This window comes from Scleropages formosus, chromosome 8, assembly GCF_900964775.1.
Source record: "Scleropages formosus chromosome 8, fSclFor1.1, whole genome shotgun sequence".
NCBI lineage: Eukaryota > Metazoa > Chordata > Actinopteri > Osteoglossiformes > Osteoglossidae > Scleropages > Scleropages formosus.
In genome coordinates this window covers 25,449,401-25,521,489 of record NC_041813.1, presented here as the reverse complement: position 1 = coordinate 25,521,489, position 72,089 = coordinate 25,449,401, and the positions used below count along the sequence as shown (strand labels likewise).

At 41.3% G+C, this 72,089-nt stretch overlaps 1 protein-coding gene across 3 annotated transcripts; it reads left to right on the top strand.

Annotated features, from left to right (window-relative positions):
- Positions 1-21,820: 21,820 nt before the first annotated feature.
- On the top strand, positions 21,821-65,036 carry tprg1 (tumor protein p63 regulated 1). 3 transcript variants are annotated; one of them, XR_003797870.1, is made up of 8 exons: positions 21,821-22,009; positions 24,558-24,715; positions 37,006-37,236; positions 37,921-38,012; positions 42,254-42,430; positions 62,132-62,285; positions 62,534-62,667; positions 64,305-64,369. XR_003797870.1 is itself a non-coding variant. In XM_029254164.1 (7 exons), the coding sequence occupies exons 2-7, from the start codon at positions 24,587-24,589 to the stop codon at positions 64,497-64,499; spliced, it is 978 nt and encodes a 325-aa protein (XP_029109997.1). In that variant the 5' UTR covers positions 21,823-22,009; positions 24,558-24,586; the 3' UTR covers positions 64,500-65,036. The 3 variants fall into 3 exon arrangements, 2 of the variants coding, with proteins under 2 accessions (XP_029109997.1, XP_018612808.1); XM_029254164.1 differs by lacking the exon at positions 62,534-62,667 and having other exon boundaries at positions 21,823-22,009; positions 64,305-65,036; XM_018757292.2 differs by lacking the exons at positions 21,821-22,009; positions 24,558-24,715; positions 62,534-62,667 and adding an exon at positions 35,253-35,509 and having other exon boundaries at positions 64,305-65,036.
- Positions 65,037-72,089: the final 7,053 nt, after the last annotated feature.

The window sequence follows — 72,089 nt, the reverse complement described above, 5'->3', positions numbered from 1 at the left end:
AGAACCGGATGAAGCATGAGGGAGTGGAAGGGGCTGCTTTCAGGCGCAATCTTTAGCAATTCATTTTAAATGAAGCTGTCATACCATTATATTTACATAATATTACGTTAAAGGCTGTTTTTATTGTGGTATATGAATAGCATTAGCTTAAAGCAATATTCTCTGCCTTTTGCATCAACCGGATTGAAGGCCTGGTGTCCAGTGAAGCAGATGATGTAATTGGTGAGTCAGATGTAGCCCAAAGAGCTGTTAAAAATGAAAGGCCCAAATCTTGTAAACCATAGACACTTTATAAACCGGACCACGATGTTGTTTGTGCAGTAGATTGCAAATGACTTCTGTAATAGATTGTCTGAGGATTTGGAGGATTTTATGGGTACACCAAAAGTATTGCTCACACCACTGAAGAAAATCACGAGTGAACCAAAATGACAAGTCAATGCTGCTTTTTAAAGAGATGCTGGATTACCGTGACTGAAAGAAAGGCGCTGGCTTCTGGTGGGAACCGATAAGAGACAACAGCGCAGCCAGGATTCTACTCCAGATCCATTGTCATTCCTGATCTTCGGTAGAATCTAAAAAACAACAAAAAAACAACAACAAAAAAAAAAGTCTTTGGGAAATCAATGGGTTTAGAACAAGGTATGGATATGGATAGCGGTTTGCAGCGCTGATCTGGGACGGCTCAGCTTTCTGGTGATAACGTGTGAGATATTTAAGGATGTGTCACAACACAGAGTGCACAGCGCTGAAAGGTTATGGCCTAGGATAGGGGGCTTCTGTCAGAGCTGCTCACAGTCATCTATTGCCAAAGGTGGTGACTCATCCTCGCTGCAAGTCAGGATGCTGAGCAACATTAATATCTCCTCGGGAAAGGCTGCTCACACACCACACAAATTTATGCATGCTAATGCTTATTGGTGACCCTGAGTGAAGTAAATGGAAAAAGGATCGTTTCTACTGTTACGTACTGCCTATTCAAAACATCTTTGTAAAATATGAATCAAAGTGATTCAAGAGCAGTTCCATTGTGCAATTTTAAGGAGAGCAACCGAATGCTTTGTTCTGTCTCCGTTTCCATCGATGGTGCATATTAGTAGGGCTGGCATTTCAGGAAGTAAATGCTTTTAAGTCATTCTTTGCTTGTGCACTACATTAATTTGTCCATGCCAAAGAAATAAATCGTCATTAACACGGAAATAAAAACAGAAAGTGAAACCAATACACCTGCTTTACGCTGAATTCACACCTTACACATGATGTTTATGCTTTGTCCTCTTAATCTGGTGCTTATTTTTGCTTAGTTGGTAGCATACATAGAGTGTATGAGTATCCATGTGTTATGTATGACTAGGTGATGTCCTTTTTTACAGAAATTAAATAGCGTTTTTATGTATGAGTGCTATGCCAACATGTCAATGTAGTCTTTATGATGACTTCTTAAACTGACTCAAAGTTTTGCCAAGTCACTATGATGTGAAACTACATTTTCTTGTATTACATAACAGTTCAATTGATCCAGAGATTTAATGCTCATATTGGAAAACTTACTGTGGTGACACTGTACGTGGAATTGTGTTCCCAAGGTGCACATGGCATCTTTGGCAACGATTGCTGTTCGAAATTTCTCTATGTAAGATACCTTTCAGTTCTGAGGGAAAAGAAATTCCTTCCTTAGTCTCTCTTTTTTATATTTGTATGGTTGATAGCACTTTGCAACAGATGGTGCTTTCAAAAAGACATTAAAAGTATATTGTAATACGCAGATGTGCGTTTCTCAAGGTCAACTGAACTTGGGTAGAGCTTTATTCACTAGTTCACAGCTGTCTGGCAATGACTGCTCAGTGACTGTCCTCGGTTAATTTTATATAATCAGGTCCATATGACTCCAGCGTGACACATCCCATGATCCTGATTTTTTCCACTATTGCGGGACTTTGTTCCTAGTTTGTTCCAACTTCTCAAGAACTTTGGTTTTTTTTTTTTTTTTTTTTTTTTTTTGCTTTTGTTTTTTTCCTCCGATTTTTTGAACATGCATCATTTTGACCGTAAGAAAAAGTGACACGAGGAGACACGCTGAAAACCCAGACAATGTGGCTTTGTGAACAAACAAGGGATGTCTTTGGAGAATATTTACTAGGTTAACTTTTTCTTTGAGGTTATATAACTGTTATTACTTTCGAGGCAGCTACGTTCAAAGTATTTGCATCGTTTTAATCACAGCTTCATGCTTTAAATGTATTTCACTGTCAGTTACGTAAAAATGACTTTACAATTCATGCCCACACTGTCTGTTATTGTAGACTGATGCGATTTTACTGTGTCCTTTCCCTGTCTGCTCCCTAAGGAGTTTTTTTCTATCTGTGTTCGTTAGTCTTACGCACCGTTAAAAATGTTATAAAGGCATTGGTTTCTGTAGGTGTGTAAAGGGTAACAGGAGTGGGTTAATAGTTGAATTTGCTTTGTAGGGCTCTAGCTGGATTTTGTAATTAAACTGTAGTTTGCTATTTATAATTCATTGATGAAAAGGCATGAATCGTCTTGTCAAAACACTAGAGACAGAGACAGAGAGAGTCCAAATAGTGGGAATGCTGTTAAGGCCTGCCATTTGTACGAGGAGAAGGTTCTGTTCATTACTTTGCACATGGGAACCCCACATCAAAAAACAAGCCAAGCTCTTCATTTTGTATGCTTGTGAGACAAGAGTTGTTACTTTACTCTTTTTATTTGCTTTAAATTAAAATTTCTTAGCTGTGGGCGCTATCGTGGTGGAATCGGTAAGGCTGTGGGTTTGAATCTAGTCTATTCCGAGAGGAGTTTCCATGTTCTGTCTTCATGTAGGTTTCCTCCCACAGTCCAAAGGTGTCCAGTTCAAGTGGACTGGCAACGCTGAATTGCCCATAGCGTTTGATCGTGTGTATATGGCTACCCTGTGTTGGACTGGCACCCGTTCCTGGGTGTACCCCCCCACACACTTTGCATCCATGCATCCACTGATTCCGGCATAGGCTCTGGACCCCCATGACCCTTACTTGGGTGAGCTGTTAATGAAAATGAACGAATATAGTTAAACATATTTTTTTCCCTCATGTTCTTCCACAGAAAGTATACATTTTTCTAGTTTTTAAAACAAACATATATTTATGTGACCTGTTCTTAAAAAAAAAATGTGGTTTGTCACCTAATCTGAACATCTGTTGCTCCCTTTCTCCACGGACTCACCTCATACAGGATATAAGAGGTTACTGTTTTCTATACCCACGTGCCGTATGTTTAATAAGCAGGAAGATACGTCATGTTCGATTATCCGCTCTCAACTGAACAGTGAACTTAACAATTAATATTTTTATTCTTACGTTTAATTTACAAATATCATGGAATTAAGTATTTGATTTTATGCGTTGACATAATCAGATGTGCTCGGCTTGATTCAAAAATTTTACTAACCTTTCCCATTTGATTCCTATCTTTGATTATATATACTGAAATTATGGTGAACACTATGAATGAAAAGTAATTTGATATTTTACCATAGCATGTCTATTGATTTGTAATGAACGATTTACCTGTGCAGTGTACTAAAACTGACATTTATCATTTGCTATAAACACAGACCAATGCAACCTGGGTTTCACTGAGCCACTGATATTGTTCCAGTAACTTTTCGTCCCCCCCCCCACAGTTCTTCATGCCTTTTATGTGCAGGACTGCTAAATTCAGTCTCTGTGGTTTGCAGCTATTTTTTAGCCAATTTCCCATAGTTAGTCCTTTTTAGCTGAGCTGTCAGTGTTCCTTTGATTATAACGGATTTTACCTTGCTCTTTGATGCTTGACCACCATAGGTCATATTTATTACTTAGACAGGGAGCTTCAAAATTGCCTGAGCGAAAGTGGTTGTGAAAGGAGAAAGACATGATTAAAGAAAAAAGATGGGAAAAACAGAAAAGCTATGACTGATAGAGAAATTTGCCATTATTAGGAAATATTTGGCACATCATACTTGAAGTGTGAATAGTAATGTGGTTTTAAAAATCTAAATAAAACTATTTTACAGTTTTGTGGTTCCACCAGTATCCCCTGCAATAAAAGCATAAGAAAAAATTATACAAAGCTGTTAAACTTGTTTTTTTCCATATTTTTAAACAATTGAAAAAAGTCATTTTTTTCCTAATAAACTGTAATGCTAATAAATACTTGTAACATCCACATATAAACTTGCGTTTACTCTAAATGTGCTTCTTCAGCAATTTTTTGCAAGAATTATAGACATTTACTTAAATATCTAAAGCTTTTGATGTGTTTTTGCTGCTATGGAACAAGAAACAGTAATTTTCTGTATGTTGCTTTAGAAAGAAAAACTCTTTAGCTCTTATGTAAAATGAGCTATATAACTGTTATGTCTAAAAATAAATATGGTCCATATTTACATACTTGTCAGAACTGAAACCCCGTATAACCAGTGACATCCATATCTTTATATTATTTCCATTTTATATCGCTTTATTATTTTTTATTCCTTTGAAAATACTCGTGCCATAATAGACTGGGGTGTACTTTGGGGCCCAATGAAAATTCCTAAAAGTTTTACATTTGTACTTATATTTTGGCCGAAAAGGTTTCAGGGAATGATTTGTGGTGCTGTGGTTTTTGTTTTTTTTCTTTTTTCTTTTTTCTTTTTTAATTTGAAATTTTACGGCAGTGGTGGTATACTGCATTTTGTAAGGCCGTTAGACAGTTCAAAAGCGATGAACTTCTGTTACGAGTTCTTCCATGTACCCAGGCTGCTCAGTGCACGCTGTAAGGTAAGGACTCGAGTTGGGGTAATGAGAATTATAAAAAGAACAAGATGTTTCATGTTGCAGCTGTAATTGCTGGAACCAATTGCCTTTTTCATTCTCTGCCCTTTGACATGACAGTAAAGATAACTGGGAAATTAATTGCTTTATCTGTCAGACTGTTCTAATTGCCAGCTGTCTAACTCAAAGTCTGTATGCTCCTTAGCTACTTTGCTTAGCCTTCTCTTGACCCTCAAACATAGAAGCACACAAGTTAACTTCTGAGCCGTGGTGATTGACGATGGTTTATATTCAGCGGAGAACATGCTCTTAGGTACAGCTAAATCTGCTGACTTTACTGACTGAATCACAAGAGGCCTATGTGATTTTTTTTTTTTTTTCTTTTTTAATGACACCACTGAAATTCAAAGGTAATGGGGTTCTGATGATCCTAAAGGCTTTCTGACTTGTACCCTTTTGACCTTTCATGGAATTTGAACTGTATTAAATATGTGAATTATTTTATCATCTTTTCCAAAAAATGTTCGGAGGGATATAAAGCACTGTTCCACAAAGCAGTCACTGGATCACAACCTGGGCCACAGCCAGTTCTCAGCTGGGTTCCTGGACTTGCTTTGCAAAAACAAAAATTTAGCTGCAATAGAAATGATTAAACACTTTTGAGAGCATTTTAAAAATTTTGCCCTATTGAGTATTTACTTTGGGTGCTTACTGTCATTTTCTAACCAATAACACACATAAGCAAAAGGCTGAAAAAGACTGCTGTGTGAATGTGTAAAGATGTGATTATGGAACTGTCTAAATTTTTAATTGGCTAAAAAACTATGCCAATGGAAACACTGTGATTGGAATAAAACTGCGTGGCAAACACTGTGTCTGTTCACTGGAAAAGGGGGGGAGGCTACAGCTCCTTAATGAAAAGAAGAAAAGTCTGGCCTTTTAAGAAGGTCTGTCCAGGTTTCTGCAATATTTTCTTCTGGGTGGACATGCCTCATTCTCCCATTTTTTGGCCCCGGTGAGCTTGACGCAGCATTAGACTAATGAGTTCCACAGGAACATTCTCCCAACCTAGCTGAAATGACCAAAACCTAGCCTTGTGGTCAGACCACAGTAGATGAGTCTTCAGTATGGTTAGAAATAACATTGTTTCCTTGCATCTTCACAAATACTGAATGTAAAGGAAAACAAAGACTGTATTTAAGCGCACTGCAATCAGAACCAAGACGTGTTATGAATACAGGTTGAAAAATGGGCTGAAATTAACCTAAACCCCACCCTCATTTCCTTGACTGCTGGTCCCATCTGGATACGAGCTTCTTAACGGCGACGAGCTCTACTGCCAGCGCTGAAGCCAACTGACGGTTTTCTAGAACTTGGGGCCAGAGGCAAGATGGCTGTACGGGTTGTTGACTGGAGGAGTGAGCAATGGGGGTGGGGCAGAATTTCATGGAGAGCCCCCTCCTCAGCCCACCCCTATGCCAAGTCTGCTTAATGAAGACCAGCTGCCAGTGGCTAGAAGGACAAAGACACACAGGCAGCTGGTTGGAAGAGACTGAAGACGTGGAATGAGTTAGGAAGCGGCGCAGTGCAAGAACTCAAGGGTGCTTGGCTTTGGGTTTTTTTGTTGATATTCTTTACAGTCGTCTTGCAATACTTCTGTTTTCCTTTTCCTTTTGTTTGAGCCAGTATGGCTCTTTTGTGTTCCATTGCAACATTTATTTATCTGAATGAGAGTAAAATAGGTTGTAAAATCTCTAAGTGCACCAATTACTGCCCTACGTATGGTCATTCCCTGTGCCCGGTACACTTGTCTTGCGAAAAAACATAGTAATGACGCAAGATAAGTAAGGTAAGCGGTTTGGCACGCAACTTTCCTCTTTTCCCTAATTGAACTGACTCATGATGTGTATCCCCTAATGGTCTAGCTGTCAATGTCCTGTGTCCCTCAGCCCTAAATAATTTGGTTTAGATTCATCGACAAAATTGCACCATTCAAGAATAAAACATTTTTTTGGATCAACTGAAAGTCAGCCCTTTTTATTTACCATTGAACTAGACTTAGTTTGTTTTAATAATGTGACTTAACAAAATAAATGTTTAAAATAATAAATACTTAAAGGCCCTTGGAGGAATGTTACACTCTTAAATACCCGGGACACACATCTATATATTTGTAATTTTTAAAAGAGAAAGGAAAGAGGAGGCAAGAATACCCATGTGGCCTCAATAACTTTCATGGCTGAGAGAAATAAAATAAAAATCCCGCTTTGAAAATCCCTGGACTGAGAATTATTTGATCACACATAATAAGTCTAGCCACAAATACTATTAAAGCTTAAAACGCATATCCTTTGGATCTAGAACAAAGGGAGTTAAAACACCAGCGTGATAAATTATTCAGATCAAACTTGTCGAACTTTTTCTCAGCTGAAATCACGAGTGTTTCTAAAAGACTATCCAAGTCCTTCCGTAATTCTGGCCCAGTGCGTGTGCGCTCGCGCACGGAGGAGAATGATGAGAAGGGGCTCTGTAGAGATCACCCTGCTGTGTCACCAGGCCCTAAAGCTGTCAGCATGTGGGACTGTTTAAATTCCAGGGTCATGCTCGCAAATCCTGGAAATGCATAACAATTTTATGTGAGTGTGTGTCTATATCCATTTTCATTAACATCATGTCCTGATCAGGGTTACGGTTGTCCAGAGCCTATCCTGGAAACACTGGGCATAAGGCTGAAAAGGGGTACACCTTGAATGGAATACGTGTGTGTATATATAAAAAATATATATATATATATGCTATATATTTCTTTTCTTCGCATGCCTCTGAACATTATGGGAGAAGATTCTAAAACGCTTTGTAACATTATCCAGGAGCTGCTGAGCAAATAGTTTAATATGGCTGTGTATTTATTACTTCTTGGGACTGGGGAGAAGATTCACCTTTCAGCAGGGCATTGGCACCAAGACCCAAGAAAAAGCAACAACGGAGTCGCTCAGGAAGAAAGCATTGAACGTCCTAGAGTGGCTCGGCCAAAACCCAAATCTGAAGCCAACGGAAAATCTGTGGTAAGACCCGAAGACTGCAGTCCGCAGACAATCCCCAGCCAACTTAAAAGAACTTGAGCAGCTCTGCCAAGATGACCAAAAAAAAAAAAATCATTGACTTCAGGGTTGTGAAAACTTACGCAAACTAGATTTTTTTCTTTCAGAATTAAAAACATAAAGTAAACTTAGAATGTAAAGAATGATATGTAGTTCAGTGGAAAAAAATTCTTCATCAATTGCATTTTACATATTCTTTTGAATATGGGAATGTGGAAATGTTTCTGTAAAAAGACGTAAGTGATTACCTATTTCAAGTGATAATTTAGCAGTTGTGAAGTAGAATGCCACTTTTAATGATTTTTCTCTTATAGTACTGGTAATAGGCAAAGGAAAAGTTAATTGTTTTGATTCTAGGCTCTGTATCATTTCTCAGTGATGCGATTTAATAGTCATTCTGATAAAGGCTGTCACAGAAAAACCCATGTTAGTATATTAACATTAATTATGTTACCTCCAGACTGAAGCCTGCCTTACTGAGAGATTATACTGTCATACATGGTTTGGCAGAGGCCACAGGGAGAACTTTGGTCCTTGGCAGCTTTTGTCTTTGCGTCATAATTAAAGTTAAGTGGGGGCAGAAACCTGAACACAACCTCGGCATTTGATGCGTGGCCCACAGTTTTTTTTTTTTAATTTAATTTTTTTTTTAATTTTAAATTCCACATTAGATGTCTAATTAAAGGCAGAGAATAAAGGGGAAACTTGACTGAGTGACTGTCCGCTTGCTGGTGACATGAAACAAGAGCTGAAGGCTTCGCACACAATTTTTTGAAGTGGATTAACTAATCCTTCTTAAAGGGATTGGTAAGGATTTCATGGATTACAGTTCTAGCACTTGTAAATAAATATGGGAATTTTGATAGTGCTGATCATGACTTCAGCTCTGTGGGTTATCTAAATGTGCAAATTAAGTAATTAAAAATGCTGACTGCCATATTTAGAGGCTCAAAATTAGGACAGCCAAATATCAATATTTCCCACACAATATCTACATTGAGAGGATACAGTTAATCACATGCATGTTTCATTCGTCTGATTTTAAAATGAGACAAAAATTTGAGATTAGTGACCATTTTATGAGTTTGTAGAAGAATTTAAATTTCATTTTATTTTAAATGCCTGTGTAAAGTAGGCAATGTTTGCAGTAGAATTAAATAGAGCCCCGCTCCGTGCCTGAATATTAGTGAAGTAAACCACATATGTTCGATGTGAAGCTGTTTCATAAAAGTCTTTCTGCCAATATCAGGCTTATTAGGAAAGTAAACTACATCTGTTCTTTGGTTAGTGCCATCAGGCACTTCAATGTTTTAATAACCCTTCCCTTCTCATTGTTTACATGTACGCGTATTTTTTATATCAAGTGCCCACATAGTTCCCCCATATGTTTGACTTTAGAGATAAAGCTTTGTCTTTTGTCAACAATGCAAAATATACTGGAGCAGCAGGTAGCACTGGTGCCACACAGTGCCTGGGATGCAGGAGCACCTATGGGTTTGAATGCAGCTATATATGTATGGGATTTCTGTATGTTCTTCCTGTGTTTGTGTGGGTTCCCACCCCCACTCTAAATTGCCCATAGCGTGCAACAGTGACGGAGTATGTTGCATTGCTTTTTTGTGCGGCTCAGCAGATTGTTGTAAGTAATTTAGTGTAGAGCACTTGAACAAAGCTGACAAGAAATGTGTTCCTATGAAAATAGTGGCCATTGCAGAAAGGCAGTCGTATAATATAGTCTAGATGTACAGTATGTACTATAGTATAATATTCATATACAGAGGTAGCTGAAATGATTTAAAAACATGTTTTTGGAACAATTAATTTTTGCATGCAAATCTTAATATCATTACCAAAGGCATTTTTAATAACCATTAATCTTTCATGTTTACATGAAACTGTCAAACCTTTCACTTGCCTGTCTTGTGTAAGGCACTCACCCAAAATGATGTGTCACAACTACCGTTTCACTCAAAAGTGCCATTCTGAAATGCCCGGCAGCGCTAAGCAGCGAATGTGTGCAGCTCTGTAAAGGTGAGATTCTACAGAGAAACTGTCGACAAATTAAATGTCGCAATTTTTTCCAGCAATTGTGCAGCCTATGGTGCAATATTTAATAAACATCAGCAGTTTCTGGACCTCTGGTGGTCACTTGGGGGGGGGGGGGTAATGCTCCTCGGGGTTCCGACAGTGGGCCCGCAGACCTGCCTATTACAGTTTGCCCTCACTTGTGCCACGAATCAAACTTCTGACAGCTCACAATTACATTGTATACTTTACACATATATTTTTTTGCTGAGCAGCATCTCAGATGGGACATAAATCAGAGCAAACACCTAATCTTGCCATCTATTGTTTTTACTTTTAATGTTATCTTTATGTACGGGGTGTTGCACGGTGGCACAGGAAGTAGTGCTGCTGTCTCATAGTGCCTGGGTGGTGTGAGAGGACGTGGGTTCGATCACCGCTCAGTCTGTGTGGAGTTTGCATGTTCTCCTTGTGTCTGTGTGGGTTTCCTCTAGGTGCTCTGGTTTCCTCCCACACTCCAAAGACATGTTGTTCAGGTCCCCCCATAGTGTGTGAGTGACAGAGAGACAGAGTGTGTTCCATTGATGTATGGATGAGTGATCCAGTGTAAGTAGTGTATCTAGCAGTGTAAGTCACCGCGGTGAATAAGGTGTGTGGGCTCATAACACTACATAGAGTTCATTGAAAGTCGGTTTGGATAAAAGCGTCCGCTAAAGTAGTAAGTGTATGTTGTTGACATTCATAATCTTTAATAAAAATCCATTCTATATTTACACTCTCATTTGGATTTGAAAAAAAAAAAGTAGGAAGCAATAAAACAACTAAGAAAGGAGTCAAACCTGCCACCTTTAAACAGAAAATAATCAATTTGTTTCAGAGGTGAGAATATTTACCATTTTTCAGCTGCATTAAAAGTTTTGTCCTCAGTTTGGGTGTCTACCTACTAGCAAGAACACGACACTTTGCACCCGAATGGCTAGAATTTTTTGATTCCAGCCCAGGGGCAACACACTGGTGCGAGGGGGCCGGAGATCCGGCGCAGCGCTGCTGCCTTGAATAAGATTGGGAGGATTTTTATTCCTCCCGTATCGTGCCGTCCAAATTCACTGACAGCATGCAAATCAAAATGCCAGGTCTTAAGTGGTAAAAGAAAAAATTTATCAAGAGATTATATCAGGAGCACAGTACATTAATTTCTGCCAAAAGAACCCCTAGCATAGTCTGTCAAGTCATTCAAGCGCTTCTGATTACTGCCATTTTATTAATTGGGAAATCACTCAGCTTAATCACATATTATCCTATTATACTTGCTGAGATACCTGATAATGCCTTTATATCTTTAGTTTGCAAACATTTTTTACGGTTCTCTTACCAGAGGACACGGAACCTCCTTTCCCTCATTTGTGCCGTTGTCTCATTGTGTTCTCCACCTGAGTAAAAAGGGGGTGAAAGAAGTGGTGATTTCTTTGAAACACAGGCTAAGCAAACGGCTACATATTTGGACTCAAGCCTTACACACACACACACACACACACACACACACACACACACACACACACACACGCACATATCTATTTATACACACAGTATATATCGAAACCAGCACAAAGGTGATGCATGCAGGACATCAGAATAACAAGAGCTTCCAGATTCTGCTTGATGGCAGTAAATTTCAGCTTTTCATTATCCACTGTCTTCTACTGAATGATATATTCTAGACAAGAGTGAATTGAATTCATTCTTTGATTTCATTATTTTATACTGGACAATTAAATTTAACAAGCACAGTTCAGACAAATGCAATACTTTGCGTTCATTGCAAATTAGAAAAACCTCATACCATCATTTTCATGTCTGTATTGTTGCAAATGTCGCCGACAAGAAAACAGATCTGACAGTAGTAATTGTACCTAATATTAGCAACAGGGACAGCACGGGTTTCATAAAACTGTTAATGTCAGAGCTTCTCATTCTAGAGAGATTTTAGAATATTTCTACACGATTTAGCCACAGCAGTAAAGTCAGCAAACATGAAGCAGAAAGACTGATAGAGTTCCTGATACAGTACCTACAACCTGTCCTCTAGATTTCTTTAGTTGCTGGGAAGTTCATCTTTGTCATTTGTTACCATATTTCGCTCGAGTCTGCTTTAGTGAAATACCTGCTCGAGAAGCCAAACTCATATTCTACTGCAGTTTAAAACATTTTTAAAACTTTTTTGTCAATGAGCGCCAAAAATTGTAAAAGCACGCGCCCAAAAACCCACGTGTGCACCAGCGCGCGCACACGACGTTGCATGCAAGTTATAATGCGTTGCGCTAGCCTCTAAAAAATTGTATTTCTGATGCCATCTTCTGGACTCCATAGAGTGTTAAGTGTTGGAACTGAAAATTTAGTCAAAATTCTTTGCCTCCGCTGCATGACAAAAAACACAGCCCTCTCCTTCCTTTACCTTCTTCAGAAAGCGGCCTTTTTAATTCGCTGCTTTTTCTCACAGGGAGAAAGAAGACACCCCATTCTTTGCCATGATGCAGAATTATTCAACATACTAGGCAGCCTGAAAGTACAGCCAGACAAAAATGTACTGAAATATGGCACTTTTGTTATTTGAAAACAGATGCTTCTTTATCAGGCCAAATACAGTAATAAAATCAAGTCAACCCAAACTTCAACACCTTCAGAAACATTACTCTGCACCAAACTTTTACTGGAACACAGTTCCCAGAAATTCCTTTCAGTGTCGAATGTATAGAAAAAGAAGACTTTAAACTTACTTCGTGTTGCACTGATTTGCATTTTCTCGTTTAGCACTTCTGCAAAGCGATGTATGACTCAGATAAAACAAAAGTGCGTTTCACAAGTGGGCAGAGAAACGCACATACAGACATTCTCAAAGTGCAGTGAAATAGTCAAGCACCACATTTGGCATACATTATTGCTTGGGACTACTGTTTTCTTTCTTCAAAGGAGCACATAATAGAGCAGGAGAGAAATGGGTCTGAAACAGATTTGTGACCCTTCCTGCCCTCTTGAATTGAGCTCAATTGAATTGAGATGCATCCGGCAGACCTCCTGTGCACAGGACCACTGAGCGGTCAGAGGTGGAGTAGCAAAGCAGGTGGGATGACAGGTAGTGATCGGGTCTGCAGGCCTCAGACAGCGGATACGTTGATGAGGAGGTCTTGACAGTCTCGAAGGCCATGACCAGAGTCTTGAACTTTATTAGGGCAGCAATAGAAAGCTAATGGAAAGAAATGAAGGAGGGAGATAGATGGGAACACTTTGGCAGGTCAAACACAACTTGTGCCACAGCATTTTGTATCGGTTGAGAGGCCAGAGAACAAGACAGGAGGGTGTTGCTGCTGTCCAGGTGGATGTCACCATAACCTGCACCAAAAGCTCTGTAGAGTGTGTTGTGAAATATAGGCCAGTCCTACGAATGTTATACAGGACGCATGTGCAGGACTGAGTTGTGGCTTCAGTTTGCTGGGAGTTGCAAGCATGTGAGCTGATCATTATTCCATGGGTCTTAACCTATGGAGCAGATGATGTCACAGAAGTGCACAACTTGACCAAGAGTTCGTAATAGGTCTTGGAGAGGTTCAGTTGTAGCGATCTGTTCTTCAAACAGAAACATCCGAGGAGGAGGTTGCAATAGCTGTGGGGGGGAACAGAAGAAGAGCTGGGTATCCTCAGCATAGCAGCGGTGGGACGACATGTGTGAAGAAATGATGCAGTGATAGAGCCAAGATAAGAAGTATAAATGGAGAAGGGTTGGGGCCCCAGCACTGAGCTCTCCAGAATATAAGCTGTGAGAGACTGAGGGCAAAGAAAGGAAGCCATACAAGAAAAAGAAGTGGTTTGAAAAGAAGAAAGCAAGCAACAGCTCAAGCTTTTTGTTTAAGATTTGTTTTTCTTTTTTAAATGGTTGACTAAACATGATTTCAGTAAACATTTATCCTGTCGCACTTCTAGCATACATAGATCAAAGTGCCCTAAGTGGCCTTGCATATTTATTTGAAATATCTGATAGTGCAGACCGAGAGAGACAAATTTCACTTTAAACAGAAGGGCTTTTAAGTAGTTAAATGAACGTGGCTCCAGCGAAACTTGTAACCTGTCACATTCCCGGAATAAATGTATCAAAGTGCCTGGAGCGACTTCTCACTTAAAACACAGCTAAGATGTCCCTGAAAATACCCTATAAAGATGTACTGAAGTAAGGTAGACTCTGTAAACAACACTACAGCTACTGTACTGTTAAAAGCTGAAATGAGTACCATCTAAGTTTTGAATGCATCATTGAGTGGGCTATTTTTCATTTTATTGCCAATATTTAAACGTATTGAAATTCTCCTTCTCTTCATTATACTTACATAACAAGGAATACGTTTAAATGGAAACTCAAATAATTTTGCAATAGAACGATGATGTAACTCCAGTAATACAGTCTGTCATTTTATCAGAAACAACATAAACAGGAACACGTGACCCAGTAAAGTACAAGATAGGAAGTGTGTGTGTGTGAGAGAGAGAGAGAGAGAGAGAGAGAGAGCGAGAGAGAGAGAGAGAGAGAGAGAAATCAAAACCCAAAAATCCAAACAATGGTAACCAAGCTATAAACAGAAACTCTGACAACAACCCCCACCCTTCTCCCCTCCAGAGAACCTGTCAGTCACCACATTATTTACGGGTGCTCAGCAGAGATCACACCTAACTTCAACCCCCATCATCCCCAGTTACACTGTTTCTCAGGAACCCACTGTAAATAGAATAAAAAGAGTAAACCAGCTCCCTTGAACAACTTAAAAACACAGTAAAGAAATTCAGCTCTCTGAAATACCCATACGAAGCAATTTCACTCTTTCAAAGCTGCCACAGTTGTTGGCTGAAGCCTTCGCGCTTTCCCCAATCGTTTCCACTCATGAAGACGCTACCGGCTCATAGGAAGGCTTTCGGTGGGAGCAGGTCTGTGAAAGATGCTCCTCTCCATCACACTGAGCGCAGTGGCAAGGGCCTACATGATCTGGTCCTCAAACAGATGGCAAGAAGGAGGTTGTCCATGGCACAACAGGAGGCCCAGGCTGCCACTCATGGATAAATGTGCAGGGGCTGGTTAAACCTGTCAATCCCCGTAGGGTTAAAGCACAGGTGAAGATCAAAATGATTATGACTATTCCAAATACCTAGCTCATCCCAGACAGTCCTGAAACTTTATTGGACCTCAACATACTTCATCAGGATAGCACTTACAGTGCCTGCTGTCACAAAGGGGTTCACGTGTATCACCACAGCTCTGTACTTCCCCATCCAAAGTCAGACACTCTCTAGTAAATTAAAACAGAGTGTTTGCCCTGCTGCTGTCTCTTCTTCAGAGTGTTCCGGTAATCCTGGAATTCAGCAGTGTGACGTTGAAAACAGATGATGGCTCATTCCACAGGATGCAGATGTTTCTCCGCAGTGAGGTCTAGGAATCCGAGGACAGCCTCCCAAACAAAAGGAATCCACTGACAAAAGTTGCCTTCATCTTCCTGGTTTCTCCACTGGAAATGAATGGTGTTCATCTTGGTCTCCATCCTCACCATCCCGGGAGCCAATTTTCATGTTTGAGAGAGCAGTGCTAGCTAACAAAAACACTATAAATAAAATATTCAATTTTATCCTGCTGAGATGACAGCCGAGTCGCTGAAATACTGCATGTTAGGCTCCGGAGACTACCCAAAATAAAATACAAGCCTACAATGAGGCAGGGCCTCACCCTGTGATAGCAGTGGTCAAGCCACCCATGAACATAACTTCCTCACTTCCTCTCTAACGACTAACGTACTACTCACCAGTACAACATCAACTTGAGCCAAAAGTCCTAAGAAGCAAAATTCTGGCAAAACCTCAATGTCTGAAACCATCCATCTGTGCATAAATTTTATAAAATCTGTTATTCCTGTGAGGGCTTTGTTTATATCATAATTTGCAAAAATTTAAGTGACATTATGGGGATGCAATGTAATCTCCCTATGAGAAATAAGAACATTTTTCTTCACGATGCAGCTACAAACCGGAGTAGCTAAGAGTGCCACAAAGGACAGTCGCACAAAGGCAAAGTCACAGATCCCCCGCAGCAATTAAAAGTCTTTATTCCAGACCGACACTTTGAAACATGATCATGGTCACTCAGTATTTGGACATTTTCTGCAATAACATTGAATTATTACTAAATACTAAATTCCTTAAATTCCTGAAATTACTACATTTCACTTACACTCACACTTACCCAGAATGTATTTTTAATTTGTTATACCTGAAAACGAATTACTCAGAACTGAGCGCCATTACCACCATGTTGTGAAACAAGGATATTTGGTGTTGACATGCTTATTTATCTATCTATTTATTTTGTGCTTCTAACAAGCAAGGTTTACCATTAATCGTGCTAGCCCTGGCATGTCACGTCCACACCCACAACTCAACCGACAACACCTGACTCTGCTCCAGCACCTGATCAACCGCTCACCCTTTTAAAGACCCTCCTCAGCTCCCATACCTTTGCGGAATCTCGTCAGAGACAACCGCCCTTCCTTGTGACTCCTTGCTCATACCCATCTCCAGTTCTCAGTTGACGGTCTCCGGTTTTGACCCCAGCTTTGTTTCTCGACCACGTCCACGGATCTTCGTTTCAACTCCGATCGCCGTTCGACCGACTCTTCGCTTTGTCTCCTGACCTCACCCATGGATTCCCGCTCTGACCCCGACCGTCGATCGACCGACCCTCCGCCTGTCCCTGATACCGAGAACTTACCTGATCCTCTGACTCCAGACGAATGACTCCGCACTTGGGTCTTTCCGTCCCAGTTCTCTCGGCCTGCCGTGACATGGCGACGTCACTGTAACATTTGTATTTATTCTCCCTTCATCTGTGCGATCATCTTATGACCACATTTGAGTAAAGATATTTGTGTTTCAAAATTTTGACTGTAAAGATTGTTACAAAATACTGTCTTTCCTGGTGTTTATTTCTGTCTTTTTCCGAAAGAAAAAAGTGCACATGACTGACGTGCGGGTGCATTTTGAGTGATACTGCTTCTAATGTTCACATTTTCATCTTTGAAGCAGTGTCATGGTTGTGAAATTCTTCTTAACTCATAATTCAGACCTGTCACTTCCTTTCACTGCCATAGAGTTTGGATAGTAGCCTGGTTTTAAAATCCAGAGGAACGTGTGTGAATCATGGGTTGCCAATGTTGACTGAAGCATAAAACGAAGCTTTCGCTGTCAGTACTCTGCTGTGAAGATGACCTTTGACTATATCATCCTACAGGGTCTCAACATTGAATACATAGTTAAAAACTGAAATAATAGTGTAAATCGACAGCAAACTGCTAGAAATTGTCCAGGCAGGTATTTGTAAAATTCACGTTACTTAAGATTGAGTTGTATGTTATTTAAAATGATGATTCGGCAAAGCAAGTAAGGTAAAATAAAAAGTTGGTACAAACGTTTTTTAGGGTTAAGAGGAAAAAAAACTGCTTGAACCAGATTGCTTTCTCTCTCAGCAGTGCGGTGACTGTCTGTGTATCTCTGCGATCAAGCTGTACATTCACATGGACTTGGTTGATGCTGTTGTTCGACGGTATAGAAATACGGTGACCGCTAGTCGAACGCAGGCAACCAGACTGGCAGAAAATGTTAACTCCAAGGTTGTTTATTAACAATTTGAATGTTAGGTAACAAAGGATTGTGAATTCTGAGCACAAGCTGTCATTCCTTCTCTCCTGCTCCGCTATGCCATCTGTACTGAGCTCAGTTGTGTCCTGGCTGGAGGAGAATGAAAACCAGACAGGCATTCTTGGCCATGAATGGCTGGGTAATGTACCTCGTTCATGTAATAAAATCCTGCAGTGGGCTTTCAGGGCTTCTCTCACTAACTCACAATATTTAATAAAACTGCTTTATAGGAAACATCCAGCCTTACAACTCCTTCAAGGGGAATAAAACCCGGCTTGTGTCTTTATAAAACGAGTTGGGAAAGTGCGTAAACATAAAAATCTGAAGGTTATACATGGTGAAAAGTCCTTGCGCTCTGGCAGTTCAGAATAAGAACAATGCTGTGTATCAGTGAACACGGGCTTAGTTCAGACGCTGAGACCTATCCGAGTGTAAAATTGTAAAGTATGCGACTTGTTTAAATCTTTTGCAGTTTCTGTCACATTTGTTTCCCTCCAAGCACATTCCTAAATATTCTACTCCCCTCCGCCTTTCCGGATCATTGCCAGTTATTTCCCATGACTAAACAGCTCTGAAACACATGGCTAATATCACAGCCAAAGCCATATCTCAAACCAGAGCAATGATGAGGACGAAAGATTTTTGATGCTTTTTTTCTTTCTTTAAATAAGAATTTGTATTTCAATTAAAATTCATTTAAAATATTACCAAGCTATAGTACGAAATGTCAAACACATATCTGAAATGAATTTCATATTCACATAGCTGATAAATATTTGGTACATCCTATTAATATACTGGATAGTACTGGAATGTATAATAAACAATGTTGGAAAAAGTCTGGAATCACACGTCTGCATCGAAGTCTCTCTTTCTGTTGATGTAATGCACTCGTTGTATTTTTGACATGTTCTTAAACAAAGTTACATTAAAATTTATTCATTTAGCAGATGCTTGGGAGAAGAGCATCTGCTAAATGAATGAATGTAAACGTAAGTTTAAGGACATGTCAAAAATCACATGATTTCTTAAAAATTGCAGAGCTTCTGCATCTTTTCGTGGAAATTCATATTTTTATTTCATTAATTAATTTTTTAACACTTGGCCTAATTTTATTGCATTGTTTCAGTAATAAATGGCAGACTTTGTTGTAAGTTATTCCCTTGGATAATTTTCTCCTTTATGTTTTATACTTTGGCTACTGCATAGCATTTACGCTGGCAAAGCATGAAGGTTTCCATGCATAATTAAGTATTCTTATGTGTTTTGTTGTAATAAGTGGACATAGGAAATTCTTCTCTAGTGACCAAAATACTTTAATCAGTTGGAAATTAATTTGTTCAACTGTACAGATCTACAAAGGAATGCTCAAAAATGTAAACTGCAGCTGACAAAATTCAAGGTGGATCTGCTTGAATTAACATTCACATAAACAAAGATGTACCTGATACAGCCTTTGAACATGGCACTGCTTGCGGAGGGGATTAATCCTGTTAGATAAATTGTCAGTCTTCTACCTCAAGTGGATGTGGTTTAATTAAATTTATAGATGCTTGAGTGTGCAGCTGGGAATATTTCAGCCTTGTTTTATACCTGCATTCTGAAAAGCCGAAGCGTCTTTTTTTTACTTCTTAGTGTTGAAAAACTTATTTGGCTGACATGTAAACTATATCTGACTATATAAGCGTATAAACTTCAAAAAACCAGCAACAGAATGCACGCAAGAAGCAGAAAATGCCATTTTTAAGTGGACAGGCAGCTTCCCCACACCTCTTACTTTATCCCGGCCCTTATTATAACAACAGCTGGTGGATTTTTCATGTTCGCTCAAAAACATCTGCACTAATGAGGGCAAAAATGACTATAAAAAGATTGTGTCTTGCAGAATGACAGCGTCATCTGGGGCAAAATTTAAACCTTTTTATTCCCAGGTGATTTTTATCGAAAGAACAAATGAAGATTTAAGTATTTTTGCATGTTGGATATCTTTTAACCCCAGCTTCATTTGAGCGCTCAGTTTTAACCAGCACCGCGTGCCCACTTTCAGTATCAACAGCACGAATAAGAGGTGGAAGTGTATTATTACCAAGGGGTTCGAACTTTAGTATCAAAGAGAATTGCCCTACTTTTAACAATTTCCTCATGAGGATAAGGATTACATTTTTTTTCCCCCTCAGTGTTCTTGTGTGTCTGACTTTGATTGCAAACAATAAGGCCAGAGCTTCTACAAACTTCACCTTCCTCTTTGCGATCCTTATAAAAACACTTTCACGATGCCTGCTTTCACGCCTGCTTCGCTGACCTTAATCTCGGGCAGAATTAAGTTTTCTAAACACCAGCCAGTCAAGAAATACGCCGTTGTTTTGATACTTCATTTGCTGCTGAGTTTGACGCTTGCAAACGTCTTCGTCTTTCCCCTTTCTCTGTTTCATCTCGCATGATGTAACTCTGAGGTCAACGTGTTTTTCACTTTGTGCTCTACATAAACACACCTCATTCGGTGGTTTCCTAGCAACCAGTGTGCATTCATTTGTTCATATTATAGTGCATTAGAACCTTTTAAAAGCACCATGTGTCATCTGGAATGACAGGGAGTAGTCATTGGCAAATTGCTGTGTTCGTTCATCCTTTGATCACGGAGCTGCTTGTATGAGTTGACAACATTTAGGGAGCTCAGAGGAAAGCATTTTTCTTAAGCACGGGGCTTGTTATAGATGATTATAGAAACGCACACATGATTTCTGAAAGCGGAGCCCGGCATTGTTTTATCAGGATTTTTCTGCGACGCTTTTCGACCGTGCTTCCGTAGACCTGGTCCTCACGTAGCCCGCGTGTGAGTCGCTCTCGGTACACAGTTTGCTCGCCGTTAACAAGCTCTTACCGCGCTGTTCACTGAATTATTTGTGAAATTAAAATCCCATTCAGTGGCTTTAAATCATTAAATTAATTCTGAGGGTTACGGTGGAGGCATTATTAGTAAAGTTCGCCCCTTAATGAAATATGTTCTTTTTATTGTACCATTTGTGAACATTATACAACGTAATGAATTCGCTAGATACTGAACAAAGCGATCAACAAATTAACATTTGTTTATTGTATTATATTATACTGGCTTGCATCCTGTGCTTCCGGGATGAGCTCAAAAGTATCGCAAATCTGAACCGGACAAGAACAGTATTTCCACTTCTTTTTTTCTAGATGATACCATTTTCATGCTAAGCATTTGTCTTGTTTTGGCCTTCTTCAATAATAAAGGTGCATTGTCACGCCCCCGGGAACGAGCGAACCGCCTGCGGTTAATCGAACCACTGGGATATAAGGAGCTCTGAGTCCACACCATGACGCGGGTTCTCGCAAACACCTTCGTGGTTTTGCAGCATCAGCGGCTTTGCCTTGCTTGTTCCCGTGTTCCCGGTTTCTGACTCTCGCCCATTCTCCCTGACTACCGACCTTCGGATTGCCCCTATTGTGACGTTCGCGCCTTGCAAGACCTTCGCCTGTCCCCGACTTCGTTGACGTCCAGTCCTACGAATCTCGCCGAAAGATTAAAACCAACCCGCAGCTGGGTCCACTACCTTCCCGTCTCTAGCCTGCTTGTGTCAAACATGACATGCGTCATACCTCTGACGGTGAATTATCCATCATCACACTATTCCCTTTCGGTAATTCAGGAAGCCGTTCCACATCTGACTCCAGGACACGCTGACCTCCAAGAACACAATCTCTTAACATCACACAATCATTTGGTCAAACACTATCAGAGCTACGCTGTACAGTATGCATTTGCACAGTATCACGGTTAATTATAAATGAAGGTACATTTAAATTATAATCATCGGAATTATTTTTTTAGGACGTATAATGGCTTTTGAAATGCTGCTCGAGTTCTGGCCCCGCTGAAAATGTAATAGCCTGCCTATAAATCTTAAATTGCATCTCCTTACTGGAGTTTCCGTGACTGTCATATATATTGCATTCTGATCATGCATCATGCATGCCTCTTTGCTCTGTGGCGTGGCATTATAGGTTGCAAGCTGTATACAGTAGAGTTATCAGATAATGTACAATGTGAGTTCGGATGGCACCGAGAGAGGGCCGGCCCACCCTCGAGCGCCGCGTACGCTCGGGATTTCGTGCAGGCCACGCTGGAAATTTGAGCTCTGAAGTCATCCCGGCTGCTCAACTCGGAATGTGTTGTTTTCTCGCAGCACGCTGCGCGCAGCCCGTACAAAGCATGAGAAAGAACGCGCAATAATTTAAGACCTGTGCGTGGAGCCGCAGGAAACCGGTTAAGATAATGGCATTACTCATTCATACAGCTGCATGCTTTGCTCACAATACGGCAGCAAACCCTGATCCTCACAGGTACGTATTCCGCCGTTCCAGTGGAATTTAAATAGGTCACCATTTAAATTACATAAACTTTGGAGTTTCAAGTTATATAAGCCGTGGTCCTTTTCACTGCAATCTGTACCCCGCAAAAACAAACTGCGGACGCTCTTTTTGCGATGGGTCTGCGAATGCTGTTTGCAGACCTTCGACGCACACCGAGCTCAGCGCGGTGTACGTCGTGCGCGGCGTACTCTGTTTCTTACTCTGCGTGTTCGGGGCTGCGCGCTCCAAGATGCCGGCGCTGAAGCCAGGGGAGACGGGCCAATATTTGGACTGTGGGACGCACGGAGGATCGGAGGAGGAAACTAAGAGAGAGAAGCCAATGCAAACAGTGGAAGAAAAGACGAGGGATAGTAACCTGGCAGTCCTCAATTTACCATGTCCCACACAGCTACATTCCCAGCGGCTGTATGGCTGGTGCTCATTGTACAGTTATTTATCAGTGAAAGTAAAAGCCAAATAAAGAAACAATGGTCAAAACTATATATCCGCCCACATATTGTGACGGATTCACTTGCGCTCATCTGTCTCCTACACTTCCCGTCCGGTATTGTGTGATTTCTCAGGGTAATTTCCACATGTTTAACATCTGTTTGCTTTGGACCCCTTTAGAATGGTGCTGAGTGTTTGGTACTTTCACAGAATCTTTGCTCCAGGGGAAATTTTACAAAGGCTTTCATTGCATCAGTATATGGCTGAGCATTCCCACAAAGACAGCCTAGTTCCAAAAATTTACCAGGGTGAAACAGATGTTTTAGCTCGCAAAGCTGGCAAAATGCAACACATTCACACAGGGCAGATTACAAACTGCCCAGTACAATTTGCAATGTGTTTGCTAGAAATTTAAAGTAAGGACAGATACTGTACTACACCAGTGACCAGTACCAGGGTTTAATCAACTATGTATGTATATAAGTCATCTGTTCTCTCAATTATTTGGAAGGGCAGCTATTATTTTATCTCATGACATGACATTTTCTCTTATTCTGGAATTGAGAAACCGCGGTGGCCAATATTAGCTCTGTTGTGCTCTTCACTGCTATTTTAACCCGTTGAATTAGGAGTCAAAGCGCAGTTACTGCAAATAATCTCTCGTCAAATATAAGACGGAGGCGGGACATCCGCAGCTCCTTGTCCGCGTTGGTTCCTCTTTCTACTGCTTTACGGTGAATATAAGGTCTAAGACCAGGGCTCATTCTGATGGATTTTTTTTCGCCACATCTATTTGTGGACGTTCCTATAACTTCTTTGATTCTGTTTAAATGCATCATAGGTGTTCTGCTTTGTCTGTATTGCAGGTAGGACAGCTTCTTCACCTTAATAATATCTTCTTCAAATTCTAGTTACTTAATAATTCCTCTATAATAGACTGTATTTTACCCATGAGCTCATACAGCTGTATCCAGGACAACAAATACAGAAAAACGGAGAACTAGGCACCAATGGCATTTCAACATATCTTGCCTTTTTGACAATAAATCATTTCGCAAAATAGAGAGTTTCATCAGACTCGGTTTCTCTCCTCACTGGATAAACACAGTGAGTACACTGGTTATTTTACCACTAGATGTGGTGTCTCTCAGGCCAAGCTGTACTCTGTATTCCCGGGTCACGTAGCGAAGAAGCACCGCAAGTTCGCCGCTCTACTGAATAGTCTACGTTGTGTGTGTTTCTTTGCCTACTTTGTTCATGCAGTATTTAAATGTAGTACTTTAAAGAAGTAGATTTATAATGAAGGCTATTTAAAGAAAGTCACAGGTGGTCCCCAATCTGCTCTCCCACCACAGCTGTGGTATTTGACTGGCACATGTGACAATAAAGAAAAAAATACAGAAAAGGCCACTTTAAGACAGCTAACGACTGATACAAGGACTGACGATCATCTGTTTTATACATGAAACAATGATGGCCAAACAACAATGAAAAGAATACAGTTGATTTTTTTGTGATAAAGGCCAACTCTTAATCCTCTTACATTCCCAAATCTGGAGGTCACCAGATCCGGCTATTTGACCCTGACAGAGTTCCCATCTACAAATGCAACTTTAGGATTGGGGAAAGAAAAAAAAAAAAGATGCTTAATGTGGGAAAAAATTGATTGCTGTTTTAGAAGTTGTTGAGTTTTGTTGTCCTTGCTTGTGTTACGTTTAATTTCTCATATTGTAGTTAACAGATAGCACTTTTTCTTTTCCTTTCCATTTTCTCTCCAGTAATGCCAGTAGGCATGTTCGGCTTCCCCCCCCGGCCCATTTTCTTTTTTTTTGTGATAGAATTACTTTGTGTAGATGATCTTGTATTTAGGAGATGAAAAAAAATCCACCTATCACCCTCTCGCCACGGATCACGCATAGGACGGTACATGTCCAAGAGTGTGGAAAAAGTCAAAGTTTCATGTATGAGTTGCGGAAGGTGGAGAGTGGTTGCAAGTGTACAAAAGGAGGTACAAATAAATATGTATGCTGTTTTCCATGAGCAAGATCTAAGCAAGAAGTAACGCATGTCATTCCTTTCCTCCCGTCAGCAGTGTTTTGGAAGGCGCAGTGAGAGAAGATGGAGGACTTGCATACCAGAGATGCTCAGCAGCTGTTAGCCTCTGCAGAGGCCTGGCACAGAGTGGATCCCTGCACCGTGCGCGGTCACTGGGCAGGACTCCATGCCGCTGTTTGGGACAAGTCCAAGGTACAGCATGTTCTTGGCAGACTCTGGGGTCTGCTTGTTCGCTGTCCATAAAAAGCAGCGGGCTCTGCCAAATCAAAGGAATCAAGGAACTTGTTTTTTTCCATTTCCAGCTGCAGTTGCTGGTAGGACTTAGTCCTTACATTTTCTTAACTTTATTCTGCTACCAGTCTTGTAACAGTGGGAAATTCCAAGGTTACTGTCTGGCTATCATAGAATTATCAAATATTTATTATTATTATTATTATTATTATTATTATTATTATTATTATTATTCCTGTTTAGAAAGGCACAAATTAAAGTTAGCTGAACTGAATTTAAAAACATAGAGGTTCCACCCCCAAGAACACATTTGCAACAGTGCTTCTAATTACCACCAATTACAACTAAAGTATTTAATTGAATCACATTACTTGCTTTCAGCATTAACTGGTGAGAACTTGGAAATTCAGGTGATGCTCAACGAACAAAGAGCAATAACTTGTAGACTATATTGAGTCAATGAATGAGCTGAAAATAATAAAGAAATAGAACTGAATGAGAACGGGGGTGGACGTTTACCTACATAGGAGCATAACTGTAATATCAGATTATTATTATTATTATTATTATTATTATTATTAGCAGGAACCCCTTAAGGTGACTGCGATCAATCTGGAGGAGCAATGTCCCTACTTTGAGACTCTTCCTGGTCACCAAACTTATCACCCTCTCACCATGTCATAGGGATTGAGCCCAGTGATCCTGGGCTTTGTGTGGTGAAACTTCATTTCAAACACTTACATCTGCAGTCTTGGTTACTTACTCTTGGGTACCCAGAGCTGATGACCGGAGGTGAAAATGGGAACGCAGACTGAGAGTAGACAACTGAGAGCTTTGTCCAGAGACTCAGTTCCTGTTTCATCACCAAAGACTGGTATAGTGCCAACAAATCTGCAGACACTGCACCCATCTGACTTGACCTAGAGTCCTAAGATTCTGTACTTCCTGCACTTAGTGGGAATCCATCACCAGGGTCTTGTCCATCTACACATTTGATTAACAGTTTTGCACACAAGTCCACCAAGCACATCTTCCCAGCTCTTCCCCAACAGTTCCCAGAGATGCAGAGCACCTGTGGCTTTCTTTGGACTCTTCAATCCAGTTTCTCCCAAAGAAACATTGCCCAGGTTGTACTCAGTAGTATTTAACCTTTTGACTGGTATAGAGTATGTTCCTGGGGGACCTATTCAACATTTTGAATGGCCACAGAACTGAAAAGAACTATGAATAATATAGTATCAGGTCTTACTCTCTGCTGAGTGAATTGCTTGTCAGAATTTGAGGTTTCTCTTTTAATAATCTCAGTGCTGGTGTGACAAACAGCCTGGCTCACCAAACAGGAGGACATTGCCTGAGGGTTTCTGCATTCAATAAACTTTATTCTGGAGCTCCTAGGCCAAACAAGGCGCTCTAGAGAGGAGCCATCAAAACAGCCTTCTCCATCTATCACTCTAGGGCAAGTTTCTGCTCATTGTCAGGCAGGGGCTCAAATAGGGGAGTCACAGCAACTAGGTGTTTATTAACAGTAACTAGGTCTATGTGTTACAGAGGCATGCTCACCAACATGGTCAATAAGCGAAGGAGTAGGGTGATGTTCTTAATACTATATTTGTGTGTGCCCTGTATTCCTCTGTGTCTTACTTCTGTAATTACACATTTCTCTTTTATGTTACCCTAATAATAATAATTACTGCAACATAATCATTTCTGAAATAATAATTCAGTTGTTTTCTTCCTGTGCCAAAATAAATGTTGTGGTAATGTAGGTCAACAGTTTTATACATTATGATTTAGAATTCTAAAAATCAGTCTCATGCATTATCTTAGTTTACCGATGAATTCTTCTGCCTCTCCATCTAGAACTTCACATTTATCATGGTATATGTGTTTCACCTTCACCAAGTTTTAAGCAATAAATAAGTAAATAAATAAATAATTCAATGGTATATATTTTTTTGCAGGGATCAATTAAAAGAAATCTAAAGTTGAGTATTCTTGTTAGATATTTTGACAACTTCAAAAATGAAAGGACAGCTACTGCATAGAGTTCTTATTTTCGGAGTCAGAGCTTCTGAAAGAAAGTTATAAATCCCAGTGAAACCTGCCTTAATATTAAAAGAGCTTTGTATTTTCCTTCCATTGGGAGATTTGCAATAAACAAGTCTTACATTTTAGGAATTTTCATCTTGTTCATCTCAGCCAGTCCCAAAGGGTGTGAAGCAGTAAGCAAATGGCTTCAAATATTACAGTAACATCAGAATTAAAGCAGAGACTAGTCCAAGTATTTAAAGTCATGATATGTTCACTATTGCTCTACCTTCCATGGTACATGGGTAAAAATTGTGAAAATATTTAATTTTATGAGTACTACTGCAATTGTGCATCACACATTCCACATTTCTAAGAAATAAACTCAAATTGTGTACATTGTGTGTGAAACGTGGGAGATAGGTGGCATCTAGAACTTCGGGACTTGATTTTGGATCATTTAGAGAAGTTATTTATACATCCTCTACCCCTGAAATTCTATGTTTCCAGAATGTCTCACTATTTTCAATAGACCAAAAGTACAAACCTTCTATAACTGGAAGAGGTTAAATCTAAGAGGACTGAAACTTGACATTCTACAAAAACCATTTTAAGCAACGAATAAAAATCCTAGTGAAACATACTGGTGTGCAAGATGTGTCCCTTGCACCCTGTGTTGCCGCAACCCCGCTTGGGGCAAGTGGTTGTAGGCATTGTCTTGTCCCTTTGAAATCAGTACTACCTTATGTGTGGGATTCCATGCGGGATTTTACTTTAATTCAGATTTTGTAGTTATTTTTCCCCCTCCATATGACATGATGGTGATGCCACATTACTGGCTAAATCATTGAAAAGTCACAGGGTTCACTAAGCATAGATACCCATGGGGTGAATGTCAATAAGGTGCTGAAGAGGTAAAGGCTGTTTGCCAAGTTTCACACGGTTTATTATAAAACCACAGATTTCTTTGTTATGTACACATGCCTGAAAGTACAAACTGCTTGGTATAATTTGCCTCTTTCATTATTATTCAGTGCAGCTGATGGGGGATCCTAGAAGGAGATTAGCTGTTTTCTATTTGCTTGGGTGGACCAGAAGGATTCTTGAAAAATGTGTCTATTATCAGCCACAGTCTAACTACCGATGTCAGAACTAAGTAACATATGCATGGAGGTACAATGTGAAAAACCCTAAGTTTAAAAGAAAAACGCAACATGTTTTCTCACAAATGTGAAAACACACGCACACTGTCTGAAACCACTTGTCCCAAGAGGGGGTCGGAGCAAGCCGAAGCCTAACCCGGCAACGCAGGGCACAAGGCTGGAGGGGGAGAGGACACACCCAGGACAGGACACTATTCCATCGCAAGGCACCCCAAGCAGGGCTTGAACCCTAGACCTACGGGAAAGCAGGACCCAGCGAAACCTGCTGCACCACCACACCCCCCATCTGAAAACATCTTAAAAAAAAACAAATACAATATCCAGTCCCATCCCATGGCGTGGCGTGGCGTGGCATGGCATGGCATGGCATGGCATGGCATGGCATGGCATGGCATGGCATGAGTGTGGAGGCTGCTCTTCTCAAACTCAGTCTTCCTTGTTCTCCCTCATGTCTAACTGCCTCATATATTGTTCTTGACTGGTCTTAATTTCTCCTTAACCAGAGGCAGCTGGTCATTATTCAATGAAAATAGTAGGAGTAGGTACTGAGGAGCTGTCCCTCAAGTTTAGCTCCTCCCATCTATGCTTCTGCCTCCAAAATACATTTTATTTTAATCTACACCTACATCTACATATGATTTTTCCTATTCACTTAGTAAGTCTCTAACAAATGTCATACAAATAAAATATAAAATCTTTTTGCACAAGCCCACTTCCTTTGTTGAAGTGATTGTGCTTCTTTCTTAAGCTTAGATTCTTAAACCTCGTATCTGATTCTTAAAACTCACACTGAATATCATTTCACAAGAATAGGAAATGTATTTAGTTGAGAAAATGGATAAAGAGAAAAATTAATTTAGCTTAGAAAATGTAGAAAGACAAAAGCAAAGGCAGTCTATCTATCTATCTATCTATCTATCTATCTACCCCCCCCCCTCGGAGCAACATTAGAGCACTTTGGTAACTCATCTAGTAATTATGACCAGTAAAACACCCCAGAAATAAAATGTCCAAACAAACTGAGGGTGTAAGTCCTACAATGTAATCACATAGGCACTCTGAACATGAACACAAAGTACATCCTTGGTTAATACTGGCTGCCTTTCTGCATGATCAGAATTCTTCGGTGACCAGAGAGGGATATTCAAACACACAGACTGATGTTTTGAGGCATTGCAGACTCTTGTTTTCGTACTGAACCCGGTATAATTTCCACCTCAGAGCTGAAAGATGATCATACACAGGAAGTTGGTTGGCGTCGTAAAAACACATAGCTGGTGCCAGTAGTTTTAAAGATGTGCCCAGCTTATCTGTAAGGTCATGAGAAAACATATCAGAAAGATATGAAGATATTTATTGCAGCTGCACAGAAATATATATATATATATATATATTCCCAGTGTGCATCATTCTTTGTCCTGTGATTTTACTATATACATTTTCCTGAAATATTCATTTTTCTTATACATGAAATGACAACAAGAAAGATGTAGTTAAGATTTGCTGAAGTAAATATTTTCAACAGGCTAGGCACAATTTTTTTTTAAAAAAGACAGTGAATGTAGAATCTGTTAATGTAAAATTCCTCCGGTTTATCTAGACTATGTTAAAATTAACATACTTCTATTAGAAATACTGGAAATAGAATATTACATAATTTAAATACTTCCATAATATCTATGCGAAATACACCGTAGCTAAAGACCATATGGGGGGAATGGTGGCGCAGTGGGTTGAACTGGGTCTTGCTCTCCAGTGGGTGTGGGGTTCGAGTCCCGTTTGGAGTGCCTTGCGGTGGACCGGTGTCCTGTCTTGGGTGCGTCCCCTCCCCCTCCTGTGTTGCCAGGTTAGGCTCTGGCTCCCTGTGACCCTGTATGGGGACCTACTTGACGAGATGGAGAGGAAGAAATTATATGCAGCTGGGAAAACCCAGTTTGTCTCCACTGGGAAGGGAAAAAAGGATGGTGTTTTGTCATGTTTTGAAGCATGTCAACCAACTTTGGAATGTACACATACACTTTTATTGGGGGCAGCTGGCAACATAATGCTTAGAGCTGCTGCCCTATACCAGAAGGTTGTAGATTTGAATCCCATCGCTGGCTGCAATACCCTTGAGCAAGGTACTTACCCTAATTTGCACCAGTAAAAACTAGCCAGCTGTATAAATGGGTAAATAGTTTAGGCAGCTTAACAGTGTAAGTCACGTTGGAGAAAAGCATCAGCTAATTGAATACACACACACACACACACACACACACACACACACACACACACACACACACACAGATTGTCTGAAACCGCTTGTCCCAAGCGGGGTCGTGACAAGCCGAAGCTTAACCCAGCAGCACAGGGCACAAGGCTGGAGGGGGAGGGGACACACCCAGGACGGGATGCCAGTCCATCACAAGGCACCCCAAGCGGGACTCGAACCCCAGACCCACCAGAGAGCAGGACCCAACCAAACCCGCTGCACCACCACGCCCCCCTGTGGGAAAAATAAAAACATTAAAAAAAAAAACATGGCAACTAAGTTGTGTAGGCTAACCCATTTGCCACAACACAAATGCATTTATATCCAATATCAGTTTCAGTTTCCAGGCTTATTCATAACAATCATTAAAAACAACTATCCAGTTTAGTTCGGAACTAAAAACATGAGAATTTTTTTTTTTTTTTTTTTTTTGCCTTAAACTGGATATTCTGCATTTTAACAGGTTATATATTCCATAACTTACAGTATCTGAAATGTTATCAATTAATTGTAAGGCAACAGTACCACCTGCTGGGCTTCATTTTGATTTAATTCTCTCAACTTGTGTTTACTATGGTATTTACAGACTAAAATGTCTGTCAGCGCAAAAAAATGAGAAGCTTTGTCATGTTTTTGAAATGTCAGAGCACAGTTCTAAATAAGTGGAACAGAGGTCTGGTGGGATCCAGAGATAGGGTCCATTTGTTAACCCTTCTATTAGCCGTTCTTGGACAATGATAAAAACTTGTACTGTACTGCAAAAAATGGTATGAATAAAAAGTGCATATTCTTTTTGTTGGACTCAGATTTCACAGTAGCTCGTTAGCTCATATGTGTTTGAGTATTTTTCTTTTTCTTTTATGTATGATTTATATATTTCCCCAGCCAGTGCCAGTGGCCTCTTGTAGTGGCCTATAAATAAATAATCATAAATGGTATTTTGAAACGCCTGGTAAAAAAGGTTGTTTTTTTTATTGTATTTATTTAAGTATTTTAAAATATTTTTTCACATACGGGATATACAGTTTACAAAGGTCTTTGGTCGAAGTGTTTCAGAAACATCTGCTGGTCCTAGAACAGCGCTTGTCAGAAAGATATAAATTGTCAAACTGCTCTACTGTTATTCCTACAGTGGAACATTTTGGCGCAACTGAAGTGGGATTAATGCAATATGAATTTAAATATTTAAAGACTTTTGCATGAGAAGATAAGCAAATAGTTTCAAGGAGCTCACGTTTTACAGTAGTGGATCCTAAGGGACTTTGTAAATCTACATTTGTCCGTAGAATGTAACCTATATAATGAGAATGTTATATTCTGATATTTGGGCACTGCTATCCATGTAAATATGCGAAAAGGGGCAATGTTAAGGATTTATTTCCAAAAATGTCAAAAAAAAGGCAACAGTAAGAGAAGTAATAAAGCATACAGTATAGTACTGTGTCCTGTAAATCCAAATTGAAGCATATTTGGCCTGTCGGTAGCAGGGTAGAGTTTTTCTCCAGGCTGAGCTTCACCAAATTAATGAACCCCCCTGGTCCAATCCCACACTGGCCTGAACATTATCCACTGCCCAACATGTGACGTTCTGCCAAGGCTGACACGCCTCACTGACTGCCAACACATGTAGATCAGAGATAATGAACCTCTTGGGTTAGAAGGCCACACAACAACATCTGCTTATGCATCTACCCCAGTTTTGACTTTCCAGAGGATTAAATTAAGCTTTATAATGATCACAATAAACAAATATTAATGTGCCACAGGGTAACTGACCCCCCCCCCCCACACACACACACACACACACACACACACACACGCAAAGAAAGAAGCACAGAGGCTACAGTGCCTTGTTTTGCTGGAGCAGACATACAGTCTAAGCGTGCCTTTAATTGGTTTTCAAAAAGTCTAAAGCTTGAAAGAGAAGTATGTATGTACTACGTGCATAAATATCCCTAAGAATAGCTTTGTACTCTTGGAAATGCATTTATTAAGAAACATGGCAATGATCAAAAGTCCCTCCTCATCAAAGACCCATTAACAACATTGTTCACCTATAACCAGAAAGTGTTCATTACAGTGTCGGTTTTCGGGATATCCATTATTATTCTTGGCTCATAAACACTATTTTTAGGGTTAGCATAGATATAAAGTGAATACAGACATCACAGCCTGACAGAAAGTCAGCGTAATAATTATTAAATTGTATGTTTCAACCCTGAAGGTGTAACCTAATTAAGTCAGACCCAACCTAACAAAAAAATCGTTATGAAGTGTAGATGCTTCATTGAATTTCCTGCTAGGGCATGTGATGCACTTAACCCAAATACAACAATATGGATTACCATTTACAGTATTCTTATTATTATTGCATAATACAAGCAGCTCAGAGATTTACATAATGTATTTTAATTATTTTTTGTAGTGTGGGTGTTGACACACTGAGACAAAGACTTGAAGTCAGTCTTTGCTTTACTCATAAATCCAGATCATCACCAAGGAAACACTAAAAAAACATGGACTGCCTCTCCCAGAATGGTGGGCTATGATTCTCAACTGGTTATAGTTTCTATCCATGGAATTTCCTTCATCATTAGCTACAGAAAGTGCTCCGTTTACAAAATTAAACTCCCACTGTGTTCAATCATATTGCTATGAACCACTTTGTCCAAATTGTCGTTGCCAAAACCAGTCGAATCTCTCGGCATCTTGCGTATCGTGATTGAGAAAACTTACTTCAGGTCCCTGCAAAAGAGAACAGGCTGCAGACAATTTCCTCTGAGGCACAAGAACTCTTGCAAAGTGGAAATGACTGGGTCACTACAGATTAAGGACTCCCTCCCTGAAGAGCCCTCGGCACGCTTGTGGGAACTGTTGTGTCAATGCTGAGCGCTGATTCTGGAGGACACAAAAGAACCCAAGCATGACCTTTGGGACTCCTGATACAAAAACAACGATGAAGGGAAATCTGCAATCCCTGCAACAATCTGTCAAGCGCATATCCAAGGGAGAACGTTCATGCATTGTTGAGTTAGACAGTAGAGTAACCATTGCCTACCATCAGTGCATAGTTGAGTACCTCAACAACCATTGTCGAAGAAAGGACAAAGGACTTATGTAAAGACACACAAATGGTCTTTGTGTTTACTGCCCTCAGTCCTTGCAAATAAGAGTATCATTTGCTTAATGAGTGCCGCTTTGCCTTCATGACGGGACTACTCAAGATTCCAAGATTTTCTTGGACAAAGCAGACCATAGCCCAGATCCCTACAGTACGAACTTTCCGAAGGCAGTGAGAGAGAACGCTAGAATTAAGTGCATAGCAGAAATAATGCAACAAAACTGCTCAAATCTAAAAGTTGCGGTCAGCAGAAAGGTAGTGGTTCAGTTACCTATTTTAGAGGATAATGTCCTAGTAACTGCACCATGTTAAAATTAACGTGTCCTGTTAATTACATGGTGAATCAGACTGGGAAAAGGGAAAGAGAGTAATTACACCATGTCAAATTACCGAAGAAAAGGCAAGAGGGGTGATGTTTTTGTCCCTGCAGGCATCCAGGGATGCCAAGATGAATTCATCATCACAGTTGGGACCCACACCTATGGCAATCCAGAACTACAACATGTTTTGGCTCAATTCATTCACATATTTTGGGTGAGGAGGGCATGATTCTGTGACACAGGGAAAGGGATACAGGAATATGATGAATGGCTAAGGGGTTGTCTCCTGGATCCCACTTCTAGAACCTGATCAGAACACAGACTCTTTTTTGGGAAGGCTCAGTGGAGAGAAATTGGCAGGAAATGGCCTGCAAATCCCACACCTGGGACCCTGCCAGTCAATACCTCGGGAAAAGGCATTGGTTTAGTCCTGGACAGAGACACAATGAGTTAGCAATGGACACGAGTATGGACTTGGTAAGGGATACTGGAAAGGGGACAGTCTCAGAAAGGAACTCGGATGAATAGATAGATGGATGGATGGATGGATGGATGGATGGATGGATAGATAGATAGGACCACTTTGCAGCTGAGTATGACAGATAGTCAGACATCGAGTTATAATGCTTAGGATGCCTCCCTTATTAGGTGTACCAAACATATTCCGCAAAGTGGAGGATCTGGGCAGATTTCTCAATTTCTCTCCTCCGGTGGGAATTCCTAGAGCACCTAGACTGTTGGGCATTATGGTCTGTCCTGTTCAGTTTCTTGCCAGTGACTCTCACCTTGATGAGCAATTTTGGAAAGGAATGGATTCTTCGTTCAGACGATTAACCAACCTGCTCTGCCTGCCTACAGTGGTGGAACATTTGTCTCCACCCTTTATAACCGAGCAACATTCCATGAGCTGTTGTGAATGTTTCTGCTTGACCTATTTGTCACCAGCTGTCCATTACTGAGGAACAAAGACACAGCAAGTGTACCTTTCATGTAATGACTAACATCTGTTTTACAAGCTGTGCACATCATGACACACCTTCCCAGAGTTACTGCAAAGGTACGTAAAGGTTTATGACTCAGTGCTTCCAGTGACGATCTACACCCATATTTGTTTTTCAGTCAACCACAAAACCTTAACTCAAGCTTGTCATGAAATAATAATACTTTATTAATCATCGTGGATTATTAAATGCTTTATTAATTCAAATATCAAAAGATCTGAAACGGTTAAAATGGATCATGTATTTATATTTACTTTTACACGCATTGATTTGATTTGTTTCCCAGATGCTTTGCTCCAGAACTCATACTTGAGGCGACAGTTTCGCTGGATCCATGCGAATTCCTACAGTTAATTAAGTTGTTTATTTTATTTTTCCATGTTCAGTGCATGAGCGGTGAGTGTCATATATGCAAATATCCTGGCCCTCACCGTGGATCCCCCGTCAAAATACACATACAGTCATAATCTTTAGAAGAAACATAAAAGCAGGATTATATTTATTTGCCGCGCGGAAACTCAGATCATGGGCCACCACCGGCACTACAAGTTACCCTCGCAGCCGCAGCGACTTTTTAAAGTTCGAAGTCTCATCGCAAAAGCTTTCGCCGACTATTTGTGCGCGTCGGCAAAAAAGGCGTCCGGCCGTCGCTATGGAGACGCGGGAAGCGGCCGCCCCTTAAACAAAGAGCCGCTCTGCGCGGAGCGAAAGAAAGGGCGCAAACAAAGTCGTCCGTGCGAAAATGAGGAAATCGGCCGCCCGCATCCACCTGCTCTGCTGTCGCCCTGCGAAGCCAAGGCTCTGCGCAGTCGCCTCCTCCTCGCTCTAGTCTAGCTCTTACTGACTGCCCTGTGCTGCACTAAAAACACCGGTAAGTTCTTATGCGTTTCCCTGTTCGTTGTCATATTAGGGCGCCTTGCTTGTGAAAATAATAAGCGGCATAACTGCATAAATGAAAGCGAAAGGATGCGATGATTCGTACGCCGCGCGTTCAGCTCGCGCGCCTCAACTGAACAGAGTGACACAGCAGCGCGAGTCCGGAGTCGTCGTTGCACCACGTGTGTGTGTGTGTGTGTGTGTGTGTTTTCAGGTGACCTTCGTGGGCACTCGTTCGCTATTTGTATGTGAAGTAGCCCTTCCGCACCATTAAAAAATAAATTAATAAAGAAAAAGTAAAAGGAAAGGAGAAAAAGACTGAGGATGTGTGTGTTGTAGTCTCTAGTTGGACCTGAAGTTCTGTGAACGAACGCGGATGCAGGAAGTGCGAGCGCACCAAGGACAAACTAAGGAACCAGTTGAACAAAGTTTTCCAGAACTAGAGCATCATGGCTCCTTCTTGTACCTCGGACCTGCTTTGTGTCACTGCTCCTGAACCCTCCACAGATAACCTGTCTTTCGATCATTTTCCTCGCTGCGTGGATCATGTTTGCGCAGTGGTTGCTGTTCATGGCGAGGTGGTTCTTCTGCTGAGCTGGTGGTGGAGGAACTTAAGCGTTATTAGATCATGTAGAGTAGAGTTTCTGGGTTTCTTCATGTACCCATACCAATACGGGTTCATTGCTGGACACTATTCAAACAGGCCGAACTTTCTGCAATTTAACACTGTGGCATTGTGATAGATTCAAATTACAGTATTAAAAGTTCTGTGATGGGCCAAAGCAGCTCTATTAGATAGATAGATAGATAGATAGATAGATAGACAGACAGAGCTGCTTTGGCCCCACGGAGAACTTTGAATCTATCATAATGCCACCTATAATATAATATATATATAGTGTACTCTACAAATGCAAAGTTTATGCTCAATCGCTCTCGTACTTTGAAAAGAGACACTCGCGCTTTGAACTATGGGAAGCATCTGGGTGTAAATTCGGATTTGAGTTTGAATCCCTCTCACGCTGTGTGGAGTTTGCAGTGAAAGAAAGTGTATGATGGCCCTGCGATACACAGCCCAGGCAAGGGTGTTACCTAACCCCACACTTTATGCCTGCAGTCCACCGCGACCCAACGTTGGACAAGCAATTACTGACAATGGATGAACAAATAAGATAATTTGTTAAAAATAAATAAATTAACTAATAATAATAATAATAATAATGTAAAAATGAGAAAATAGCTGATTCTTTCATTCAGCAGAATTAAGTACTATAGGCATAAAAATAAAAAAAGGTTTACTCAGTTTACTTTGGACATTCGGAGACATGCACCTGTAATGTAACGTGGTACTGCAGCACTTACTACCTCAAAACCTTGCCGGATACTTCCGCTGAGGCCTTATTTCCTCGTTTGTCCTACTGTGAGACTGTTTGCAGTTGAGGAACATGCAAAGTCTTACACAAGATGGTGTGTTGGTCACATTTTGTTCAGGGCAAGATGTCAGAAGGTGAAGATGGGTCATTCAGAGCAGTGGAGCTGGGGGAGAACACAGCAGGGCCTTCGCACCCGACACCTGAAAGCCCTCCACAGGCTGCCCCCCCAGTGCAGAGTGAGCCCACCCATGAGCCCCCGGAGACAGCAGAGCAGGGGTCATCGGCTGCGAGAAAGGAGTGGGTCACAGCCCTCAGCCAATTCAAACTCAAGAGGTTCTTTGTGCTCCGGGTAAATCCGCTCACATTTATAACAGCATGTGTTATAAATGCTCACATTTATAACAGCATGCAAAGACACACACACACACACACACACACACACACACACACAAAAACACGCTAACAATTTCGGACGGTGATTAATCATCTCCTTTTTTTAGTGGTGCAAGCGGAAGTAATATGATATTTTCGCAGCTTCATATTCAAAAGGTTTCTTTGACTTCTGTAAAACTTCTCATGATCAAACACCCTGTCATGTGGACATCCTGCCTGTAGAAAATATGATTCCTCTTATGAATCTATATGATTTCCAGCTTTCAAGTGTGTTTCTTTGTAGACGACACTGCAGCACTGGCTTAATTAAAATGCAGTCTGATATGTTGACACAAAGTCATGTTTTCAGCTGGATTTCTACAAATGCGTATGTCCTCAGAGGATAGTAATAGTGGCAGTGCCAAACGGGTGAATCTAGGATGTCAGCTGCTTTCAAAGGATGGAGACCTAGAAGCATGATGGAAAAAAGAGAAAAAAAAAAAAAAAAAAACACTTGACCTGTCAGTTCCATAACAACGTAGCTCATTTGTTTCACCGCTAATGGGACGCTGCACAGTTGGAGTGTCGGCGACAACTAGGAGGCTTGGGAGCTGAAGAGCACGGAGATGCATAAATAACACTTTTTCGTCTTCTTTCGCAGCCTGGCACACTTGAGCACGCGTTGGAAGACATCAGAGCCCTGGTCAATCAGCAGGAGGACGGCGACGTTCAGAGCGTCTGGCTTTTGGCCGAGTGAGTTCCTGGTCCTTCGCCCTCCTTCAGAATCTCCTAGAGGAAATTCCCACATTCATTGTAGTTTGTTTAGTGCCGTTGAAACTCTAGGCCTGCAAACTTCGTTTTGTCGACGCAAATGTTATGAAGGCATTAATCGGTGATTTTTTCTATTTGATTAATTGCGGTTAGGCTTTTGATTAGGACTTGTTTGGGTTAGGGTTGGGGTTACGGTTCGGGTTAACCCTAAGTCTGAGATAATAATAAAGACTAGAGAAACTCAGTGGTACATGGGTCCAATTTTTTATATCTACTATACATTAGGAACAGATTGAGGTGTGGTACTTTCGTGGGTGCTTTGAAAAGTGGCGGAATTTTCTGACAGCACATTGCTGATCGTTGAACCGAATAGTTCAGTCCTGCATCTCTCACTGAATGTTTCGTTTGGAAGTGCAGCTGTTTTTAGGTTTCGTGTTTGGGCCACTCACGCATCACCTGCCATAATGTGATGGGTTCGGGACGCCTGGTCCCCCGAGGGGCTTTGAAAATTTCCAAACATGATATCATCTTATGATAAAAGTCATAAACTACCCGCTGCACCAGCATGCGACCTCGATGGAACATTCTTTTCACAGTTATATTTAATTTTTTCTTTGTTCATTTTCCAGATGCCTCGCACCAGTGCTTGCATATATCGTAGCGGAAACCCAATGAAATTCTAGAGAGAAAAGGTCATATACCAACTGTACATTTTCAGCTCACGTTAACATGTTATCGGCTCAAGTGTGTGTGGCAACATATTCTGTAAATAATTATTTCATAAATAAGTTGAAATAAACAGGGAAGGAAGACATGGTTTCAGAATACTCACAAAATACATAAAGCTGTCAGTGGCCATTACTCTGGTGCAGATTCAGATAATTTAAGGGCCTATTCATTATTTTTAATAATATGTTCTACTTCCTCTCTTCTGTTGTGTACAAGAAACACCTGCAATTACTGTCAAATTAGAAGCTGATGCTAAATGAATGAACCCGAGTTAATATATTGAATAAACGCATTTTATTCAGTTGTTTTAATACATACATTTGCTTCCTCACATTTGTCAAAAGGAACCCGAACCTGAATTGCAACAGACATTATTTTAATGGGTTTCTCTCCTGTTTTTTTAAGGTTTTTCCTGTTATTTAGGAACATTTTCGTACACTTTGAATGTTTCAGACTCTAAATCAAAACCTTGGTTGTGTAACGCTTCTAGGGCTGTTTCTCTGGATAAAAATGAAGGCTCTCTTTGGAACTCTGCTATTTGGAAGAAAATTAAACAGCCGACACTTAGCCGACACTTCTCCCCAAAGCGACTTACGATGTTAATGTACCTTCAATTATTTACCCTTTTCTACAGCTGGGTAATTTTACTGAAGCAATTAGGGTAAGTACCTTTCACAGATACAACAGCTGGAGGTGATTTTCAAACCTTGGACCTGGGACCTTTGACCCCAAAGACACTTCCCCAGCCTCCATAAATAATATTCCTAGGTTTATACATGCAAATAAATAAGCATCCATAGCAATATGAATTGGAGCCGTGCAAAAGCGGTATGAAGCAGGAAAAGAAAAAAGAAGGTATTACAACGCAGGCCCTCATGTGTTACCTGACGAAGCCTTTGGACTTCTATTTCATTGGAACGACACCTTGTCCGTCACTTTTTCAGCGTCGATTGTGCTCAGGTGTCCGTTACGCCTCTACGCCGCCCTCAGAATGGACACATTTTTTGACAGAAGACATCCGGTTTTCGAAACTTTGACGTTTTAAGGAAGTGCTTTATCTGTGGTTTGCCATGTGTTTTGCTGTGAAATTCAGTACGACACGTGTTATTAATACACTTTGTGGACTTATCCTTTCGTCGGTATAACGTGAGGGACCTGAAGACGCAGGCATGCATTTTGTATGAAGTTTGCCAAAGGCAGGTCCTTGATATTTCAAAGCTTTTACACAATGTACATAATTGAGTACCTGAACAGTACAACGTTCTTTTTTTTTAAACCTCACTACACAGAACGGCTGTTTAATAATTTGCTTATATTTTGCATCGAAAGGCCTCCAACTTTGTTTTTTATGCAAAGTAATCCAGACTGTACTTTACATTTATATTTATTCATTCAGCTGACGTTTTTCTCCAAAGCAACTTAGAGTATTAAGCGCTTTACAATTATATACTCAATTATACAGTACCAGTTTAGAGTAACTATACGACTAACCAGTAACCAGTACGCTACCAGCTGCCCCTTCTCTGTTAGTATTAAGTTTAGTGAATATACTGCCATACAGAGTATAGATTTTGAAGTCTTCCATCAGTTTCAGTTTTGTAATGATTTGCTGTAATTATGTTTTATAATTTGCTTTCCAGACCAGTTTTTCTGCATTTCCTGTGGTCCTGGGTTTTGAGGTATTTCAGCTATGCGGGAACTTTATTTACTAGAGAAGTCGGGCCGTTCGACGGTAGAGCGGCGCATAGGCTGCCTGGCCTTAAAGGTATGTGTGTGGAACACGCCCATCGGCTGCCTCGGGGATAAACCCGTACACACCCGGCACGCACACCCGACGAGAGCTCGCACGGCTCGCTGCGCGGGGAGCCACGACTCGGGGAGGCACACTGTTCGAGATGAGTGGGCAGGGCAGCGATAAGGAGCAGGGAAGCAGAGCGCCGCAGGCGCCTGGGTGCTTTACCTGAGAAAGGGGCCTTTGTCGGCAACGAAATGACGCTCTCGTATTTGTTAGTATAATAGCTGAGAACGGAACCCATTAGCATGTCGGGGTCCTGCGTATGTTTTCTGTCTCTTCACAGCGTGGTGTGTCACCGCATGCAAAATACCGTGGTAACTGACACAGTGTTGCAACACAGTGGTGTATTTATCCCCCGGCCTGGGTTGGAGTCCGTTGTCTCTTCTTGGTCTTCCCATCCAAAACTGGGCAGCCCATTATAGGTGTTTATAAAGCAGTCATGAAACATGGATTATCACCTCATGCTGTGTTGCACTTTTTGGCCAACTGTTGACCGTTTCTGGTCATTACCAGGCGTACGCTTCTTTTTGGAGTTTTATCGTCCATAGACCTCATTTACCTGGTGGTACGTGGTGCCACCTGTGCGCGCGTGAACTCCCGAATCTGCCGTTTGATGCTCTTCGCTCTTTATTACAGCCTCACTCACTTCCTATTGCCGAATAGATCTGACCGCGCATGTCGAAAATGTGAATAAAACGCGTAACGTTGAGCGGAAGTGGCGGTCGTCGTCAACTTTACGTGTTCGGACACCTCGTGTGGAGTATATCGTGGAGCCTTAACGGCAATCAGTAATGGAAGAACCCGTATTTGTGATAAAAGCTGTAAACAGCTCAAGTGAGACCTGAACACGACCCTGAGGACTTGGACGCTATTGTTTTAGCCTCTCCGATACTGTGCAGACACACCTTCTGGCTGTTCAAGCCACTGCTGTTCATGTATTGTTTAAAGAATAACTGTGGTGCAGGGCAGTGCTCTCTTTGCCTAGCGGTGCATGATGGCTGTTTTATTCATTGCACTTAATTCATTTCATATTATTTTGTGCATTCAAGTCCTCCACGATGAATGCTGGTGCACTTGGTGCATTTTTTTTCCTTTTAATGCATTACATAGTTGAACATGAAGGTGATTTTGTGTTTTTCTCTTTTTTAAATTAAAACAGTCATGATATAGATTTTTTTTTTTTTTAAAAATTATATAGTACTTGTTATAGAACAGCCTTAAAGAATGCTTGAAGATACTGAGATAGCTCCTGAACAATGTATAGTATCTGGGGTCTCAGCTGACAGAAGTGTAACTTTGTTATAAGCAAAATATCAGGTTGTAATTGATTCTGTATAATGAACAATTATTGCAATCTGTACTGTGTTCCCTCAGCTTTCATGGGCTTTGGGAATTTCACCATCTCAGAATATTATGAATGACTGTATTTTAACTAAAGGATTTTGTTTGTTTGTTTGTCTTTTTTTTTTTAGAAAAGGAGCTATGTCAAATCACTTTTCCAAAGCAGTGAAAATCTGACAGGTTAAACCATTTTTGGGATGGCTGCTCATTGAACTTGCATGTTATACTTCTATACTTGTAGAATTTTCCCATTATTTAATGCATTTTTTTAAATTAAAAACATTTGCATTAATGCATTTTTGTAATATTTATATGTTTTGCTCATAACGGTGCTGATTTTGTGAACTTTCCTCGATAGAGTTGACCACTGGAACAATGAACGGGAGCGTGTGGTGATGATCACGGACAACACTCTGGTCATCTGCAAATACGACTTCATGATGTTCAACTGCGAGCAGATACTCAAAGTCCCGCTCAACTTTGTGGACCGCGTGTCGCACGGGGCCTTCGTCTTTCCTCCGCGGTCACTCCTCTCGTGAGTACCTTCTTTACCCCATGTCCTCCTGCTTGGCTGTGGAACAATTTATAGCTCAGCTGGTTTAAAAAAAACAAAAAAGAAAGAAAAACCCACAGCCCCCTCAACCAGTCTTGGGCAAGTGGTTCATAGTAGTGAGTGCATAATAATAATAATAACAATAATAATAAGAATAATACGTATTTTTCACTGAACGTGTAAATAGTTTATCTATGCTCTTTACAATAAAGAAGAATGTGGTACAGCTATAACCCATATATGAACATGACCATTAAAATACATCAATAAAAAAGCAGGAAAAAAAAAATAAAATAGCAGAGAATAGTGGTAACAAAACAGACTCCATCTGTCACAGCATCTTTATGGTTCAGAGCCTATCCTGGAAGGACTGGACATGAGGAAGGCTGTACTTTGAAGAGGATGCCAGTCTCCATGGGAAAAACACTCATTTACTCAGACATGCACTCAATTTAGAGTCACTTACTGTCACTCTGCTTAAAATACTTCTTTGGACTGTGGGAAGAAACCAGAGCATCTTAAAGAAACACACAAACATTCATCTGAACCCAAGAGCAGTGGGGAACCATCCCATCCAATGATATCCAAATAAAACTGCCATATTAAAAATAGAAAATAGCAAAAGAAATTATGGCAGAGAAAGGCGATAGAAAAAAGAGAGCCTACAAATGGGTTATTTAAAAGTGACGTTGAACACCCGTGCAGCATTTATTCATTCATTTATTCATCTATTGCAGAATTGAGGTGCAACAGAGGCTGAACCTTGAAAGTCTTGAGGAAATTCTTCACAATTTACATCACATTTATTTATCTAGCTGATGCATCTTTCCAAAGCAACCTGTAATGTTAATCTACTTACAACTATTTATTTTAGTTGGGTGGTTTTACTGCAGCAGTACAGGGTGTGTACCTTGCTCAGTGGTACTACAACGAGAGGTAGGATTGAAGCTGGTAACCACTGGCCTGAAAAACAACAGCTCTAACCACTAGACTACCAGCAGCCCCCTCGCAACACTATTAAACAAAGTAAAATTTATACCAAAATTTCCAGAAAAAAAGGGAAAAGACTTGCTTAGTGCTTTGTCATCAATTAAATGAAAAACGGGGGAAAAAAAAGAAAAAAAAAAAACTAGGTTAAATGTAAAAACTCAATGAACTGCTCCTCCCTTCAGTTTGACTCAAGAAACATGGCAACAATGTGAGTGAACTATATTAGAGTAAAAGAGTTTTCCCTGGAAAATATATATGAGCTGTGCATCATTGAAAATGATTATTTAGAGGAATTAATGCAAGTCCTTTATTTATAAGCCCCCCGAAGCTCAAAGCTGCTTCATGGGACATCAAACCAAGTAAAACTAATTTGAGACATAAAAAGCAATGCAGTGTGAAGTTCTGAGAAAGAAAGCCTCCCACTACACTCAATTATGAATAAATTACTATTAAAAAACCAGCGCTGAGTCCCAGGCACAGCTGGTTTCACCTAGGATTCCCGCTCTCCTCTCTCTCGATCCCGGGGTACAATTCCTGGGGGGCGATTCCCTCTCAGCACAAAATATTGACTTTCACCTTCAGACTGTGTGTGTGTGTGTGTTTTCTTTGTCTTCACCTCTCATTTGTGTTTGTACAGCTCCGGCTGTGTAACTTTATGCAACCGCTGCCATGAGGTTCAGGAGTGTGGCGTTTTTCAGCCTGACCACCAGGTGTCAGTGTTTCGCTACACAACAAGGTTCACTTCTCAGGGGTCATCTAGGGTGTCAGCTTATATTGCTTTCTGTTATTTAAACAAAATACTGACGTTTCTGTTTTATAATATAATACAGCTGAAATTGTTCTTTATGTTGAATTTGTTAAAATCATAACAATGGATTTTTGTTCAGGGATTATACTTGTATATCACATATATTTTGTTCAAAGAGGAGCAGTTGTAGTGTTGGCTCCGTGGCACAGTTTTTAAAGCACTGTGTTCAATTAAATGAGCTCTCTTTCACTCCCAGTACATCTAAATTGAGCAGTTGCTTGAGTGGTACAGCTGTTTGCCTTGTCTTTCAGAAGTCTGAGGTTTGAAGCCTTCATGTGATTGTTTTTCAAATACACGAGTTGGGATTTTAGTGCCAGAGTATCAAACTACTGCTGCCATGTGAGAAAACGGTAGTTAACAGAAAACACTTTTGAACTCAGTACCAACTTGTTGTGACAGCTATGCTTCAACCACTGGACTAGCAGGCAGAAGTTACCTGTTCCTCTAGTCACGAAAACTGTTTCTCTAGTAATACTAAATTGGTGTTATAGAGGAAGGGTGAATAGATATTTGACAATGACTGCCATCAAACTCAATAATGCAGATTGTAATGTCCTGTGTTACATTTGAGAGGGAAAATAGTTTTGTAAATAGTGGAATTGTGGGTAAAATGGAATTAAGTGTTCAACCGCTGTTGGATCTCACAGGGAATATAAGTGTGTTGCCCAGGGTGGTGGTGGTTGTTTTCATGTCCATTTTTCTTGCTGTGTGCTGGTGTTCCAATAATTGTCTGTAGTGAAAGCTGTTTGTCCATTATAAATACAGTGTGTCATCGTATGAATGATTAAGAAACTAACCAGCATTAACCTTACTACAGTTACAACCATCAGTAAGCCAGCAGCACACCTGTGGTTTTTACACCAGAAGTAGTGCCTGCCTCTTAATTCATAGGTTTTGCTTGTGTTTTTACATCATTTGAGGCTCATTGTATTTTCTTTCATAAGTTTCCAGTCAGCTGCTTAGGTGTATTAGTAAAGTGGTCCAATGGTGTAGGTGTTGGTGTAGGTGTTAGTCTTGGTGTCAGGATGTTGGGGGTTTGAGGCTTTAATGCAATTCTTTTGGCATTGCTAACATAAAATCAGTCACCCCTTCAAATACAAGAGTTGAACTTTCAGAGCTTTGCTACTAAGATCCTCTCTGGTGGAGTGGTTGAAACAGCAGTGTTGTGTTAAAGAGGTCAGTAGTTCAAGCCTCTATGGTGTGAGGTTGTTTCTTTTTGGCTTCCTTGAAGCTAAGGTCTGTCAAAGGTACATGAGATGTTTGAAGGGGGGGGGTACTTCAGTGCTGGACATATGACCGAGTGGTTAGGAAAGTGTCCTTTAGCTCTGTGAGTCTGCATATTGAATCCTGTGTGAGTGATTGCTGTCCTTTTCAAGATTCCTGCAAAAGAGCCATATTTCAAGTGCTAAAAAAAAACCCTCTAGCTACAGCTGGTCCTGTGGTACATGTGTTAAAGCAGTGCACTTTAGTGCTGCAGATGCAGGGTTCAAAGCCCAGGCTAGCTGTGGAGGAGCAGAACCTTTAAGGTAAGTATAACAAGTAAGTGTTGCTGGCTTAGTGATTCCCCAGTCTCTGGTGCATGGCTGCCCTATAGAAGGACTGAAATAAGATGAATAGGAAGATACTAAAAATGAAAAGTCAGAGTGTGAGTAAGACTTTAATATAGTTTTCAGTCTTGGCTTGAAAAGAGTAACAGCCCCTCAGGGGCACTTTTTTTCCTTGACACATTCATTCTAAAGCATCCTCACACCTCCATCACTCACACCAACGGATCCTTGCGCACTGGTACCATGGGCAGTGGTAGGCTCAGGTATATGGTCCATACTTACCTTCATCCCAGGAATTGAACCAGGGACCTTCTGGTTAGGAGTCAAGCTCCTTACCTATTACACCACACCACTGCCCAGGAAAACTCTCTTCTAATATCTCCCTTGTCCCTACACAGCTTGATGCTTCAAGCAAAAATTACAGTTAAAGATTAAAGAACCACCTTGCCAAGGCTTGAACCAGCAACCTCCCAACCTAAGCCATGTGTGCATTTGCACAACGCCACAGAGCTTCTCAAAATGAAGTTGTGTAACTTTGCACCTATTCCAAAAGGCAAGAGTCACATGACTCAAAAAAGGACTTCTTCCTTAGGTCACTGAAAGCATAGTAAGTAGGACCTGAACCAACAACCCTGAAAGAACAAGTATAGGCACTATAACATGTTGCTACAGAGGTTAGAGCTTAGGGCAGCACTCACACCCAGATAAATGCCAGATTATCCTAAATTGGTGTTACACAGGAAGGGTGAGCAGATATTTGACAGCCAAACAAACTGACTGCCATCAAACTCAATAATGGATACTGTAATGGTCCACGTTACCAAGGAGTGTTACGTTTGAGTGGGAAAATAGTTGAATTGTGGGTAAAATGGAATGAGGTGTTCAACCGCTGTAGGGTCTCACACATGGAATATAAGGGGGTGAGTGTGTTGGCTCATAAAAGAGGAGGAAAGTCTGAGGGATAATAAGTGGTTGGACTGGTTTTGAGGACTCAGATCCTTGAGGAAAAGGTGTCCTTGGACCAAGAGTGACTTGCTCAGTGATTGCTGAACAGTCAAGCAGCATCCCCTTTCAACAACTAAGTAGTTTTATTTAATTAAGTTTGTTTAATTTTATCATTTGTTTAAATAGTTTACTTAGTAGTTATTAGTGCTAATTCCAATTGTGTTTTATTTTCTAAATGTTTTTAACTTATTTGTAATCCTAATGTATGTTGTTATTTTTTTCACCCCCACATTACATCATCGTAGCCTTCCACCCCTCCTGGGGCATAGCCGCCAACAAGGGCTTTCCTTGAAGCTTCCTTGTTGCCGTTTCTGTAGTTGGCAAGGTTTTTACGGTACGGAGTAGCAAGTCCCACGCCCAACCCGCAGCCCTCCTCCTTTCTCAGCCGGGCTTGGGATCATCCACGGCGGAGTTATCCCCCTCCCGTGAGCTTGCGGAAAAAGACATTTCGTTGCCAGCAACCACCGCTGCACGCTGCATTGTTGCACATTTGTTAAACCTTTGATTGAAGAGCATCGTTTCCTTGCATTCGCACCTCATACCTTTTGCTGTGTTCCGGCATTCCAGTAAACATTGGTAATAAACGCTGCCCGCTCCTCCTTCTTCAGCCCACCTGAACCCAGAGTGCAGTGCTGGGCACTATGATATTAAAACATATAAATGATGAAGAAACTAAGTAGCATAAATATTACTATAAGACTGTCAATAATCAAGGAGCACACTGGTTGAGTTTGCACCACAAGGAAAGCCACCCTCTTTTGACTCATGGGAGATTTCCTTCGTTTTCTCACATTATTTGCGCCACATTGTATTTCCTTGTACAAGTTTCCAGGAACCTGTTCACACGTGCAAATATGAAATGTAAGCAAGTATAACTTATAAAACACGCTTGGAAAAAAATTACCCAGAGGTCTCTGGGGCATTCACAGATTCAGGGATTGACAAAAAAATTTCCAATTTGCAGCTGACACTGAATGCTGCTGTTTACTGAAAAAGTTACAGGGCCACTTTACAAAAACTTGCCACAAGATGCTCTTAATTTGACAGCAGAGTTTTTCTGCCACCTTGTGGTAACTCGTGAAAACTGCACTTAATATAAGTCTTCTGAGAAGCGGTGGAAGGAAAGTCAAAGGGCACTATTTCTAGATGAGTGGGTGTGACCAGCAGTGTGGTCTTGTGGTTAAGGCTCCTGCCTGTTGTGTGAGAGGTTTTACCCTCAAGTTTGAAGGTATGTGCAGCTGGGCATTTGTGTGGTGTGTCTGACAAGGAGTGTTGCAGAAACCCCACAAATCTGCACGATGTTTCAAGTTGGGTGTTTATTGCACTGGTTTCAGCACCGCTTTGAGTTGCGTTACAAAGCTGTGCTTTCAGCGCTGTGTTGTATCACTCGGTGCCTTAATAGTGCAACTACTGAACAAAGAGCAGCAGGTGGTTGTATGATGCATTTGTTTGTTTGTTCAAGATAGGAGACCTGTTTCACTTCCAATACATATGAACTGAGATACTACAGTTAGGACTTCTTGGGTGGTTCAGAGGTTTAGTTGTTAGCCTTCTTTTCAAGAAGTCTGCTGTTCAAGCCCCAGGTCCAGTTGTTTTGGAATTTCTAACAGAAAATTAGTCACTTCTTCAAATACAAAAGCTGAGCTTTCAGGACTAGGTAGCCAAGAGCCTCTGTGGGTGAGTAGTTTGAGTAGCAGCATTGCACTAATGAAGTCAGTGGTTTGAGCCTATATGGTGTGGAATTGTTTCCTTTTGGCTTCCTTGAAACTGAGGTCTGTCAAAGGTACTTGAGATGTTTGAAGAGGTTTGTGTTTCAGTTTCAGAGATATGGCCACCTGGTTAGTGAGGTGCGCTGCGGCTCTATGAGCCTGCGTATTGAATCCCATGTGAGTGATGGCAATCCTTTTCAAGAGCCCTGCCAAAGATCCATATTTCACGACACAAGAGCTAAAAAAAAAGGCATTCAAGGTACAACTGGCTCTGTGGTACACAAGTTAAAACAGTGTGTACTGGTGATGGAAATGAACAGTTCAAGTCCCAGGCCAGAGGTGAAAGACTGGAACCTTTAAGGTAAGCATAACAAGTAAATTCTAACAATACATACCAGATGGAGTGTAAACAGGTTGTGCTGGGCAAATCATCCCAAGTCTGTGGTGTATGTAGCTTCTGTAGAAGGTAGTAGAAATATAGATGAAGTAAAGAAACTAATTGTTGATGGGGGGGGAATGGGATAAAACTTTTCACAAGAGAAAGTAACCAGCCCACCAGGGGTACTTTCTCTCTCCCTCCCCCCCAACACATTCATTCCAAAACACCCTCACACCTCCATCAGTCATACCAATGGATCCTTGCACACTGGTACCATGGGCAGTGGCAGGCTCAGGTATATGGTCCATACTTACCTCCTTCTGGGGAATTGAACCAGGAACCTTCTAGTTAAGAATCAAGCTCCTTACCTGTTGTTCCACACCACTGCCTAGGACCATTACCTTCTAACATCTCTCTTGTCCCTACACAGCTTGATGTGTAAAACAAAAAGTGACACTGCCAAGACTTGAACCAGCAATCTTGCAAATTTAGACACCTGCATATTCACACAACTCCACAGATGTTTTCAGAATCTGCTTTCTTTAACTTTGCACTTATTTCTAAAGGCAAGAGACACATTACTCAAAAAAGTACTTTTTCCTTCGGTCATTGAATGCACAGGAAGCCAGGACTGACCCAGCAACCCCGAAAGAACAGACAAGTGCACTTTGACACCCTGCTCCAGAGGTTATACCTTAAGCTTGTACTCACACCTAAGGGTAAGTGCCACTTACTTAAAAAATACCAGTGCCTTCAGTTGCTAAAAGAAGAAAGCAGTACAGACTTAGCAATGAAGACGCAAACCAGTAACACCAGATGTACAGGTATATGCACTTTCATACCCTGCTACAAGGTTTTACAGCTTGATTTTGCATCCACACCTAAGGCTGGAGTCTGAAGTACTTGTGCCACTTTGTGGACACAACCTAAGCCCTACCCGTCTTTAGGAATACAGAACTTTACATTTGGGTTGAAGCTGCTGAAAAAGCAGGAGCCTATTAAAGCATCTATTCCCCCATTTGAGCACCAGAGGTTGCGTGTCATAGATCAGTACAACGGACATATCAGCCTCACTCAAACCGCTAAACTGCAGAGGTCTACATGACAAATTTTTATTCCTAAGGAGAAGGATGCTATTGGGGTAGGACAATTTAGACCTATTAGCCTTCTCAACATGGAAGAGAAAATTTTCTTTAGTATCATGGCAAGGAGGTTGTAAGCATACTTTGATTAATACACCTGTGCAGAAGGCAGGGCTTCCAAGATGATCGGGGTGCTTGGAGCAGACCACTATGATTTGGCATCAGATTTAGACTGCCAAGAAGGAGAAAAAAGATCTCGGTGTGGTGTTCTTGAACGTAGCTAATGCCTATGTGTCAGTTCTGCAGTTTGCGGTAGGAGGTGTTGAAGATTTTTAAGGTCCCTGAAAGCATTACAAGGCTGGTGAAAGCCTACTTTGCAGATAATCAGTTTTGTTTTAGTACAGTAAGCTATACAACAACTTGGCATCAGTTCAAGGTTGGAATCATGGCTGGATGTACCATTTTGCCACTGGGTTTGGAATTTAAGTTATTATAAGAGCTTCCAAATGGCTTGTTGGCGGTGAGAGGCTACGGGATGAGATGTGCCTACCCCCTGTTAGAGCATTTATGGATGATATGACGACAGTTACGGCAATGGCACCTTGTACTCGTCGTTTGTTGCCTAAGCTCAACGATAACTTGAAGTGGGTATGCTGAAGGTTAAGCGGATTAAATCGAGGAGTCTCTCGATCGTTAGTGGGAGGGTGGTGCGGGAGAAGTTTTGTATTAATGACAAGGTAATTCCATCCATTCTAGAAAAGCCAGTAAAGAGCCCGGATAGGTGGTGTAATGCTGTGTTAAGTGATGAGGAGCAGGTTGTAGCACTAAGGGAGGTAGTTGTGGAAGGTATCAAGAGCATTGATGCACCTCTCCTCTTTGGGAAATTGAAGTTGTGGTGTCTGCAATTTAGGCTGTTGCCATGCATTAAGTGGCGACTTGGGGTGTATGAGTTTTCTGTCCAGGAGGGTGAGAAGCCCGAGTGGGCTATTAGTAAGGCAGTAAAAAGGTGGCTGGGGGTATCACATTGTCTAAGGAGTGTAACATTGTATAGTAAGGGGATGCTGGAGCTGCTGGTAACAAATTTGGTTGAGGAGTATGTGTGCGTAAAAGCGGGTTTGGAGCCAATTCTAGCAGAGTCAAAAGATGGGTTTGTGAAAAAAGTGGTGCCGTCGGTAAGGACGGGTAGAAGGGGGAACCCCAGAGATGAAGTCCAGCATTCAAAGGGGATGCTGCAGCTGTTGGATGTGGTTGGACATGTGCAGAGAAGGAAAGCAGGGTTTGGCTCTGGCTGTGTGCGGTAGTTGTGTAGTGCTGCCCCAGAAGCAGACAAACAGCGGCTGGTTGTTGAGCAGGAAGAGGCGGCGAGGCATGCAAAGGTGGTTGCTTTAGTTAAGCAGGGTCAGTGTATGAACTGGGAAGGTGTGGAGAAGACAAAGGTACGCTGGCAAGATGCGTAGCCTGTGGAGACGACTCGCATTAAGTTAATTGTTGGAGCAACTTATGACGTGCTGCCAACGTCTCAGAATGTTAAGCAGTGGGCAGGTGGTGATGGTTGTTGTAAGCTGTGTAACGGTGTGGCGACGCTGAGGCACATTTTGTCAGGGTGTAAGGTAAGCTTGGCACAGGGACACTATACTTGGCACCACAATCATGTTCTTGGATGTTCAGTGGTATTTTTGAGAGAAGTGGCAAGTGGTGAATTCTTTACCTATTTGCAGTGGAGATCAAACAAGTGGTTTTGTGCGGGCAGGAGAGGGTAACACTATGCAGGAGCGGACGTGTCTTGGTAGGTGGGGTAATGGCACGGGACTGGAAGCTGCTGGCTGATGTGGTCAAATGGCTCCAGGTACTGCAGATCACTGCGGTTAGTTCATTGCATCCACACATGGTGTATCCGGAGTGTGAGCGGGCCATGTACTTTGTAGAGTTAAGTGCCGTTCGAGGACGCTACTGGGGAGGCATGAGTAGAAATTGAAGTATGTGGATCTGGTGGCACAGGCAAGAGACTGTGGGTGAGGGGCTCTTGTGAGACCAGTAGAGGTAGGTGTTGGGGTGTTTGTGGCTAACTCATCTAAATCATTGTTGGGGGAATTTGATATTAGAGGCTGCTCATTAAGGGTGGCAGGATAGGAGCTGTCTGAGACTACTGAGAAGGTGAGTCAGTGGCTATGGATGAGAAGAGAGCAGGGTAGTTAGGGTTCTAAGTAAGAAGATGGTGTGTAATGGTGGTAAAATTGGTGGCAGGTGGTTAATGGGAGGCAGCTGATGGTAATTAAGGTGTGGCCTTGTTAGTTTGGGGAGTGGTGTACTCATAGTTTTAGTGGCAGGTATGGAGGCATCCATGATGGTTTAAAGTTGTGAAGGTAGTGTGTTTGCACGTATGTCTAGAACAGTGGTGTAACTGGGGTAGCTGAGTGTGTGGATTTGTAGTGTTCGTTGAAAGTGAAGGGTATCTAACGTGTGTGGAGGGGGGTGGGTCTGGGACACCAGACTGCGCTATTGAGATTTCCGGAGGTGTCGTAGGCCTAATTCAACACCGACGAAGGGAGGTGCCCACTTGACAACCTGAATGAAATACTCATGTTGGTTGGTTGGTTTGTTACGTGTACTCAAATTAGCAGATGCTTTTCTCCAAAGTGATGCATATCTCATAATTTGTGCATTACATTAGGAGAAAGAGACATAGCTGCAGATGTGATTAAGTACAGTCCCCCCCCCCCCACTATGTGCACTGATGTTCATCATAAGTAGCTGTGTAAAACTAATATTGATGATTCATACTCGGTTTCCTAGTACTTTTTGGAGATGCATATAAACATGTTATGTTGCAGGAGTAGTTGTGCAAAGGACTGATCTGAGCATGATCGTGAACGTTTACACCTTACGGACATGAACTTAACAGATGATGGGCAAAGGGTGTGTGGAAGAGGTGACTTTTAGGACCCTTTTTGAACCTGAACAACAGTTCAGCAGTTCTGAGTGAGAGGGGGAGGTTGCTCCCCCACAACGGTCTTTACCTTTCGTGCGGGGGGCCACCAAGCGGGCAGGTGTGGAAGAGCGTAGCAGTCTGGTAGGGGTGTAGTGAATAATCGGGTCTTGTAGACAGCTGGGAGCAATTTTATTGCTGCATTTGTAGGCTGTAACTAGGGTCTTAAATTTGATCCAGGCAGCTACGGGAAGCCAGTGCAGAGAAACGAGGAGAGGAGATGCATGCGAATGCTTTGGCAAGTCAAACGCAACTGGGGCAGCAGCGTTCTGTATCAGCTGTAGAAGTTTGGCAGTAGCAGGAAAGCCAGATGAGGGAGTTGTAGTAGTCCAGATGGGATGTCATGGCCTGGACAAGTAGTTGCGCGGAGTTGGTTGTGAGATAAGGACGGATCCTGCAGATGTTATGCAGCATATACAACACCTGGCAAAAATTATGGAATCGCCACACTTTTTGAGGATGTTCACATTTTTTTAAATAATGTTCTAGCAAATAAACAAATCACAGAGAGAACACACAATTTTTGTTTAATAGCTGAATATTCTGGGTTCATTAAAATACCTCAAACAAATTAAATTAAGTTGTTTTAATTAATGTCAATTTTTTTTTTTTAAATCAAGTAGAAGAAAAGATTATGAAATCACTTGGTATTTGCATTTTTAAAACAAACACAAGTCAAAAAATGCAAATTAGTCTGCAGTTAAAAGAGAGAGCTTACAGAGCTTAATGAGCTGTTGGACTTGACTAACTGAAAGGAAACATGGCCCCAACAAGAGAGTTGTCAATAGAAATGATGGAAAGGATAATAAAACTTCTTCAAGAAGGAAATCCAACACGGAGTGTGGCAAAAGAAGTTGGTTGTTCCCAGTCAGCTGTGTCTAAAATTTGGTGCAAGTATAAACAAAATAGGAAGGTAATAAAAGGAAAACAGGGGTAGACCAAGGAAGACATCAAAGCGTCAGGATAGAAAACTCAGAGCAGTATGCCTTGAAAATAGAAAATGCGCAACAAAACAAATGGAAAAACCAATGGGCGGAAACTGGAGTCAATGTTTGTGACAGAACTATAAGAAATCGGCGGGAAGAAATGGGATTCACATATGGAAAAGCCAAATGAAAACCAGCACTAACACCTAAACAGAAGAAAACAAGGTTACAGTGGGCTAAAGAGAAGCAATCATGGAGTGTGGATGACTGGATGAAAGTGATATTCAGTGATGAATCATGAATCTGCATTGGCCAAGGTGATGATGCTGGAACTTTTGTCTGGTGCTGTTCTAATGAAACATATAAAGATGACTGCCTCAAGAGAAACAATCAAATTTCCCCAGTCATTTATGATATGGGATTGCATGTCAGGTGAGATGGCAATCATGACCTCAGCAGGTCAATGCCCAGGTGTCCATTGAAATTTTGGACACTTTTCTCATTGCATCAATAGAAAATAGGTTTGGTGATGAAGTAATTTTTCAGGATGATCATCATCTTGCCACAGAGCAAAGAGTGTTAAAGCTTTTCTTCAGGAAAGGCATATAAACTCAATGGCATGGCCAGCAAACTGTCCAGATCTCAATCCGATTGAAAATTTATGGTGGAAATTGAAAAAACTGGTCCATGACAATGCTCCATCCTGCAAATCTGCTCTGTTAATGGCTATTCGAGAAAGTTGGAACCAGCTTGATGAAGAATACTGTTTTTCCTTAGTGAAGTCAATGCCTGAAAGAATCCAGGCCATCATAAAAGCCCAAGGAGGAACGACAAAGTATTGACTATTTTTTTTTGTTGATGATTCCATAATTTTTTCCTCTACTTGATTTGGAGAAAAAAATTGCCATTAATTAAATTTAATTTGTTTGAGGTATGTTCAACAAAGCCAGAATGTCCAGCTATTAAACAAAAAATGTTGTGTTGTATCTGTGACTTGTTTATTTGCTATGAAGTAAAAAAGTTGGGTAAACATGCTTAAAGTGGTGATTCCATAATTTTTGCCAGGGGTTGTATCTGCAGGTCTGGGTTGTGGCTTCCATGTGCTGAGAGGAAGATAGACTTGAGTCAGTCTTCGCTCCCGGATTCTTAGCTGAGTAGGCAGGCAAAAATGAGTGAGTTGCTCAATCTGATCGAGAGATCGTGACAGGAAGACAGGCCAGCTAGGAGGTGTAAGATCTCTTTTGGAGAGGTTGAGTTGTAGGTAGTGGCCAGGCATCCATGCAGAGATGTCCAACAGGCAGGCACCAATGTGCATGGAAATGTCTGATCCCCCAAGTGGAAAGGAGAGGAAGAGCTGGATATCATCAGCATAGCAGTGGTATTTGAATTCATGGAAGGCAGTGACAGGGCTGAGGGAGGAGATCGAGAAGAGCAGAGGGCCCAGTACCGAACCCTGTGGGAGATCGGTTGAGAGGGGCAGAGGAGAACGGGAGCCCTGTCAGACCACTTGATAGGATCTGTCAAATGGGCAGGACTCAACCTATCTTAGTGCCATTCCTTTGATCCCAAGCTGATTATGAGAGGAGAGTAAAATCTGGTGACTGACAGTGTCAAATGCTGCAGACAGGTCAAGGAGAATGAGGACCAAGGAGAGGGAGGCCACTCTAGCCAACTGGAGAGCATCAGATGCTGCCAGGAGTACCATCTCCATGGAGTGACCAACTTTGAATCCAGATTGATACCCATTGAGGAGATGGGTTCCGGGTGAGGAATTCTGAGAGTTGATCACAGGCCGCTCTTCCTTTAGCTTTAGACAGAAAGGAGAGGAGGGAGACTGGCCTATAGTTTTGAACCGAGTTAGACTCCGGAGAGGTTTCTTTACCAGAGGTGAAATGAGAGCAGGTTTTGATGGTAGATGGGAAGCAACCGGAGGAGAGAAAGGAGGTGATGATCATAGCGATGAAGGTGGAGAGTTGCAAAAAGATGGTGTGTAGGAGTGACGATGGGATGGGATCAACTCTAACAAGCAGGTGATGGGTCTGTGTGATAGCAGGAGATCGGAGACTTCAGATTGTGAGAGTGGCTTGAATTCGGAGAGCATGTCTTTGCATGGAAGTCCAGCGCTAACAGGGCAGGTTGATGCTGAGAACTTGTCTGTGATTACATTGGCTTTGTCTCTGAAAAACAAAGCAAAATTATCAGCAGTGAGAGGAGGAGGGGATGGTGGAGTACACAGTAGGGATGAGAAGGATGGTTAGAGAAGGTAGTTAAGCTTGATCTTGAGTCATGGAGATATTTGTTGGCAATGCTGGATGTTATTCTCTGTGACTTCATGTTATTGTTGGTTGGACTGGGTCTTTGTGTACAGCTGTTGTAATATATGTATGGGGTATAATATCTTTTCCAATGTATCTTGAATGCATTTACCACAACCCTGCTCAGGCTAGAGTGGTTACTGGGGATGGATGGATGTACACTTAATTTATTGATAGTTGATAGCCAATTAACAAGTTATTTGTAAGTACTTAAATATCTGTGAAGGTAATATGGTAATAATTCTTCCCAAATTAAGTTTTGTAAACATTGCTTCATCTTGACATGAGAACAGAACTGCATCCTCACGCACGTACACGTTACTCACCAAAACGGAGTGCGTCGAAAACCTGCAGCTGGTGACTGTTTGTCCACCAGTGTTTCCTTCCCAGGGCTCCTAGTGCTGCATAATAACAGTCCCTGTGGCTGTGAAAACAGAAGTGATTTTAAAAGAAAAAAGCCTGTTCTCAACTGTCTAGACAAGGTGATTATTGAGCTCTGAGCACATTACCGAAATCTGTTTTTCTTTGCTCTAAAAGGGCTCGTCATGGAAATTTCAAGAGGCACTAAAAGAATGCTCTCTGTCAGTGATTCTGAGAGCAATGTTTAAGTTGAGTCAAAAGCTCACGCAACAGGCCCAGGTCTCGCTTTAATTTTGGAGGCAACGGAAAGCTCTCAATAAACATGTCTTTGCCCTCTTCGTAGCTGTCAGCATTGGGGAAATATTAGTTTTTGAAATACCTTTTGTAAACCTGCATTTGCAAGTCAAGCTTGGGGATTGCAGGATTACAATTATAGACTTGCTCTCCTGTAGGTGGAACCCTTATTTCTTTTTGGATTATTGGATCAATGGTGTTAACAATGTCCATCCATGCATCCCATTAATTTTTGAGAGAGGGGGAAAAAAAGCATACTTCGTAAAGTCTGATTCTTTTGTCCAAGGTCTAGTGCAGTAACATACTTAAACAATTTACAGAGCAGGGGTTTTTTTGCTCCTACACAGGAGCAGGGGTTTGACCCAAAGAACCTTCAGATTGCTAGAGGACACCCCTACCCACTCTATTGCCTGCACCCCACAATATAATAAATTAAATTCTTTGTGTTCGTTTGAGAAGCTAACTCGAGTCCATGGCTAATACTCTTATAAATACTGTAAGAGCAGGTGGGTGGTAGCGGACTATATCATTTCCTCATCGAACTTCCATTCCACCAGCGCAATATGCATGACCTAACCACGGTCAAGCAGGGTGCCACATGGAGAAATTGAACACCTGGATGCTCACCAGGATTTTGAGCGGGAGGGAATTTAAATTACGCAAATCGCACCCTGTTCATCACGTATCCCGCAATGAATTGAAAGCCTCACGAGTCAAAGGTTAAGCATACAGTATTTTTGACACATCAGTCACAGGTTAATTTTCAAATTCAGCAGAAGTTGCGCAGTCACACCAAAGGCATGCAGTTACACTGTTGCTCTGTTTTGAGAAGTGGGGTAGAATAGTCAAGGTGCTGCTTCAGAGCTGAATTACACATCCAGTGTCTCATGTTAATGGAGGTTTGAATGAATGTGAAGCAATGGATGGCCATAAAAGGAAAGTTGTCAAAATGTGCAGCACGTCGCTGTTTTAACTGTTTTAAAAAAATAAATTAAAAAAATCCATGCGCCTTTCTCAATACTCCATGTTGTGAGGTGCAGAGATACATGGCACTCATGCGCTGTGGAGCGCAAGGTCATTACCTCTTGAATGAAGCGCTGCAGGGCTGAGCAAGGCGGGGAGTGTAAGCCAGAGGGGTGGGATGATGGGCACTGTTGAGCAATCGGGAGATTTGTTTATTGGCCCACAGACAATGTGGGACGTGTGCCATGACAGCTGAAGCTGGCTGTGGTGTTTTACTTGTGTGTTGACTTATGAGTCTTGAAACCTCTGAGTAAAGAAGGGTGGTGGAATTTCTGCTTGGGCTTCTACAGCATATTTAAGTATACATTCTGTGTGTGTGTGTGTGTGTGTGTGTGTGTGTGTGTGTGTGTGTGAGATGTTCACTGAACTTGCATGAGGTGACTAATGAGCAGGGTTTGGGACGTTCACCCACAAAATCACTTTTCGCTGCACTGTTTCCGATTGCGAAATTGAAGTTATTTTCATATGCGCTCTCTTTGTAGGGGAAAAAGGTAAAAGTGGATGGTACGGCTGTTGAAGTGTGACTGATTGCCTCTCGCTATTCTTTTGGATCTCATTTCTGGAGAAAGCAGTGAAAGTTACAGGTCGAGCCCAATGAACACGCTCATGGCTCCGAGGGCGACTGGGTGTACGCCCAACCCCTGCTCTGCTTGTCTGGGCCAGTCCGCTTGGCGCGATTGCTTACCTCTGGAATTCTCGGGGGGGGGGGGGGGGTTTCCCCCTCGTACAATAGCAATCGCTCAGCGTGCACACAAAAGGAAGTGTGTACAAATCTCTTGTGCTTCACAAACTTTCTTTGGTGACACGGAATCGTTGCAAGGTTTAGCTGTCCTAAGCTCGCTTTTTAGGCGCCCGTGAGATCTTTCTTTCCAGCCTTTGCTGAGCGTAACGTTTACTTTGGAGGGTGTGTGCAAACCTCGAGGCCCATTGTCATTATGAAAACTCCTCTGTAAATGCTGATGTGAACGATTGCAGCAGGTCCCCTCCCAATCTTAGTGATATATAGATGAGCAGCTATTTCGTAGCCTCGGGTGGTATTTCTGACTTGCCAAGGAATTTCCCGACACTTGGTGCATTTTAGATGCTGTGCTCACTGGTCCCAAAACTGCAAAACATCGACCGGTTTACGTCAATGAAAGTCAATGTAAATATTGTTTGAGTGAAACACCAGCGACAGTAAAATGAACTGATCTTAAATAATTCCACGTCGTGTGGTTTTCTGGCTCATCGGCCACAAAAAGAACTGCAGGCTAGGAATCTTCACCTTTTGTTGTGCACATTAATGAGCAATTCAGGCCACATTGAGGTACCGATTAATCCATAAACAGAAATGAGAGCAGACCGGTGGCTTTTGACCGACTGGAGTTGCTTGTATTGATGCTGCTGTTCAATCTTGCTCCATGACCGCATGCACACACCTCGTAAGGGTTAGATGTAAAAATAGAAATTCTATATATATTCTGCCTAAATATTGGTATATAAAGACTATTCACTCAGACCATCTGGTGCTTGAGGTGATGGCACGGGACCTCCACCTGATGGCATGGGACCTCCACCTGACCGCCTACGGCTGCTCTGGGAGCCGTATCGACAGTCAGAACAGTTGAGAGAACTATGTCCCAAACATCTCCGTTGACGCAGTTGGAGTGTGTCTGCTATGGTGCTTATCCCTGTCCTGCTCCTGAGGTCTTCCTTGGCGATGGTCCTTGGCCAGAAGGTCTTGAGAATGCGCCGCAGGCACTTGGTGTGGAATACCTCAAGTTTCCGCTCAATAGCGGCAGCGGTCTTCCAGCAGTCTCCTCCATACAGGAGGGCGATGAGGACGGAGGGTCTCCAGCTGGGTTTGAGCATTGGCAAAGGCTTGGTTGGCTGAAGATTAAGAGTTTCTCAAATTTGAGTCCGGATGACTTGAGTCGCAACAGGTTGCGCTAATAAAGTGTGGTTAAAAATAAGGTGCTGGCTCTAAAGAAAGAGGTAGAAATGTCAGAACAGATTGCTTTAGCCTCTCTGGTACCAGAAGGTCCTCTGGATGGAAAGTACAAGTGTATAACTTTCCTTGAAAGACGTGATGAATCGGCCGAGTCCTTGGCTTTACATCTTTTGCAGAACAGTCGGCCCATTTAGATTCCTGAACGCATCCACTTTTACCAGCAGCTCAGTTTTGCACATTGTTTCCGTTGTGTTCTTGCGCTGCAAACATACTTTTATGGTTCTGCTCAAAGTTCATTTACTGTCACAGTAAATGAGGGGCAGCTGGTTCAATAATGCTTAGAGCTGCTGGCTTTAGACCCAAAGGTCACAGGTTCAAATCCTACTTCCAGCTGTAGTAGCCTTAAGCAAGGTACTCACCTTAAATTGCTCCAATAAAATTAACCAGCTGTACAAACAGGTAAACTAAGTACTGTAACATTGAGTCGGTTTTCAGAAGTGTCAGCTAAATGGATAAATGTTAATGGTACTTATTACTGAAATATTTTGAGATCTGTGGGAAGTGGTCAAAATCCCTGATTCACAGGTATCAACTATAAAAGTAGAAATTCACAGCAAAGTAAAGCATGTACATTTTGATTACTTTTTTCCCCTCAGCAGGTCATCTGCTGAAGTGTTTCCATGAAGCTGGTTAAATTACATCTGTAACCGGCCATTTGTCTTCTGATGGCGTTCCTCCAAGATAAATGACTGTGCTTACACACTTCACACACGAGCACAAGACACATATCTAGTTACACTTTTCTTGGAAAATCTGATTTCAGCAACATGTTTTTGCTTATGTTTCTACTGACCAGCAAAGAATCATTTTCCGACTTTAATCTAAATGAAGATTTAAAAAAAAACACTTTTCTCTGTATAGCAACTCAGTTTTGCCATTAACTAACAAATGGGTTTTTTTTTTTTTTTTTTTTTTTTTAAATGGAGCAATTCAAGGCAAGTTACCTTGCTTGAGGATGATACAGTAGCAGGGAGTGGGATTCAAACCTGTGACCTCCAAATCCAAATGGGGCACCACCCTACCTGCTGCCCCTGTATAGTTGAGATAAGGTGAAATCTGCACAGTGGGGAGGAGGAAGTGGACTCTTATTTGTGAAGGATTATGATATAATGGCTTAGTATGTGTAACTTGGCACAAGGGGAGAAAATCCACCCTAGTTTTTTTTTTTTCTTTTAAAAGAACCCTGGGAGTGATCCAGGGAGTAGCTTGTACACCATCCTCAGGCATTATTGGTTCATTGGTTTGGACTGGAAACAAAGAGCTGCTCTTCGTGACTGGACACGCTCCTCTCGAATCGCCGCGCTTCTGCAATCTACAAAAGCTCGACGAATTACCGGGAGGAGTGAATAATTCCACGTGTCATTATGAATAAGAAGGCCGAGCAGTTACGGGCTGCATTTCTCTCCCAGTGGAACGCCTCCTTAATTTGATGAGGACAAATGCAGCACATGTCCCCTTTCCGTTGTACCTCATTTACCGTAGGTACTGATGAAGATTTTAAGTGACTTGTGTTTTTTCATTTACAAGTTATCTAAACCATGTGACTGTTCAATTTGTTTTGATTTAATTCAATTTCCTAAAATTGAATCTATCTGTAGCAGCGTAAGAGGGCCATATCCACCTTGTTCATTTGACCACCGCAGTTTGCATCCAGCATGGAACTGGTGCTCATTATTTCATAATTCATAAAGTGTCACTTGTTTTATGTAAATCGAAATGTAAACTAAGCATTTAGTATTCTTTGAAGGGATGTTATGAAGAAGACTTTAGAGGTTCAGAAGTATATGGCATGTATTAAAGATGAGCATCTGGATGTTATGGTAGATATGCGCTGATGGAGTTGCACATAAAGTATTTAACACATTTTACTGACCAAACAGTTTACAGAGCCATGGAATCGAAGAATTTATATTATCTGGGACATACTTGTTTAATGTTGCAAATGCTTTGGAGTGACGAATGTTCCCCTTTCTTCACCCATTCAGTCAGTCTCTTTAGTACTGTGCACAGTGCCATACTGTGTATGTATCACTTGACACCCGTTTACCAGGCATCTGAGCCAGGTCGACAGTGGCGAACTGAAAATTGCAGATGTCAGGGGAAGGCTATGGAAGGAAAAACTTTTTTTGGATTTATTTCCGTTTTGTGTTTCGTATGTCATCTCGTTGTTAAACGGCAGCTTTGTGCCTCCATTCATGGCATGTACATTGTGTTCTGTTCCGTTCCAGTTGAGGGCATTAACTTTGCTCCTATTCACCCTGCTTTGCAGTCGAGAGGGACGAGGGCTGCGTATCTTCTGGGACAGGATGAGGGAGCCCAGCTTCTCCTCCCGCTGGAACCCCTTTGCCAAAGACTACCCGTTCGCTACCTTCACCTACCACCCTGTGAGGAACGCCGATGAGAAGTTTGCCGCTCTGTGTGAGGTGAGCTGTTTAGTCTGTTTCTTGAGACTTGCCGAGAAAGGAAGAATGGCGAAGAATAATTAGTCCAGATGATCTTTGCGTGTGGGGGTGGGTGCTGACGGATGGGCGGATCGGCCGAAGTTTGCACCGCGAGGCTTTCTAGCCGTGACTGCAGTTCAGTGGAATGTGCGTGATGTGGGTGGGATTCATTCACGTTAAGAATCCGCAGTACAAAAAGAGTAATTCGGCTTCACCTTAACACTTGACAGAACAAGAGCGCCTAATGAAGGTAACCTCTGACAGTGAACCGCACAACCTGAGGAATGCCTTTGCACGCTGCTCATCTAATGGGACGCTTCAGCAGCACAAACCAAGTGTGTTGGCCTTCGATAGATACAGATGGGTGGGTAGAACTCGTGTGCAGATACATGCATAAAGCAGTCCCCGAATTACGAACGAGTTCAGCGTCCTCGGTCTGTCTTTAAGTAGGAAGTTAGGTACAGTTTGTGTCTAACGTCAAATTTGTCTCAGTATGTAGTATACTGTCTGCCTTTCTATGCATAAAAAGCATGAAAGAAGTGCTTCGGATACACTGAAACATCCGTAATATAACAATACGGTAATAATACAACGTACTGCAATAGCTTCCTATAGCTGCCCAGATCAATTGCAAGACCCTGGTTATTGTCTACAAATGCATCAATAGAACTGCTCTCAGCTATTTACAAGACTTGATCAACCGCTACACCCCAACCGGACTGCTTCGCTCGCCTACTTCTGCTTGACTGCTGTCAGTGACTTACTCATGCATACATCTCTAGACTGAGCAGGGATTGAACCCATGTCCACTCGCACCACCCAGGCGCTGTGAGACAGCAGCGCTACTCGCTGTGCCAGCATGCCGCCATAATAACAACTATAGTATTTATAATAGAGGCATAGAAAAAGAAATGATACAATCATGATAAACAGAAGACATTGGAGCCCAGTGCAGGATAGTTTGAGAATCAAAGGACTAGATGTGTTCTCGTGGTCGGGGACGGACAAACGTTCGGTCGATCGGTGAACTGAACAGAAGCGAGGATCTGAAGTCGTGGTCAAGGGACAAGGCAAGCGGTTGTTATCAAGAGACATGGAATGGGACAGAGAGGCATGAGAATATGCGGGGGGGGGGGTCTGGAGTGAGATTCCGCAACTGGGAAGAGGTCTCTTTTGTAGCCGACTGCTCTCTGAGAAGGAGGGCGACTGTGTATACGCGTGCGTGTGCGGAACAGTAAAGAAACTTAATGCTCGCTTCGTGATTGTTGAGTTTTTCTTGAATGCATCACCATCACTTGCATCACATTTATGCTTTGGTGGCAGGACTAGGAGGGTAAAAACAAAACTAAAGCCAAATACAGTAACACATGAGACACTTGATGGGAAAAGGACGTCTGTCCTACCTTGGTCTCACGCGCCGCACCCATGAGCTGACGAATTGCTGCAGACACGCAATATTTTGATTTGCTTTGCAAAAAAGCGCCCGTTTATTATTATGAACCATTGTGTGTATATACAGTAACTCAAATTTTTAATAGGCTTAATTGTGAAGTTTGGTTCGTAAATAAGTATGGGCGGTACGTAAGTCAGGTGTTCATAATTCGGGCACTGCCTCTGTGTATGCCCCCCCCTTTGCACACACGTATACTAAGCAAGAAACATGCCACGAGCCAATATCACACACCCATACTGCACAAGACATACTTAATTTTTACACTACAAAACCATACTGTGTTTTAGGGCTTTGATACAGAAAGTTCATATTTTGCTCCTCTTAAGTCCAGTACCCCTACAGGAAACACCTTATGATCATATCAAAACGGCCATTGCGATCTTTAAATTAAAAAAAAAAAAAAAACACCAGGGAGGGATCTCATTTCCCTCAACAGCCATTTAAAATATTATACAGCTGGGTACCCCACTATGCTTATGGTTCAAAGGTATTTACAAAAAGAGCCACATGCCTGCATTTCAGCAACTTTGCTGTTGTCTTCTCCACAGCTGGACGACTTCAGAGAGCAGCTGGTCCAGGCGTGCCAGAATGCCCACGCTAAGGAACCCGTCCCAGGGAAGGCGAATGGAGTTATCGTGCTGAACCAGCCACTCGTCATCGAGGCCTATGTGGGTTTAATGTCCTTTATCGGCAATCAGAACAAGCTGGGCTACTGCCTGGCAAGAGGCAACATTGGTTTTTAAGGAGACCTTCATGCTTCCTAACCACTTGGTAGTTCCATCGTGTCTTTTTTTCCCCATTTTATGAAGTTTGCTATGTTGTGACCTTTGCTTATTCTTGCATTTAATATTAAAAAATTTAAATTTATTTGAATTGTACCGTGTGATAGGCTGGCACCCCCTCCATGGTATACCCAGTCAGTATGTCTGGGCTAGGCTCACATCTGTCATTTACATTGCATTATTCACTCAGTTCATGCTTTTCTCCAAAGCTACTTAGATTTATTTAACTGGAGCTATTTAGGGTGAGGGCCTTACTCAAGGGTACTACAGCTGGAAGAGGGAGTTGAACATGTGCCATTTGGGTCTACAGGCAGTAGCTCTAACCACTAAGCTACACAATTTTCTTCCAAAAGTGTCTTGCGCTCTGTGAACATGTACTCCGGTAATTTTTGAATGGTTTTTCTCTGGAAAGTTAAGCTTTACAAAATGAATGTAACAAATAAGCTGATTTCTTGGGAGACATTTGTACACATCAGGTGATAAGGGAATAAAGATTAATTTTTTTCTAGATAAAACTGCTTCCTTGCCTGTTTTGTATTTCCATAGCCTACAAAGACATTTTTATGTTAATATTTTAGTTACCCATGAGTGGGACTTCCACTCAGTGTGAAATATTTACATTTTCTTGAAGCTAGAGTTAAAAGTGGAATATTAAATTAAGCCTCTGTGTCAAACTCGTTGCTATCTTGGTGATGGATTTGCTTCCTTTTTGCATTACTTTAACTTGAAAGTATTCATTAAAATGCTGAATTATGACTGACAGTTACTATCTATACCAGTTGTTCATTTGAGAAAAAACCGGTGCCGACTCCCCCGTTCCCAAATTTCTTCACAAAAATAAAGATTGGTAAGAGCTGTCCACCATCAGTGCTCTTTTTAATCAGCAAACATTTTCAATTTCTTAAATATTAGCAGAAGTATGAGTGGAGCTGGGTAGGACTGGGTAAAACGATTCATTTTTCCTATACTGATGGGTTGTGAAGAATTCTGTGCTTTGACACCATGTTTGTTTAATGCATTAGTTGAATGTATTGGAACTGTCTTGAGCTGGATAAGACTAAGGACACAGGATTTTTAAATTAATTAAAATGAGAATACTTGTGTACTTAGTTTTTCCACTGTGATAAAAGCATATCTTGTTGCACCACTATCCTATCATTAATGCGATACGCGGTGTCTTATGCGACCGTTACAAAAATGGCAAAACGAAAGAAACAAATGTAAACGATAGGGGAGCGTAAGAAGGCAATGAATGCCTTTTTTGTGCAGTCTGCTAATGAATAATCACTTGGGTTTTAGACATGACTAACTAATGAAGGTCCTGCTGTCACTTGTTTGACTATTTGGTTGTAAATATGTCCAATGATATAAACAGGAATTTTCAGTCTTGGTCCTGGGAACCACAGTGAATTCTGGTTTTCATGGCATCTGACACCCTACTTTACAAGAGGAACAGTGATGGAAATTTCATGGGGGAAGAGCTGCACACTTGATCTTTTGGACTGGTCTGGAAAACTTTGTAGGATTTATTATAGTTACCTGTCAGTTGACGAGTTACAAAGAGGGTTATTATAATGCATCGTGTTCTTCAGACCGGTAATGAACTGCTTGGTTCTGAGGACTATCCTCTAACTCACAGTTCGAGTCATTCTGGACATGGTCTCTGCAGGAGACACTTGTTCTTCACGCAAAAAGCAGAACACCGTCTGTTCCGATCCTTTACCCTCCCCTGAAAACTACAAAAAAAAACTACAAAGCACATTGACAAACTACTGCCACGGTGGGAACAATGGACCTGAACCATCTCATGACCTGTGTATTCTTTGGATCACCGCATTTACATGAGAACAGGCTACAGGGGCAGTCAGCAGTCTCCAGCAAGATTTGGTGTGGCTGTGTCCTTCAAAATACCTCAATTGCAGTCTATAAGAAGATATGGCTAAGATATATGGGTCAATACTGTATTTTCTAAAGAAGATCTCGGTGTACGGGCTCTGCTCTTCTATCCTTGACTAGACAGTGTGCTAGACTAGACAAATAACAGACCTAACATATCCAGCTATAAAAAACCTTGAACATCAGTAACAAAACTATAGGCCACTTTATAACATTATCTTCATCTCTATATTTAAACCTTGCTTGTTAGTCACTGTTATGGTCACATGTAAATATGCTCTGGGTTTAGACTGTCTGCCTTTTTACAAGTGTGACAACTGCACAGGTCACCTGGGAATTTTTTAACACTGGAATTAATTGTTTCACATACTTATTGTCAGGTACTGTGAGCTTAGCAGCTCTCCAAGGTCCTGACTGCCTATTAAATGCTATGTTAGACATGATCCATTGAGATATGGCCACGACTGGTGACATTTTTCTATTTCCAGATCAGAAAGTTAATGTGTGTATATGCATGCGCACGTGGTAAATGCCGAAAATATTGTGAAATCCAGGATACTGAGAAATGACTTTTGTACTATATTGTCATTGTGTCAAGGCTTCACTACAGTCCAGCCATTTATGTAACACTGATTTTAAAACTGTTATAATACCATACAGTGTTCTCTTCCTTTGCCAAAGAGCTCAGGGGAGAATATTTACTAAATTCGGTTATATATATTTAAAATTATGCATGAAACTGATTAACTTCTCCAGTTTCTACTCTTGCCACTGAAGCAGTTTGAAGAGAAAATACACTGAAAGAAGCTAGAAATACAGTATATGTGATTTGGCCTTCTCGATGTATTGTCGGTAATTAAAAAAAAAAAAAAAAAGAAAAAAGTGAATAAAATGAGAATGTAAAAAACAAAAATATAAACATACATACAATAAAATGACTAATACAACATGATGACAATTCTACACTGATTTCTATAGAGTCTGATGTTTCTATTTAATTCTGCTCAATCATGCTTCTTACATGGCATATAATTATACTGGTATCATCTATGCAGCCTTGCCAAGATACATTTTCATCAAAGGATATGTTTTTAATACCTTTAAATTACCCTTGATACAGGGGGATCTACTTTGGATGTTTACAATGACGTAATACACTGAATCTTTTTGTGGCATAATACTAAAGAACGATAACATAATGGAGGGTATAGAACGCAAGATGACATCATTGCCAAATATGATTCCATAAGGCACATGCACACTGAAGCCGCACATAATCATTTGTCTTCATAAAGGTTGTACTGCAAGAATGATCTAACACCTCTTCACACAAGTTCATCGTTCAAAAATTTGTATGAGATTCAATATTTCTGAAGGGGAAACGACTGAAAAAGCAGTTACCGAAAGTGGAGAAGTGAATTATCCTATTTACACCATCACTAAGATATCACAATCTCAACTTGTACTATATAGGAAACACATTTATAATAACCTGCCACTGATTTAAATGTCTTAAACCAATTAATTTCTTCCAACATTAATTCACACACACACACACACATTTTCAGAACTGCTTGTCCCTTACGGGGTCACAGGGAACCGGAGCCTACCCGGCAACACAGGGCGTAAGGCCGGAGGGGGAGGGGACACACCCAGGACGGGAACATTAATTCATCGAAATTAAAATCAAAGCTTTCACTACTATTGCTACATTAAGCATTCTTAACAGGATCATTAGTAATGATATCCAACTAAATTAGAATATTGTATGAACATGAACAGTAACATCTTGATTTTATGCAACTTGTGCCTTAAGATCAGAGTAAACATTTCACTTTCTTTCTTTTCACTGTTCTGGGAGACCCAACAATCTTGCCTGATGGCTGCTGCAAGCCCTCCACCGCAGTTCAGTACATCATGGAAGTACAGCAAGCCTTCCCCACATCTACTGCCTTGGTCTCCTTCTTCTAAGCACAGAAATACTTCTAATGTGGACTACTGTTTCTTACATGTGCAGATGCGATTTACGACTTTTTATTTTGCATGCGAGCTGATAGTGTACTGTAAATAATAAATTCATGCCTCGTAGTTACTAGAAATTTCCCTCCTGGAAGTTTACAAACAACTCCCGAGTGGTGAGGAACAGCTGTAGGGGCTCAGTGTAACATTTCATTTGAAATAGACAAAGGCAGCATAGAATGTTCTCATGGATTTCAGCGCTCCATCATTCATTTTTACTCCTTAACTAATTATTCAGGCACACAGAATGCATGGGGAACATGCCAAGCCTCCTCATGGCTCTTTTCTTTTATTTTCCATCCATCCATCCATCCAACTTCAATAACCGCTTTGTGCTAAACAGGGTCGCGATGAACCGGAGCCTATCCCAGAGGCATTGGGATGCAAGTTCAAATCCAGCCTCCAGCTGTAATACCCTTGAGCAAGGTAATTACCCTAAATTTTTCTATTAAAATGACCCACCTGTATAAATGGGTGAATAACTGTAGGTAGCTTAACACTGAAAATCTCTTTGGAAAAAAGCATCAGCTAAATGAATACGTGTAAATACAGTGCTACACTTCTTGAAAATTTGCTGTACATAAACAAGATACTACACTGTGCATTTCTGACCGGTTGCATATAAATTCAGGAAATTAATAAATTATTGATGTGTCTAAACATAACTTTGATTTAAGCACAGAAAAATGTAAGATGCGGCAGAATCCGGAAATGCATCTGAACCAATTAAACAGTCTTGATTATGCAGAATATTTGAATATCATTAGAGTTTTTTTTTATTCCTTTCTACATTTGTGACCTGAGTTGAGACTCTTTTTGCCCTCAACTGGAGTTTCACTAGCAAGATAGATCTTTAAACGCACTTAAAAATGCCCATGACCCCGTGTGACTCCCAGCGCTGCCCTGTAACATTAGATGGATTCTGTGAGGGGCTGGCGATCCTCAGCTGGCAGAGGGTCTGTGCACTTCTGCACCGGGGGAACTGTCCCAACCTGAACGTCCGCAACTCGTCTGGCCACATCGAGGACCGTGCCACCGGTCACGTGACCGCCTTTCTGTCTGTCGCACTTCCACGACTGAAGACAAACTGCCGGACAGGCCAACGTGTCGTGCTTGCAGGACTCATCGCGCTCCTCATTCGTCCCCTCTCACGCGTCCAGCTCCCACACTCCTTTGCGAGGCCGTCAGAGACGTCTTGTTTTTACGTATTCCTCCCCCTCTCCTGGTCTTTCCCATCCCCAGCTGTCACTGTTGTGTCTGGAGCACTAAGTTAAACTCGGAGGGCAACAAGATACTTGGAAAAACTTCAAATTTGCCAGTCCTCCCAGCAATGCAGAATGCCGGAACGTAGAACACACCCCGGATTCCTCCCACGGAAAACAATAGCTATGAGGAGAATGCGGGGCAGCTTTTTGATACTTGTTTATTTGGTTTTGTTGCTGCGAAATAACACCACAAACGGTTTTGTTTACGGCTGACCCAGCCTGACAAGCCATCGATTTTTAAATAGGACTTCTAAGAAAAAGAAAAAAAATAAAAACTCCAGATCCAGCAATATGTTCCGTACAAGCAGTACACCAACATTTCACAAATGTGAAATATGCTTTGGGATGCTTGTGGGGTTTGGGATTTTTATAGCCCAGGGAGATGTTTGAATAAATGATTTATGTTACACTGATTCCATTGCTATAGGACTGCTGTTAGCAAACAGTCGTATTCTCATATATTTCATTCATATGCGGCATGATTTTCATGCCTCACCAAAATGTACTGCTTCACCTCTTCTGTAACATCTTGTCTGTTCCTCTTGAGAAGAAATGGTGGTAAATTATAGCTTGAACACAAACATTTGGACAGTTCGCTATTTGCTGTGCACAATAAATGTAATTAAAATACTTACTGTGACGCAAAAACGGTTTCACTTCATTTTGTTTTTAAAGCTGTGTGATGCCGTCTACGTAGAGCGCTTGTAGGTGTCACCCACAATGTCCACGATTCACTTTTGGTAAAGGTCATGTCTCTCCAGAAATGTAGTATAGTAAGTCTTACATGTGGCAGCGAACGCTCTTGAGCCAAATGCTACTTTCTGATGAATAGTGCAAAATAAGTGTTTTCTTCTGTTTATGTTTTGTGAATTATAATTAAGAGTAATGTGTAGGTAGAAGTGTTCAGTCAAGTATCACAGTATGTGAAAAAGGGGGTATTTAGCTAAGAGAAGAGGCCCTTTTTTCTTGTGGCTGCACGACACATATTTAAATGTACTTTTTACATTTATTTGTATAGCATACTTTTCTCTAAAGTGTCAAGTAATGATTATTAACTAGTATTTAACTGACACCTTGAATCAAGATGATTTACAACGCTAGTTACACTACCGTAAACTCCTCAAAGTCAATGCACACAGCGCAACAACATAACACACATGCATACACACATTCACCTGAAACACCCATGTTTGGACTTTGGGAGGAAACCAGAGTAGCGAAACCCACGCGGAGCTTCACGTAAACTGAACAGGGATCAAATCTACACCTGAGTGCACGCTTCACATGCCGTGTGTGTTTGTGATGAAAGCCTGATACCGGCAGCATTTTCATAGTAATCATACAGTGAAGAAATGTCACCATGATGTCCTGTGAACACCTGATGATCATTTTACATGTTTCTGGAGCATTTTGGGGGGGTGTTCATGAGACAGTCTAGGACATAGAATGTAAAAGCGAAAGGGAGAGGCTCACCGGGGACAGGAATCTGGCTGAGAAGAGGAGTGCTTTATGATGCATCTTTTGTTCCTTCTACGTTTATTGTGCGTCAGCACCAGGCCGTTGTTGACAGTTGTCATTTTCAGAAAGACACCACTGTGATGACACTTGTTACGGAACTACATCTGCCCCAAGGGACAGCGGTGCATAAGAGCTGAAAGAGAAAAGCTCTGCCAGACACATGGAGCCTTGAGAGTTTCATACTTCCTCGTCAACGGTTTCAAAGAGCAACAGCATCTATCTGTCATTTAAATTTTTATTTATATATGTAATAATAACAAACCATCTGTCTACATTTATATTTTTATCTATATATGTAATAATAAAAAAGCATTTCTCTATATATGTAACAACACAAAGCACCTGTCTTTATGTATATATGATTTGTAATAATAAAAAAAAACATTCATGAGAAATACGCAGTAATAAATGCAGTATGACAATAAATTATTGAAAAACAGTCATGTGTGATACAGCAGATAAAATAAGCATTTAGGCTTGAAACTACTGACAGTTAAACTTATTGAGGCGTCTGTGTCAAATTCGCACGACAGAAAAACATAACAGTTATAGGTTATATTGATTACCGCGTTTACTATTAAGAGTATTTATAGTGACCTCTATCTGGAAGGGAGGTTTATCACTTTATTCTAATTCAGTTTTTAAGGCTTCCTTCTGCTTAGAGTTGTTAGGTTTCCGTTTCAGTTTCCATTTACACTAGACGGAGTAACTGCGGTATTTTTCGTGCCATGTCACCTTCCGAGTGTCGCGTGGAGCTGAAGTTAAGGCTGCTGACAGTCAGCTATGAAGACTGACAAGAAGGGACAGGGTAGGACCAAGGAAATGCAGCGCTGAGCTGTACACAACCACCAAG

What these genes read in the sequence shown, in the direction of transcription:
- tprg1 (XM_029254164.1), top strand. Translation starts at nt 24,587, where the DNA reads ATGGAGGACTTGCATACCAGAGATGCTCAGCAGCTGTTAGCCTCTGCA. An exon ending in CCTCCGCGGTCACTCCTCTC is followed by an intron (nt 42,431 to 62,131) that starts GTGAGTACCTTC and finishes CCTGCTTTGCAG; the next exon opens with TCGAGAGGGACGAGGGCTGC. An exon ending in AGTTTGCCGCTCTGTGTGAG is followed by an intron (nt 62,286 to 64,304) that starts GTGAGCTGTTTA and finishes TCTTCTCCACAG; the next exon opens with CTGGACGACTTCAGAGAGCA.